The sequence below is a fragment of the Leuciscus leuciscus genome (genome assembly GCF_965113295.1).
Source record: "Leuciscus leuciscus genome assembly, chromosome: 15".
NCBI classification, from domain to species: Eukaryota; Metazoa; Chordata; class Actinopteri; order Cypriniformes; family Leuciscidae; genus Leuciscus; species Leuciscus leuciscus.
In genome coordinates, this window is record NC_138739.1 from 28,722,269 (window position 1) to 28,794,357 (window position 72,089).

At 41.6% G+C, this 72,089-nt stretch overlaps 2 protein-coding genes across 4 annotated transcripts; both read left to right on the forward strand.

Annotated features, from left to right (window-relative positions):
- The first annotated feature begins 4,892 nt into the window (after positions 1–4,892).
- Positions 4,893–30,178, forward strand: LOC309475922 (uncharacterized protein). Of its 2 annotated transcripts, XR_014197886.1 has the most exons (6): positions 4,893–4,999; positions 5,098–5,248; positions 28,987–29,075; positions 29,174–29,324; positions 29,819–29,951; positions 30,040–30,178. XR_014197886.1 is itself a non-coding variant. In XM_082138912.1 (5 exons), the coding sequence occupies exons 1-5, from the start codon at positions 4,936–4,938 to the stop codon at positions 29,895–29,897; spliced, it is 534 nt and encodes a 177-aa protein (XP_081995038.1). In that variant the 5' UTR covers positions 4,893–4,935; the 3' UTR covers positions 29,898–29,954. The 2 variants fall into 2 exon arrangements, 1 of the variants encoding a protein (XP_081995038.1); XM_082138912.1 differs by lacking the exon at positions 30,040–30,178 and having other exon boundaries at positions 29,819–29,954.
- A 2,568-nt stretch (positions 30,179–32,746) lies between these two features.
- LOC309475906 (granzyme-like protein 2) lies at positions 32,747–47,773 on the forward strand. Of its 2 annotated transcripts, XM_082138890.1 has the most exons (6): positions 32,747–33,532; positions 33,619–33,769; positions 33,875–34,016; positions 35,308–35,559; positions 35,647–35,821; positions 47,758–47,773. In XM_082138890.1, the coding sequence occupies exons 1-5, from the start codon at positions 33,367–33,369 to the stop codon at positions 35,803–35,805; spliced, it is 870 nt and encodes a 289-aa protein (XP_081995016.1). In that variant the 5' UTR covers positions 32,747–33,366; the 3' UTR covers positions 35,806–35,821; positions 47,758–47,773. The 2 variants fall into 2 exon arrangements, with proteins under 2 accessions (XP_081995016.1, XP_081995015.1); XM_082138889.1 differs by lacking the exon at positions 47,758–47,773 and having other exon boundaries at positions 32,748–33,532; positions 35,647–35,867.
- Positions 47,774–72,089: the final 24,316 nt, after the last annotated feature.

Here is a 72,089-nt window from a genome sequence, read left to right on the forward strand (position 1 = left end):
AAGACTTGTCCAGCCAGCCTTACATGTTCGAGCCAGAGTCGGAGCCGGAGCGAGATGAAAATGAAGACGACGAACCTGCAGAACAACGTCTTCATATGGATGTATCGCAATGGTGTGTTACTGTATTTACACATGAAACTTTGGTCTTCCGACCTTTTACCACCGTGTCGATTTATTTTGATTAATATGTGCGAGGGAGAGAGAGCAAGACAGCGTCTAGTTTAGAGATGGTGAAGTCTTGTTTACACTTTCGCCTGGCTCCGAAGAGAGAGAGTGCGCGCGCGCGCGACCGGGTCTCTCTCTCTCTACTCGTTCTTTCAGTTAAACATGCGCGGCAGTTCATCTACATTAGACGGTGTAATGAAGCGTGTGGGTTACTACAGCCAACAACCGAACATTTTAACTTACCCTCTCGTAACTTCTACATCCTTTAGCTTGGACTACAAAATTGCAGCGAGAAATAAAAATGGCGGATTGCTCGAAGTGGTGGGCCGGAAGTCGATGTCCTTATTTGGCAGTTCCGCTGCAAATACTGTGACGTAATAGTTCAAAAAACGTCATAGAGAACAGAAAAATCGGAACAGGTTGAAAAATATGACCAAAACAGAATATAAAGATATCAACGAAGCACCTGAAGAGAATAATTTCAACTTTTCTGTACTTCTAAACACTCCAAATATACAGCAAAATGCATTTAAGGGCTAAAAAAGTGGATTTAGCATGATATGTCCCCTTTAAAGCCCTAACAGCCGCTGTGTCAGCTGGATCCATCTTACTGCCCTCAGCAGACACGATGCGACCCAAGTAGCGGACCTCACGCTTGAACACTTCACACTTACTTGGTTTCAACTTTATCCCGTGCTGCAGTAGCCGCTGTAGCACTGTCCTCGCATTCTCAACGTGATCCTCAAAGGTTCTACTGAAGACCAGGGTGTTGTCTAAATATGGGATACAGATCTCATCCCTCAGCCCCTCCAAGCATTCTTCCATACAGCGCTGAAAGGCGGCTGGAGCATTCATCAGGCCAAAGGGGATTCTGATCCACTCATAGAGACCCCATGGTGTGACGAAAGCGGTTATGGGTCTGCTCTCCTTCGCCATAAAGCCCTGATGGTACACTTTCCCTTGATCCAAAAGAGAGAACCATGAGTTTCCTCCTAGGCCATCCATTATATCTTGCACTCTAGGGATAGGCTGGCGGTCAGGGAGGGTCTTTCTGTTCACTTCACGAAAGTCTATACACAGTCAGAGACTCCCATCCTTTTTTCGAACGCACACGACTGGTGATGCGTACGGTGAGTTAGACTTCTCCACCCAACCCTGAGCGATGAGGTAATTAGAGTAGTCCTTCATTTCCCTGTAAAGTGGCTTAGGTACAGAGAGGTATGCTTTTGCGACAGGCTCGGTGTCTTTCAGGGAGATGCTGAGTTGAAGTTTTTCTATACAACCAATATCATCCTCTGTTCTTGAAAAGGAGGCACACTCCTCTCGTAACATCTTATTAACTACCGCACGTTCTGGCTCACTGAGGTGGCCCAGATCCACAGGTGTATCCCAAACATTGCCTGTAGTCTGATCCTTTTCAGCTCTGATGTGATTTGTTGTAGCTGAAGGTGGAAGGCGGGACCCCTCTAGTATGGAGGCGGGGTAGACTGCTTGGACCTGCTGGACAGTCCCCATTACAGTTTTCCCTGCTAACATCATGTCATGATCTGTAACGTTCTGCACGCTTACAGTAATAGAGGGTTTTTTTCTGCCCTTATTCACTTTTATGAGCATGTCACTTAGTTCGAGTCCCTCTGTCCAGCGGGGGTTCACATCCGGCTCGAAGAGAAGTATGTTGTCTTCATGTGGGGAATCCATATTTACATGACACTCAAATCTGACTGATGTGCGTTTTGGTATGTTAACCCGCTCCCTTTTTGTCTTGACTATATACTCATCCACTGGTGTGGTGCTAACTTGCTCTACAACAGCAGTTACCTGCTCTACAAAAGCCACTGCTTGGCCTGGAAAGGCTGCCCTTACTGTTCTACTTAACCCTTCCCTGTCAGTGGTGTTTGACTGTTTCAGTTCACTGTCTATAATAATCCTAATCACATTAGACCCAATGATAGGTTGAACAAGCTTACCACCCTTCATTACAAGTGTGGGGACAATAACTTCTGTGTTGGATGCAGCCCCTGAAGCTAATCTAAAAGTTACCTCAACCCAACCTGTGTTTGGCATGCTCTCCCCATTTGCTGCCTGTATGTCGAAAGTCTGTGTTATATCCAGAATTTCTGTTATGTCTCTTAGTCTTGCATCTAGCAGGTGTGTTCCTTTCCATCGCTCATCAATTATGGTCACTTGGGAGCCTGAGTCCCACAAAGCCCGAACACTTTGGCCTTGGATGAGGCAATCAACCATGTGCTTTCCCCCTACTAATGGCGCCCTTTTAGCCCTTTTGTCCCTCTTTGGAGTGGTGTTTGTAGTCATACACGGGAGTGCTTGACATTCTCTTTTGTGTGCTGCCCAATTATCAACTTGACATGGCATAGAACAGTAAAGCACTTTCTTACAGGATGCACATTGCTTCAGGATTAGTCCTTTACCCCTCTGTCCCGAATGCGCACATTGCTGGGACATTGCTGCGTTACTGGTCACTCCCTGTCCCAACCAAATTTTTTTTTCCTTTGGCTACGATTTGATGGGGGGAAGTTGGGCTGTGGGGCAAACCTTTGCTGATACTGAGCAGTTCCTCCTCCGTGTCGGGGGCCCGCAGTAAACCAGTATCTCTGTGCCGGATCCTGCACCTGCTGACCTGAGAATTGCAGTCCTGATGCGCCATCGGCCCCCCCTGCTGGCGGTGGCTGTCTAGGCATGTGCTGGGGCTGTTGCATGGACTCCCTAATGTGAGACACTTCAGCTTTAAGATCTTTCAACAGAGCCATCTCAGATTTAATTTCCTCAAGCTGGGAAAGAACAGCTGGGGAAACTTTAGACTTTTGTTGAGTTGGTGGGTTTTCATTCTTTTCAGCAGGAGCATCGCTGGACTGGACTGAATGGATGGTAACAGGTCTTTGTTGTCCTGACAATTTTTTCTTGTTCTGCCTCTCGGTCTCATAAGCACATGCTATATTCACTCGCTCAAGCAACAGTTCATCAGAGATGTCAGCTTGCTCCAAATAAGGCTGAAGATCCCGCCTGATGTTGTCATTCTGCAGGCCAGTTAACACGGTGTGAAGAAACATCTTCTGCACTAACCCAGGGTCATATTGGAGACCTGACTCAGATTCCTGCGAAGCGAACAAAATCTTTTGTCTCAGGTCGAAAGTGCAAATAAGGAAGTTCTGTGGGGTTTCTTTGATGCCCTGCACCTCTGAGGTCAACTGCTTATAAAGTTCGGTGGCACTTTTCTCTTGATAATGACATCGGAGTATTCGCCTCAGTGTGGGTAAGGTCAGGTTGGTTTTGCCCTCTAAATAGCTGCGGAGTTGCATGCCTGGCGATATCGCTCTTATCACTGCATCTACTATCTCAAGTTCGGGAAACCCCTTGCTTAAGCCATGTTCAATTTGACGTGCTAAGCTTGAAAACGTCAGCTTGTCTTTCTGACCGGGCTCAACGATTTGGCCAGCTATCTTAAAGTCCTTGTGCCATGGGTGAGGTGCAGGACTGTGGACTGCACTCTGTGGTGACTGCCTAGTGGGGATGATGCTTTTAATTCCTTTCATCTCTGGCTTATTGTCCTCCTTCTGTTTCTGTGCTCTTGCTAACTGAAGCTGCAAGGCCTCAATTCCCTCCAATATTCTTTCCTCCTCCCCATCCTGTTGCTCGCCTACTTGTTTTGATGTGCAAGCTTTACCAGCTATCTGGAGCTCAGAAATTTTGTCTTGAAGATGGAGTAAGTCAGCCATACCTTTATCTTCAAGCTTTTCTAGCTCTCCTCTCTGTATGTGGTTTGAAATTAGTGTGATGAGAGCAGTTCGGCCCTTGTTGGTAACATGTTCAAACTCTGCTCCGGCAATGATTAGATAGTCACACAGCTCCACCAAACTTTCTCGGGGCAACAGACACAACGCCCTTATTACTTAAAGCTGTAACTCCTCTAACCCTGTCGACTCCATCTTTCCATCTGAGTGTGTGTGCTAGCAGTGAAGTGGTACCCTTTCAATCTTTGGGTAGTAGTAGCAGCTCTCCTGGTATGCAGAAATACCTCAGATCACATGCAAGCTGCCCAAGACAATCGGAATCCCACTGTCGCTGATTCGCCACCTGCTCCTGATGTCCTGGGTTGTTTAAAAGGGATGTGTGACGGCTGGGGACATCTGTTGTAGACGCTGAACCACGCGGCACACTATCCCAGCGGTGCCTCCAAATGTTACGCCTCTGTAAAAGAGGAAATAGAAAGTACGACACGGACATGATGTAACTTCAGTCAAGTCCAATGTTGTAATGGACGAACGTAAGCCACACGTTCGTACACAGGCTGAATGAGGCATTAGCAATCGATAACAGATCGAAAAAGAATTTGCTTACAGCAAAAAGAAAGTGAACTTATGTAAACAAGCAAACACTGCATATTGAAATTGAAGGTGCATTTCCCCAAAATGTTATAGAAGTTAAATAAAACAACATTTTAAACACAGATCGTCTTTTATCCTATTAATCTCTTTAGCCTCTTTTACCCAAAAAGCAATGGATTACCGATCTACAGACCACAGACTATAAGACCATAAGTAATTAACTTTCTCCTTTTTATGGACCATTTTAAGTATCTTTTAACTTATATCAACCCATTCAATGTATTAGTATTACATCATTTTTATCATCCTTACATAATGATGGTAACAAGAAGTTATGGTTTTAGACATTAGTCTCCACCCACTGAAAAAAACCCCACAATAAATACTCTGCTTCTTCTGCAGACACTCACTGATCGTCTTCTTCATCATGACCATCATCATCATCTCTCTTCTCCTGCTGGCCTCTCTGCTGCCACACCTGACCTTCACTGGTGAGATTGATTATATTACAGTAAATTATGATGATTTTTAAGAATGTTTGATTCGTATATGTGCTGAGTAAGTTGACTGACAGCACTCTCTCTCTCAGCTCATGTGAATGTGGGTATAGTGAACGGCAGGGAAGCCAAACCCCACTCCAGACCCTACATGGTTTCTATCCAGGTGAAGCGTCAACATAGCTTTGGTGGATTCCTCATTTCTGATGAGTTTGTCTTGACTGCTGGACATTGCCAAAATAAGTAAGACTGTAATTTTTTTTTTCTAAGTTAAAATCATGAATTTTCTCTTCAGTTCACATTTATTTGTATTGCGCTTTTCACAACACATTATCGTTTCAAAGCATCTTTACAGAAAAATACATGTTTCTACATTACAATTTAGAGTAATCTGTTATCAGAGGTGACTGTGAAAGTAATGTCCATATGACAAAAATATACAGTGCTAAGATAATACAAATCATGTAGTTAGCTGATATCTTGTATTAACTTAGGCAGATACAATGATCTCATTAAATCAATTATTACACTGTAAAAAATTATGACATATAAGTCATGACATTATATGTTTTACATTGCTTTAACTCATCAAAATAAGTTAAGCAATAATAAAAAATAATAAAAAAAGATTCAACAATTTTTTGAATCTTCATACCTTCACAATCTTCTCTGAAAGAATAAAGAAACCTAAAAACTGAAGTTAAGATGAATGTTTCCATAAACAGAACGGAAGAGCTGACAGTTGTGGTTGGTGCACATAACCTTCCAGAAACGAACGTCCACATTAACGTGAAGTCCTACTAAAAACATCCGGATTATAGTAAAAAAAAACTTTTCGAAATGACATCATGCTTTTGAGGGTAACAGACTGCATTTATACCAGTTGTTCAAAATGATACCTAATCATTTAAACACTGCAGCTAGAGAAAAAAGTCGAAAAGAACAAAAATGTCGAATGGATTTCAATACCAAAGACAGAAGAAGACATCGCAGCAGATTCTGTTTGCAGTGTTGCAGGCTGGGGACGTTTAGTAACGCCTCGGTTACGACTGTAACCTCGGTTCCCTGAAGAGGGAACGAGCGTTGCGTCGAAACTGACGCTATGGGGAACGCTTTGCGTGATGACGTCTTGAAGCACATGTAAAATCAGTCCAATGGTGTGGCGGAACGTCAGAGGCGGGTGACGTCACGTACCAGGAAGCTATAAAAGCCGGCCCGAAACAGAAAACGAAAGCTTCGTAAAGTCTGAAGTCGCGCTGACAGGCATGAAGGAGATATGGCAAGGCGACGCAACGCTCGTTCCCTCTTCAGGGAACCGAGGTTACAGTCGTAACCGAGGCGTTCCCTTTCAAGGGAACTCGCGTTGCGTCGAAACTGACGCTATGGGGAACGTCTATACCAACGCCTCCATAGCTACAAATGTCTGTCCTGTGTGTAATCATGTGAGCAGCACTAAGAAGACAAAACATGAGACCCTGGAGCAGAGTCTAAATCCAGAGAGTAGAACCTGACGAAGGTGTGCGGTGAGGACCAGCCTGCCGCATCACAGACGTCCTGTAACGATACTCCTGATATAAGGGCCTTAGAGGCCGCCATACTCCTAGTAGAGTGAGACCGGACAGCCAAAGGAGAAGGCTGTCCAGCCGCCTCATAAGCAAGTGAGATAGCCTCAACCACCCACTTGCTCATCCTTTGCTTAGACACCGGACCTCCCTTGTTAGGAGACCCAAAGCACACAAATAATTGATCACTTTTACGCCACAGGGCAGCTCTGTGGACATAAGCGTCTAACGCCCGAACTGGGCAAAGCTAATTATTAGCCTCCTGGTCCGCATTCTGAAAGGGAGGAGGACAGAAGGCCTGCAGAACAATAGGTCTAGCCACATTAGTGGGGACCTTGGGGATATAGCCCGGTCTAGGGTGAAGAAAAGCTTTGACCATACCCGGAGCAAACTCCAAGCATGACGGAGCAACCGACAATGCCTGGAGATCCCCTATTCTTTTAAGAAAAGAGATGGCGAGAAGAAACAGAGCTTTCAGAGTTAGAAACTTCTCAGGAACCTCCTCAATGGGCTCAAAGGGGGCCATGGAAAGGCCTTGCAGCGCAACGGACAAATCCCATGGTGGCACCCTAGAGCGAACTGCAGGCCTCAGCCTCCAAGTGCCACGAAGGAAACGAGATACCAGAGGGTCTTTCCCCACAGACATTCCACCCAAAGGAATGTGGTAAGCACCTATGGCCGCCACATAAACCTTTAAAGTGGACGGGGTCAGACCTGCAGTGAACCGGTCCTGCAGGAACTCCAGAACTGTACCAATTGGGCAGTTGACTGGATCCAACCGACGGTCACTACACCAAGAAGTGAATACTCTCCACTTCAGGGCATAAAGTTTCCTCGTGGAGGGAGCTCTGGACTGTAGAATGGTCTCAACAACCTCAGTTGAGAGACCTGACTCTATGAGCTGGGCCCCCTCAGAGGCCAAGCCCACAGGTTCCACAGTCCTGGGCGGGGGTGAAATATTGAGCCCCCTGCTTGGGACAGAAGGTCCCTCCTGACAGGAAGCTCCAGAGGATGCCCGTCGAGGAGGGACACAAGATCGGGAAACCATACTCTGCCCGGCCAGCGCGGGGCTATAAGAAGTAGATGGACCCGGTCCCTGCGAACTCTTTCCAGAACTCCCGGGAGCAGAGCCACTGGGGGAAAAGCGTACAGACGTAGCCTCGGCCACGTCTGTGCCATAGCATCCAGTCCCAGAGGAGCTGGATACGTGAGGGAGAACCAAAGTGGACAGTGAGACGTCTCTCGAGACGCAAACATATCCACTTGTGCTTGGCCAAACTCCCTCCATATCAACTCCACCACCTCGGGGTGGAGCCTCCATTCCCCGGGCCTCGGCCCCTGCCTCGACAGAGTGTCTGCTCCTATATTCTGTACCCCGGGGATGTAGGCTGCCCTGAGTGACAGCAACTTCCCCTGGGACCACAAGAGGATATGGCGTGCCAGATTGGATAATGGACGCGAGCGCAAACCCCCTTGGTGGTTGATATAGGCGACTACCGACGTGTTGTCCGTATGCACTAACACATGGTGTCCCCTGAGATCTGTGATAAAGCTCCTCAGAGCCCGGAAGACAGCTAACATCTCTAGGCGATTGATATGCCAGGAACGATGATGGTCTTCCCACAGACCTTGAGATGAGCGACCCTCTAGGATCGCTCCCCAGCCCGTGAAGGAAGCATCCGTTGTTAGCAGTTTGCGACGACAAGGAGCTCCCAGCACTGGGCCCTGGGACAGGAACCAGGGTTTCTTCCACATAACCAAGGCACGTAGGCATCGCCGCGTGACCTTGATTGTGCGAAATGGGTTGCCCCTCGGGGAAAACCCTCTGGTCCTGAGCCACCACTGCAGGGGCCTCATGTGCAGTAGTCCAAAAGGTATCACGTTGGAAGCTGCTGCCATGAGACCCAACAGTCTCTGGAACTGTTTGACAGTGAGTAGCTGGCCTAGCTTTACACTTTTCACAGCTGCAAGGATGGAATCTACACGTGGCGGTGACAGGCGCGCCTGCATCGACACTGAATCCCAAACCACGCCTAAAAAAGTGGTCCTCTGAAGTGGAGAAAGCACACTCTTCTTGGCGTTCAGCCGTAACCCCAGCTCTTTCATGTGGGCGAGAACAACATCTCGATGTTGAACCGCCAACTGATGCGACTGAGCTAAAATCAACCAATCGTCGATGTAGTTCATGATGCGAATACCCTGGAGGCGCAGAGGCGCCAGAGCTGCATCCACGCATTTGGTGAAAGTGCGGGGTGATAAAGCCAGGCCGAATGGAAGAACTCGATATTGGTATGCTTTGCCCCCGAAAGCAAACCTCAGGAACTTCCAATGACACGGACGGATGGAAATATGGAAATATGCGTCCTTGAGATCTATCGTGACAAACCAGTCCTCGGACCTGATCTGTGGCACGATTTGTCTCAAAGTTAACATTTTGAACTTGAGCTGCATGACTGACTCGTTCAGAACTCGAAGATCTAAAATCGGACGCAATCCCCCATCCTTTTTTGGAACTATGAAGTACCGGCTGTAAAACCCGGTTTCCCTGTTGGAGGGAGGTACATATTCTATTGCCCCTTTCTCTAACAGAGTGTTTACTTCCTGTTCCATAACCAGAACCTGCTCGGGGCCCACCACTGTGGGCAGGACCCCCATAAACCGAGGTGGGCGTTTCTTGAATTGTATCTGATACCCTTTTTCCACGGTCTGCAGGACCCAACGAGAAACATTTGACAGTAGCTTCCACGCTGTCAAAGATTCTACTAGAGGTACCAGCCTCTCGAGACTGGTTTCTGGATTTTGTTGCTGTTGAGTAGTCGGTTCGTCGCCCTGTAACGGCGCACCGGCAGGGACCGCTGCACCCTGTAACACCGGAGGCGGCAGGGTTGGCAGAACGGTCCCCTGAGGGCACCGAAGAGAGACGGGCACCGTGAAAAGAGGTGTTAACCGCTCTGCTTCGGGGGGAACTACCCTCATTTGTCCTGAGCCCTCGGACGTCAGGACCTTTTCCCAGCAGCCTTCTTGGCGGTAATAACGGTCCGCAGATCCGTTTTACCCCTCGAAGACTGCTGGGTTTGAGAGCGCCCTCCGTGTCCCCGAGATTTTTGTGGGGGAGCACGGGAGGACACACTCTGTTTTTGAGTGGCACGATGTTCAGCGCTCTTTTTAGAGGAGTGAGGCTGCTCCCGCTCAGCAGCCTCAATGAAAGAACGGCGGGGGAGAAGTTTTTGCAATGCAGCTGCCTGTTTAGCAGCTTCCTGAGATTTAGCTACTGCACTGTTAACTGCATCACCAAATAATCCAACAGTGGAGACCGGAGCATCTAAGAGAACGTGTTTTTCTTTCTCTTTTATATCGCTCAGATTGAGCCACAGATGCCTCTCAGTGGCCACCAGGGCTGCCATAGACCGCCCGATTGATTTAGCGGTCTCCTTGGTGGCCCTGAGAGACAGATCTGTGGCTCTGCGTAGTTCGGCCACCGTGTCAGGACCAATTCCCCCGCCCTCCTCTAAATCCCCCAATAATTCTGCCTGACACTGGTATTTTTTGTCTGGAAAAAACCCTCCGATGATGCAAAAATCATTTTGCGTCATCTGAGGATTTTTTTGGCCAGAGGCTAAAGACTACAGCCAGTAGGAGGGGCTGTCCCGCAAGTCAACCCGCCCATAGAGGGTGGGATCTCACTCACAGAATGTACACACAGTGTCAACCATCTTTCTTTGGAAGCTAAGCTAGCAGGCTCTTGTTCTGTGAAGAAAGCTGAGTAGTAGGAGAAAACTGAGTAGTAGGGGTTACCATCCTCTTTTTCCCGGACATGTCCGGCCGTCGAGATTGTCCAAAATGTCCGGGATTCGGCTTTTGCTTTCTGCAGTCGCCATTCATTGATTACATGCACACCTTTTGTTTCAGTCTAACTGAATTCATTCCGATTGGTGAATATGAATGTAGTGTTTACATGAACGCTAAACAAGTGATCGGTTGATGTGCGTTTTAACATTGCTAAGAAAATTCCCGCTCCTCCGTGAGAGATAGCCTACGAGACCGGTGCGTCTCAGTAATCACGCCACCGGCCTCGCGCAGTTCTCCCACGGCCCTCAGCCTCGTCCTGCTCACCACAGTAAACATAATGAATGGCGACTGTAGAACGCAAAAGCCGAATCCGGGACATTTTGGGCGATCTCGAAATCCCAGGCAAACTCGTCACGGAGACTGAGATCACTAGTAGCCTAGCCTTGTTGTTTTTAACTGCGGTAGGCGTAGCTTGGGAGTGGCCTCCTAGGGCAGCGAAGCAAGTGCATTATGGGAGTTGTTGTCTTTCATCCACATAAGCCAAAAATAAATTTTCTGGCTTTTCTCAGTCTAGAAAGCTCCAAATTCAAAAATAATTTCACATTTCTTCTACATAAATGACCTATTTTAAATACACATTCATCTTTCCAGAGGTGAAGTATCCCTTTAATCAAATATGTTTCCAAATGTTTAAAAGATTTTCTCCCACATCTTGTTCTAATAAAACTATCAAGACAAGTCAAATGGTCCTCAATTTTACAACCTCATGAAATTGCAGTAACAGTAAAAGTTTATTTTCAGATTTTTCAGATCTTCCATTGATAAAGCGCATTGTTGGATATGTTAATTTAATTAATTGCCAGGGAAATGGGGTGATTTTGTTTTTTTCAAAACTTCTTTCAATAAACATAATATACATTGCAATATATAAATATGTACTTTGCGCTTTCATCTCAATAACAAAATAATAAAATAAAAATATTCTGAACGCTGTATAATCATTTGTTTCTTGTGTCATAAAGCAGAAAACATAAACTCGGGAAACATAATATCATGAAGGAAATGCAGATTCACATCTGTACAGTAGAGGGCACCGCTCAAACAAACCTTTCAGCTGTGCTGCCATTGCAAAAGAATAAGAGGCAAAACAAAAACAAAATTTACTTTAGCAATTAAAAAAAAAGGGTGAAAAAAGGAAACACAAATGTGATGTTTAACTTGATTGAATTGGAACAACAAAAGTCAGCAGCAAAGAAATTGGATAATAAAGTGAGATTAAGTAGGGGGAGACAGTTACTTAATACAAAAGGGGATGGTTGCAACATGTCATTTTTCTCCAATCAGAAACAAGCTAGAGTGATGACACTCATTCTGCACATGCACAGTTAGACCCTCCCCCCACCAAGAAGACAGATGACATATTCAACATCTGCTGCTGCATTTATTGAACAAAACTTGTTTTGGAGGTATGAAAGTACATTTTTTCATGAGATGTATGTCCTATTTTGTATGAATAAATCAAAACTTACTTAGTTTGAATTATTGTTTTGTTGACTTCTAAGTGACATGGTTAGCATGTGTCAAAATCAGTGTGTCTAACAGGCATATGATGTTCTGTCATGGCTGATAGGGTTGTGGACGGTTGCAACAAGTTATAAATTGCATGTTTAATAAAAGTTTGTTGCTTTGCAAATTGTTTAATTCTTACTGTCTGACACTGAAATATGGAGAGATTGAATAGCATCTGTAACACTTGGACACTGAATCTATGTAGGCCTATGTTCTACACATAAACAAACCAAACTCACTGTTATTTGATAAATATGACTAGGCTACAATAATATTATTGTATAAATAATACTATAATATTATAGTAGGCCTAAAACAGTTAATATTTTCCGAATTCTATGCTCTTTGAGACAAAAAGCTAAAGTTAATTAGTGAAATTTAAGGTATTTTTAACATGTTGCAACCGTCCCTGAGTTGTGTTGCAACTGTCCCCTGGGTTGGGGTCAGTTGCAACATCTGGCTTCTTCCAATCAAATAAATAAGTGAACGGTATTTCATATGTAATTATCTTTAAATGGAATGGGTAATTAGCAGACGAATGCAAGTTTAATATATAAAAATTTGGTTGGTCTAGTCCAAATAGTCTCGGAGTAACTGAGAGAAAAGCAAAAAGTGTTGCAACTGTCCCCGGTCTCCCCCAGTAACCATCATGTTCCCTTTCGAAAGGGAACTCGCACTGCGTCAAAGCGCTAGGGGAACGCCTCAGCGTGACTGATGACTGAAAACACTGTACAAACACGACAATCGTATTGGCTGGCGTCAGCCATGACGTCATGCTCTAGCGCGACCAGGAAGTATAAAAGGACGCCTAGAGAACATGTCATCCTCTTTTCATCTTCAGGGACTGGTTTGCTGACACTGTGAGTATGGCAAATACAGACAAACACTTTAGGAAGTGTGCCGACCCGTGTGAGAGATTTCTCACACCTGGTGACACTCACAAACTTTGTGTCTGCCATTTGGGTGAAGAGCACGCATGCTCTGCCCTTGAGGGGGTGGAATTTTCGGATTGCGAGCGTTTTCCCATTAGAACGCTCCGTTCTCGTCTGTCCCTCTTCTCGAGTGAGGAGGGACAGTCCTCTTTGCCCCGCGGTTCGGGTCCCGCTCTGCTGAGGCCGAGAGGAGACTGAGATCGTGGGGATCACAGAGGGATCTCGCCGACGAGATTGAGAGAGGAGTGAGTCTCTCGCACTCGTCGGCGGGTAACGGGAACGAGCTGTTGGGCGGGGATGCGCTCTCTCAGGCATCCTCGGACCCAACAGCCAGTGCTCTACTGGCTTCAAGCCAAGATGAGCAGGAGGAGACTGGAGCGGGTGAAGATACTGAAATGCTTGAACCTTCCCAGTCTCCCTGCCCCATGTATGCGGAGATGATGGAGGTGATGGAGCGCGCCACCGCCAGGCTCGATTCGTGTCAGAGAGGAAGCCGCTCGCGGAAGGCTTGACGAGCGCTTTCTCTCTGGCCACACCCCACCAACTCCGATGAGCCTTCCATTCCTTCCCGACCTCATTGTGGACTACATCTCGTCTGAATGGCAGGACATACGCAGCGACAGGCTAGGCTGGTGCTGCGCTGCACACAATGGCAGTGCTGCAGGCGTACCAGGCTGACCTGCTGAGGGACCTGGGTCAGGGCCAGGGTTTATCCCCTAATGCGGTAGCTGAGTTGCGCCGCACCACAGACCTGGCTCTCCGGGCCACCAAACAGACGGCTACTGCAATTGGACGATCAATGGCAGCCATGGTGGCCACGGAGAGGCACCTGTGGGTGAACTTGGCTGACATCGGGGAGAAAGAAAAGACCTTTCTCCTTGATGCCCCAGTTTCGCCTTCTGAGCTCTTCGGGACCTCCGTTGAGGCGGTGGTCGGGAAGTTAAGGGAGGCGAAGGCGCGCTCAGCGGCATACAGATCCTGTATACCGCGCCGGGTCCGGGCCCGCACCGAGACAGCCTGGGGGTCCTGGCCCGTCTCGTTTTGAGGAGCGCAGACAAGGCCAGCGGGACTCAGTCGCTACTCGTGCCCCTCCTCCTGGCAGGAGCAGGTCAAAGAGATGGCACGAGTCCAGGCTCTCCTACAAAAAGAAAGACAATAATAAAATGATGTATGTGCCAGGCCTCCTCTCCTTCAAGAGTCATCATGCTGAGGCCTTCATATACACAGCTCGGTAGAGCGTGGAAAGGGTCTCTTCTTCATTTCCGAGGAGTCTTTGGACCCGTCGCTCCTGAGCTCTGGTGGTAGCCGAGTTAAGCTCTCCTAACTATATATGTTAGGCCTCCTCTCCTTTGAGAGTCATCCTGCCGAGGCCTTCATATATACATTTCGGCTGTCTTGATCTGTTTTCTTTTAGCATGTGTCAGGCCTCCTCTCCTTCAAGAGTAATCCTGCTGAGGCCTCCATGCAAACAGCATTTCCCAATATATGTGTTAGGCCTCCTCTCCTCTGAGAGTCATCCGGCTGAGGCCTCCATATATACAGTTGGCTGTGTGGATCTGTTTATAGCATGTGTCAGGCCTCCTCTCCTTCGAGAGTCATCCTGCTGAGGCCTCCATGCAAACAGGATTTCCAAATATATGTGTCAGGCCTCCTCTCCTCTGAGAGTCATCCTGCTGAGGCCTCCATATATACAGTTGGCTGTGTGGATCTGTTTATAGCATGTGTCAGGCCTCCTCTCCTTCGAGAGTCTTCCTGCTGAGGCTTCCACCAAAAGAGGTGTTAACCGCTCTGCTTCGGGGGGAACTACCCTCATTTGTCCTGAGCCCTCGGACGTCAGGACCTTTTCCCAGCAGCCTTCTTGGCGGTAATAACGGTCCGCAGATCCGTTTTACCCCTCGAAGACTGCTGGGTTTGAGAGCGCCCTCCGTGTCCCCGAGATTTTTGTGGGGGAGCACGGGAGGACACACTCTGTTTTTGAGTGGCACGATGTTCAGCGCTCTTTTTAGAGGAGTGAGGCTGCTCCCGCTCAGCAGCCTCAATGAAAGAACGGCGGGGGAGAAGTTTTTGCAATGCAGCTGCCTGTTTAGCAGCTTCCTGAGATTTAGCTACTGCACTGTTAACTGCATCACCAAATAATCCAACAGTGGAGACCGGAGCATCTAAGAGAACGTGTTTTTCTTTCTCTTTTATATCGCTCAGATTGAGCCACAGATGCCTCTCAGTGGCCACCAGGGCTGCCATAGACCGCCCGATTGATTTAGCGGTCTCCTTGGTGGCCCTGAGAGACAGATCTGTGGCTCTGCGTAGTTCGGCCACCGTGTCAGGACCAATTCCCCCGCCCTCCTCTAAATCCCCCAATAATTCTGCCTGACACTGGTATTTTTTGTCTGGAAAAAACCCTCCGATGATGCAAAAATCATTTTGCGTCATCTGAGGATTTTTTTGGCCAGAGGCTAAAGACTACAGCCAGTAGGAGGGGCTGTCCCGCAAGTCAACCCGCCCATAGAGGGTGGGATCTCACTCACAGAATGTACACACAGTGTCAACCATCTTTCTTTGGAAGCTAAGCTAGCAGGCTCTTGTTCTGTGAAGAAAGCTGAGTAGTAGGAGAAAACTGAGTAGTAGGGGTTACCATCCTCTTTTTCCCGGACATGTCCGGCCGTCGAGATTGTCCAAAATGTCCGGGATTCGGCTTTTGCTTTCTGCAGTCGCCATTCATTGATTACATGCACACCTTTTGTTTCAGTCTAACTGAATTCATTCCGATTGGTGAATATGAATGTAGTGTTTACATGAACGCTAAACAAGTGATCGGTTGATGTGCGTTTTAACATTGCTAAGAAAATTCCCGCTCCTCCGTGAGAGATAGCCTACGAGACCGGTGCGTCTCAGTAATCACGCCACCGGCCTCGCGCAGTTCTCCCACGGCCCTCAGCCTCGTCCTGCTCACCACAGTAAACATAATGAATGGCGACTGTAGAACGCAAAAGCCGAATCCGGGACATTTTGGGCGATCTCGAAATCCCAGGCAAACTCGTCACGGAGACTGAGATCACTAGTAGCCTAGCCTTGTTGTTTTTAACTGCGGTAGGCGTAGCTTGGGAGTGGCCTCCTAGGGCAGCGAAGCAAGTGCATTATGGGAGTTGTTGTCTTTCATCCACATAAGCCAAAAATAAATTTTCTGGCTTTTCTCAGTCTAGAAAGCTCCAAATTCAAAAATAATTTCACATTTCTTCTACATAAATGACCTATTTTAAATACACATTCATCTTTCCAGAGGTGAAGTATCCCTTTAATCAAATATGTTTCCAAATGTTTAAAAGATTTTCTCCCACATCTTGTTCTAATAAAACTATCAAGACAAGTCAAATGGTCCTCAATTTTACAACCTCATGAAATTGCAGTAACAGTAAAAGTTTATTTTCAGATTTTTCAGATCTTCCATTGATAAAGCGCATTGTTGGATATGTTAATTTAATTAATTGCCAGGGAAATGGGGTGATTTTGTTTTTTTCAAAACTTCTTTCAATAAACATAATATACATTGCAATATATAAATATGTACTTTGCGCTTTCATCTCAATAACAAAATAATAAAATAAAAATATTCTGAACGCTGTATAATCATTTGTTTCTTGTGTCATAAAGCAGAAAACATAAACTCGGGAAACATAATATCATGAAGGAAATGCAGATTCACATCTGTACAGTAGAGGGCACCGCTCAAACAAACCTTTCAGCTGTGCTGCCATTGCAAAAGAATAAGAGGCAAAACAAAAACAAAATTTACTTTAGCAATTAAAAAAAAAGGGTGAAAAAAGGAAACACAAATGTGATGTTTAACTTGATTGAATTGGAACAACAAAAGTCAGCAGCAAAGAAATTGGATAATAAAGTGAGATTAAGTAGGGGGAGACAGTTACTTAATACAAAAGGGGATGGTTGCAACATGTCATTTTTCTCCAATCAGAAACAAGCTAGAGTGATGACACTCATTCTGCACATGCACAGTTAGACCCTCCCCCCACCAAGAAGACAGATGACATATTCAACATCTGCTGCTGCATTTATTGAACAAAACTTGTTTTGGAGGTATGAAAGTACATTTTTTCATGAGATGTATGTCCTATTTTGTATGAATAAATCAAAACTTACTTAGTTTGAATTATTGTTTTGTTGACTTCTAAGTGACATGGTTAGCATGTGTCAAAATCAGTGTGTCTAACAGGCATATGATGTTCTGTCATGGCTGATAGGGTTGTGGACGGTTGCAACAAGTTATAAATTGCATGTTTAATAAAAGTTTGTTGCTTTGCAAATTGTTTAATTCTTACTGTCTGACACTGAAATATGGAGAGATTGAATAGCATCTGTAACACTTGGACACTGAATCTATGTAGGCCTATGTTCTACACATAAACAAACCAAACTCACTGTTATTTGATAAATATGACTAGGCTACAATAATATTATTGTATAAATAATACTATAATATTATAGTAGGCCTAAAACAGTTAATATTTTCCGAATTCTATGCTCTTTGAGACAAAAAGCTAAAGTTAATTAGTGAAATTTAAGGTATTTTTAACATGTTGCAACCGTCCCTGAGTTGTGTTGCAACTGTCCCCTGGGTTGGGGTCAGTTGCAACATCTGGCTTCTTCCAATCAAATAAATAAGTGAACGGTATGTCATATGTAATTATCTTTAAATGGAATGGGTAATTAGCAGACGAATGCAAGTTTAATATATAAAAATTTGGTTGGTCTAGTCCAAATAGTCTCGGAGTAACTGAGAGAAAAGCAAAAAGTGTTGCAACTGTCCCCGGTCTCCCCCAGTAACCATCATGTTCCCTTTCGAAAGGGAACTCGCACTGCGTCAAAGCGCTAGGGGAACGCCTCAGCGTGACTGATGACTGAAAACACTGTACAAACACGACAATCGTATTGGCTGGCGTCAGCCATGACGTCATGCTCTAGCGCGACCAGGAAGTATAAAAGGACGCCTAGAGAACATGTCATCCTCTTTTCATCTTCAGGGACTGGTTTGCTGACACTGTGAGTATGGCAAATACAGACAAACACTTTAGGAAGTGTGCCGACCCGTGTGAGAGATTTCTCACACCTGGTGACACTCACAAACTTTGTGTCTGCCATTTGGGTGAAGAGCACGCATGCTCTGCCCTTGAGGGGGTGGAATTTTCGGATTGCGAGCGTTTTCCCATTAGAACGCTCCGTTCTCGTCTGTCCCTCTTCTCGAGTGAGGAGGGACAGTCCTCTTTGCCCCGCGGTTCGGGTCCCGCTCTGCTGAGGCCGAGAGGAGACTGAGATCGTGGGGATCACAGAGGGATCTCGCCGACGAGATTGAGAGAGGAGTGAGTCTCTCGCACTCGTCGGCGGGTAACGGGAACGAGCTGTTGGGCGGGGATGCGCTCTCTCAGGCATCCTCGGACCCAACAGCCAGTGCTCTACTGGCTTCAAGCCAAGATGAGCAGGAGGAGACTGGAGCGGGTGAAGATACTGAAATGCTTGAACCTTCCCAGTCTCCCTGCCCCATGTATGCGGAGATGATGGAGGTGATGGAGCGCGCCACCGCCAGGCTCGATTCGTGTCAGAGAGGAAGCCGCTCGCGGAAGGCTTGACGAGCGCTTTCTCTCTGGCCACACCCCACCAACTCCGATGAGCCTTCCATTCCTTCCCGACCTCATTGTGGACTACATCTCGTCTGAATGGCAGGACATACGCAGCGACAGGCTAGGCTGGTGCTGCGCTGCACACAATGGCAGTGCTGCAGGCGTACCAGGCTGACCTGCTGAGGGACCTGGGTCAGGGCCAGGGTTTATCCCCTAATGCGGTAGCTGAGTTGCGCCGCACCACAGACCTGGCTCTCCGGGCCACCAAACAGACGGCTACTGCAATTGGACGATCAATGGCAGCCATGGTGGCCACGGAGAGGCACCTGTGGGTGAACTTGGCTGACATCGGGGAGAAAGAAAAGACCTTTCTCCTTGATGCCCCAGTTTCGCCTTCTGAGCTCTTCGGGACCTCCGTTGAGGCGGTGGTCGGGAAGTTAAGGGAGGCGAAGGCGCGCTCAGCGGCATACAGATCCTGTATACCGCGCCGGGTCCGGGCCCGCACCGAGACAGCCTGGGGGTCCTGGCCCGTCTCGTTTTGAGGAGCGCAGACAAGGCCAGCGGGACTCAGTCGCTACTCGTGCCCCTCCTCCTGGCAGGAGCAGGTCAAAGAGATGGCACGAGTCCAGGCTCTCCTACAAAAAGAAAGACAATAATAAAATGATGTATGTGCCAGGCCTCCTCTCCTTCAAGAGTCATCATGCTGAGGCCTTCATATACACAGCTCGGTAGAGCGTGGAAAGGGTCTCTTCTTCATTTCCGAGGAGTCTTTGGACCCGTCGCTCCTGAGCTCTGGTGGTAGCCGAGTTAAGCTCTCCTAACTATATATGTTAGGCCTCCTCTCCTTTGAGAGTCATCCTGCCGAGGCCTTCATATATACATTTCGGCTGTCTTGATCTGTTTTCTTTTAGCATGTGTCAGGCCTCCTCTCCTTCAAGAGTAATCCTGCTGAGGCCTCCATGCAAACAGCATTTCCCAATATATGTGTCAGGCCTCCTCTCCTCTGAGAGTCATCCGGCTGAGGCCTCCATATATACAGTTGGCTGTGTGGATCTGTTTATAGCATGTGTCAGGCCTCCTCTCCTTCGAGAGTCATCCTGCTGAGGCCTCCATGCAAACAGGATTTCCAAATATATGTGTCAGGCCTCCTCTCCTCTGAGAGTCATCCTGCTGAGGCCTCCATATATACAGTTGGCTGTGTGGATCTGTTTATAGCATGTGTCAGGCCTCCTCTCCTTCGAGAGTCTTCCTGCTGAGGCTTCCATGCAGACTGACGTTGCAGGTAGAGTTTGAGAAAGTGGCCCCTCCCTCTCTGGGGAGGTGCTCCAGGCCCTTCGCTCCCTGAGGTCTGATTGTCGTTGAACCAGCTCTCCTAAATTTGCGTCAGGGCTCCTCTCCTTTGAGGGTCATCCTGCCGAGGCTTCCATGCAGACAGCATTGCAGATAGTAGTACAGAATAGGGGCCCTCTCGTTATGGAGAGTTGTTTTTAGCCTTCCTCTGTCTGAGCTCTGCACTATGAACTATTCACATTTTGAATAAGTTCTGGAGACCATGAGGGCGTGAGTGTACAGGCTTCCTCTGCTCTCTGAATCATCCTGCTGAGGCCTCCACCTCCCATTGGTCTAAACAAGTTGGTGGCATCAGCATTAAGCTTGATAACCTCCCTGGCATGGGGGTTGACTTCAGTCCCTCCGAAAGTAGCAGGCCAGGGCCCATAGGCTCTGAACCATACTCCCTTAAAGGAACCCCCCTCTAAAATCGGGTTGTGGTATCCATACCTTTGAGCTGGTGCTCAGGCAGTGGCCGTAGGGAGAAATGCTACTGTTAGCCTGACGTGTAAGCAGTAAGGGGCTTTAACCCTCTGGGGACCAAAAACGCGCCCGCGCGTTTTGCTCCTTTTTTTTTTTAGCAATGAAAAATAAACACAAAATGCTCTGTTAATTTTGATCTTTCATTTTCGTGTAATACATCAATCGATCCTGTTCAGTTTCTATTTTTTTTCTGTATACTCACAATAAAAATAAAGTGTTTTGCTTTTTGACAAATAAAGAAAAACTAACATGATGCTATTTCTGCCTTCTCTCTGCCAGTAAACTCCCATTTGAAACGCGTTCGAAAATTATCTATAACTCCGCGAAAATTCAGTCAAACAGGGAAACAGACCCACGGGCATGAAGCTTGAGATCGCAGCTTTTAAATGAAGTAATTTATATAAAAAACAAATATTATCAGCTTCTGTAATCTGTATAAAAAGAGAGCGACTCCAGTCGAGCTCATTACGAGATGATTCACAGTAATGTGACCACTCCCCGGAGAGCGCGTGCTATTCAAACGCAAATTCTGAGAACCATTTCAGTCTGTGAAACGCCCCCACATCAGCTGTAAACAAAGAGGCATAATATAGCCTACCTTATGGAGAAAATTTTCCGTGCTGATATGAGGAGCAGATCCCGCTGAGGAGTGAGGTAGGCTAAGTTATCCTTTCTCAAGTGTTAATGTGGAATAACGTTATGGAATAACGTTAGTGTAGGCCTATGTAAACAAAAAGATGAATCGCGTTTCTATAATATGAATCGCGTTTCTGTGAGATGAATGAAGGGTACATATTTGTAAAGACTGTTTAGCCTAAATATGAATCGCGTTTCTGTGAGATGAATGAAGGGTACATATTTGTAAAGACTGTTTACCCTAAATATGAATCGCGTTTCTGTGAGATGAATGAAGGGTACATATTTGTAAAGACTGTTTAGCCTAAATATGAATCGCGTTTCTGTGAGATGAATGAAGGGTACATATTTGTAAAGACTGTTTAGCCTAAATATGAATCGCGCGTCTGTGTGTGAATAAACTGCTTTGCTAGAGCCTACTGAGATGAGTAAAAATCGACTGAAATATGTTGAAATAAAATGTATTTGTATAAGCAACGTATTAAACTGCAAATTAACATTTATAGGCTATGCCCTAATATTTCATAAAAACAACGTTACAGTCAGGCGAAGTATGAAAGACAATATTTTGTTGACTAGATTTGGGTACAGTTTTTACTGTAGAATATACTGTCACATCAAATAAGCTTTTCTGCTCATATATATAAAATACTATTTTGTCAAAAATAAAGTCATAGACTAAGATGTTCCAATGTTGGCTATATTCAAACTAATGAATACATATGATAAAATGTAGGCCTATAATCTTTTTTTTTTTTTTTTACAAAGAAAGAGTACTTTTTTTTGCAGAAATATTGCTGAAATTGTAATTATTGTTGTAATTGTAACCTTTTTAATAAAATAGCAAAACATATTTACAAGATAGATGTAAGCAAAATCTTAAATGGTCAATATAAGTCTTCTTCTAAATATATAGGCTATTTTGTCCTTGCATTGTGGCTCAGTCAGTGTCACACCTGAATGAATGGCTAATTATGCAGAGTCATTATGCAGAGTGGGTGGGACTGGGTAATCTAAGGTGTAAACTACTCCTCCCCCTCGCATATTGGCTTTCCAAGCAAAACCTGTTTTACACCATTTAAATCAATGTATTTTTTTTTTGTGAACGATAAAGCAAGACTATTTTCACATAATTTTGAAGCTAGAACTCCAAGAGAAAACATCCATTAGTCAAAAGTCTTGTGGGCACATATTTTGTATGAGTTTTGTGGTCTTATTTCAGCAACTTTCATTTTTATTTTTTTAAATAACCACGCATAAACATTATTCTCTTAAAAATACAAACATCTACATACATGTTGCTCGCATATTATGGTAGGCCTGTTTGTGCTATATAGAGTGAATTTACACCTTTGCCATTAACATGTTTATAAATAACTGAAAAAAGCACAAATGTCAGAGCATGTCAGAACATCTCAAGGGCCCCAAAAACAGCTTGGTCCCCAGAGGGTTAACTTTGAGTTAATGTGTTTGTGCTTGTGCAGCCATAGTTGCTAAAGTATCCACTCAGCATGGCAGCGTGGGTATCTCTTTCCTCTAGCGCTTTGACGCAGTGCGAGTTCCCTTTCGAAAGGGAACGTCTCAGGTTATGACTGTAACCTATGTTCCCTGAGAACAGGGAACGAGACACTGCGTTTCGTCGCTAGGGCTGGTCAAAAAAATTATTTTTTTACATTTGGTCGATTCAAAATCGATTCTCAAACGCCACGAATCGATTGTTTTCCATATTTATTTATCTATTACCCAAAAGCCAGTATTAGTTTTCCTCCACTGTTCATAGGCAGGTAAACTCCATTTTATAGCTAATTCTGTGAGATTTTATGTTTGTTTTATCTTAATCATAAAATAACCTCAACTAGTGCTGCACGATTAATCATATCGCAATCGCGATGTCAAGCCTACGCAATTATATGACGCAAAATGCTGTGATTTTATATGAAATAAACAAATTTGTGCTGTTAACGCAATTAATGCAGCATCTGTTAATTTTTGTCATCCTTTGGCTAGTGTTACATGATCCCGCTCTTAATCATGCAAATGTTTTTAAACCATTCATGCGCGACAAGAAAAAAAGAGCTCACTGCCTGTGAATGTCCTGACTGTGACACACAGAAAGGGTGCTTCTCAATTCCTATTTGTGCATCCTCGTTTCCTTTCCTTGCTTCCTTTCCTCGCGTCTCAGCTCCACCTCCTGTAGGATGCAAGGGAAGGTTGCAAGGAAAGAAACTGAGGACAGAGGAATCGACTGAAAGCTTTTTTATACATTGGAATACTTGATCACTCGAGCGTCACTTCACCGCGTCATCAGCTGCGCTCAAAGGATCTGCCCTTATGTTGTATTAGTTTGGTTATTTAAGAAATTCATAATAAATAATAATAAAGCAAGATACCCTGTTGAAATATGTGAGATGTGTGGTTTATATAAACTGCAAAGGTAAAGTATAAATTAAAATGATTGTGACCGATGTGAAGGGGGAGGAGAATTTATAAGTGTGTCACGTTTAGTCAATAAAACTCTTCAGCAAAGGATACACCTGTGTATCCTCGATCATAACTCCTCGCAGGAAGCCTCCTCACTCCTCGATCCTCGCCTCCTCGCGGTGCAATTAGAGAATTGAGATGTCCTTCAAGATGGCTGAGCTCGATCGGTTTCCGGGTCATAGGATGGAGGACGGAGGAGCGAGGAGACAAGGAGGGATATTGAGAAGCACCCAAAGACTCACACTGATATCGTGCGTGCGCACAAGACAGCCCAGAATACAGTTCTCTTTCGCGCTTGAACAAACAATAACACACACAATTATGCCAAAATGTCTTTTTGTCGAGTATCTTCATAACATAAGAGCAGTCTTATGATGAACCTGAAGAGTTGTGACTCGTGAGAGAATGAGGCGCGTGTGAGATCCGCGTCTCTGTCAGCAGCGGCTGGTCTTAAAGGGACAGTACACAGTAGCCACTAATTATCTCTGTCGTTAAAGTTAATCAAAGAACAAAGGGAACAGAGAAAAACACTGCTCTTGACTAAATAACTTTTGTAACTTTAATAAGGATTAGTCTATTTATAATTTATAATTAATGACTGTTTGATAACTTTATTCAATTTCTGTATATGTCCTACCTGTTAGACAGGAAGGGCACAGGTAAAAATGATATGCAAGGTTTTGGGTTTATGTGAGGATTGTTAACCTGTTTGATCAAGGCATGCAAATGTTCTGACTTGTCCAATTTTCAGCATACATTTTTCATTTTGCATCAAAATCCTGTCTATTCATTGTATGCATTTGAAATATAGAGTTGGGTTCTGTTTTAATGTACCCAAGTGTACCTAAAATAAAAAAGAGTTTAATATACAGGTTTGTAGCTCTTAATTTATTTTTATTAATTAACCACTTGTAAACTTATGTTCACTTTTCTTTTTTTTAAATATAAATATAGGATTTGTATTAAATATATATTCATTGAGTCGAATCGAAATCTAATTTAGAATCGAAATCGAAAATTGAATCGAGAATCGAAATCGAATCGAATTGAGAGCTTGCAAATCGAAATCGAATCGAATTGTAACATCTGAATCGATACCCAGCCCTACTCGTCGCCATGCCTCCGGTCTGCTTGTAACAGTCCCTTCAGACGAAGAAGTGGATGACATGTTCTCTAGGCGTCCTTTTTTTTTTTTTTTTTTTTTGGGGGTCCTTTTATACTTCCTGGTCGCGCTAGAGCATGACGTCATGGCTGACGCCGGCCAATACGATTGACAGCGCATCGTTCGTGGTAAAAATTAATACAGATTGACCAGATTGACATGAAAATGTAGTAATTTCATCATAAATGCATTTAACCCATAAGAACCCGCAGTGACACGGCTGTCACAAACACTGGTGATTATCTGGAAAGGTCTTTATAAAGCATTATCCCTTACTTTCAACTCATGAAGTCCCTTAGTGACATATAAGGAACACCCAGGTTCAGTCATGTGACAATGTGTGCATTTTTGTTGCCATGGCAACATTTCCAATATGATGGCCTGTCCGGTTAGCACATGTTGCAGTGTCAGCAATTTTTAAAAACACTTGTTTTTGTTACTAAAGGTATGTTTCAACCCATGCAACAATTCTAATGTTTTAATAACATATCCTAGATTACACTTAACCTGATTTTAATACATTTCTTGAACAAATTGATATAAAACCAGTTGTAAAAATATTGTGGTGACATGTATGGCGTGGTGGTGGCGCAATGGATAAGACACATGCCTTTGGTGTGAGAGACCCGGGTTCGAATCCACTGTGAGACACCAATGTGTCCCTGAGCAAGACACTTAACCGCTAGTTGCTCCAGAGGCGTGCGACCTCTGACATATATAGCAATTGTAAGTCACTTTGGATAAAAGCGTCAGCTAAATGAATAAATGTAAATGTATGTCACATCGGGCTGTTAACCTTAAAACAGTAGGTGGAATTTTTATGTGACCTATATGTCAGCTGCTCAATTAATTTATCTGATTCAATAATTTTATTGTTTTATATTTTCTGCTGCTTATTTCAAAGCATATTTTAACAAATGTAAACATAAAAATAGTTTCAAAATTAATTACCTTGTTAATGAAATGTATTTTGAAACTATTTTGCATACCTGTAACTAAAACAAGATGTTGATAACATATGTTGGTCCTAATTTAAGTTATTTTAACTTTTTTTGTAAGAATAAAATTAATAGATTCAGGAAACAACTTGATGCTCACAATGTGCTGAAAATTATCCAGTGAGATGACAGTGAGTATGAGGGATGTGACAGTGACTACGTTTACATGCAGCCAATATCCGGGTTATGGTCGGGTTAAGGTCACTATTTGGGTTTCTGAAACATTCGGAATAACGCGTTTACATGACCAAATATTCGGGTTAGAAAGGGGGTACCCCAGGTATAATATCCGGGTTTTTTAAAACCGGGATATGAGCATATCCGGGTTTTTGCCGGTGTTTACATGGCCGTGCGCGACCGGGTTATTGCTAATATCCCGGTTTTGAACGGGTTATTGGCTGCATGTAAACGTAGTCATTGACTAGGAAGAAGACAGTGATGACCCTGATTACACCCTTAGCAAGAAAGACATGGAGGATGATGAATCAAGTAGGTCTGATTCAGACATTAGCATCACATGATTTAGATTTAGAAGCTGCACAACCAAACATAAACTCTGGGAAGCAAAATACAACCAGCCAGGGTAAAAAAATATATATATTGGAGAAAGAAACATTTTGAAATCCCTGAGTGCACATTCAAAGGACCGAGTATCACGCCTCCAGACAATCTTCTGACACCCCTTGAGTATTCAGAAAGTTATAACATCAGAAATACTTGAGCTCCTAGACTAGAGGAACAAACTAATTTGTACAGTGTGCACAAATCTGGAACTCAGAAGAATGTTAACACCACTGTTAAAGAAATGGAAAAATACTGATTGGTATCTATCTGCGCATGGGTCTGCTTCAAATGCCAGGAAATGGTGCATACTGGGAAAATGACACAAGGTGTCCCATGGTGGCTGACAACATGTCAAACAACCGTTTTCAGACCCTGCTAGCAAGTCTACATTTCACTGACAACAATGATTCGTCAAATCGGCAAGCAGGGGATAAGTGTTGGAAGATCCTTCCATGGCTTGATATGTTTCGCAAACAATGCCTGGCAATCATCCAGGCTATCTTCCCAGAAAAGTTATAATTTTGATATATGTTGTGGAAAAGAAAATAAACAGAAAAAAAACCTGTTATTAAGCAAAAAACCTGAAAAAATAATAAAAAAAAATTCAACTGAGAAATAAATGCCCAATGTGACATATATGTAACATTAAAAATGTATCATAAACGCCCAATGTCACATATATGTAACATTACAGATCTTTCACAGGGAGGGGTTGTATTTCAAAAACAACTGCAGAAACATGTTATAAGTGGTCCATTTGGTCTGTTTTATATGCCCCATAATTCAAGAATTAAATAAAATGTAGTAATCTCACCATAAATGCATTTTATTAAATACTATTTTTCACAGTCATCTTTTTACTTTAAGACTGGGGTAAATCAAGGAAAACTACAATTTACTTCAACAAGGCGACATAATGAACAACACTCGTCTCATTCGTGGAGGTGGAAAAACAAGTTATTTTTGACATGCAAGATTTATTGTATAAAGATTTAAATTATGCAAAAGAAAGGGTATGCGTCTGCTGTTTTTGTCAATTTTAAGTTATAATTTATATGCGATTTTAATATAAGTGCATGTTTCTTGCTTGAGCAACTTAATATATAATTATATAGACGTAATGCATTGAATAATAGTTTGTTTAAATTGTGTTTAAACGTGAATACGTCTATTAAAGAGTGTATATGTGTACAAAGAGAATCGCAATGCTGACAAAAAACTTTTTTGTTTTAAATAAAATTTGCTGATAACATCTGAAATACAAATAGTGAGTATGTGTTTGTGGTACAGCCGCGGATCAGTTACGCACTGCAAACACAGCTTATGTGAAAGCACTATTGCGTGTGCTGCTCTTGCACCGCATATGTGTGAAATCAAAAGATTCAAATGAACATTGCAACTGGCTGGGAAAATCTGTTTCATACTCAATATTCATTATGAGTAGGCTAATTCTTGCTGAAAAGATCTACTACCTCTTTTTTTCTTTTTTCATTTTAGTTTAACATGATAGTACAGTCTGATAAAAAAAGATGTTTCGTTTTCACTCCAAACATTTTTTTTTATGTTATCAAAATGAGTAAAAAAAAAAGAATGTATTATTAAATTTATTATTTTAGTTGCATGCCCTATAATACGGTTCTCAATTTCCATCTACATTTTCTGGTCGAATTTCAGTAATTCTTTAAAGATGTGACGAGATGCAGCACCGGAGAAGTAAATTAGAAGTAAATAAATATATTACGGTCTTTTTTTTTTCTTTTTAACTAGTGAAAATGAACCAGTTATTAATTATTCACTTAGTCATGTCTACAGCTCACTTGAATTTGTTCTAGATCATTAGATATGACTTTGTGGTGCACTGTAAACCGATCTGATAAAGAGACCAGAAACTCTTTCCATTATGTGTAAAAAAAAAAAACACTTCCCTACATACCCGTCCTAAATAGTATGCAAAATTTGTATCATAAGAGTATTATGTATTAACAACAATAAGTCAAATATATAGTCTTCAATGTTACAACCTCATGAAATTGCAATAACATCCTGTCTAAATGCATTTCACACACAAAATATAATTTTTCTTCCTCACATTTGTGTCCTGAGCTCCCGTAAAGTTAATGAAGAGGTTTACTTCCAAATGGCTGACAGCCACTGGTCTACTTTTAAAAAAAAACACAAAAATATAAAACCTGTCATGTTTAAATGCCTCATAACTGTTTAATGTCGGCCCAAGTATTCAAACATATTTGTGTTTTAAATATTGCATGCAAGTGTTCATTTTGACATCTTTTAACAGTTTTTTGTCGTCTGACACTGTGGTTGGAGCTGATGAGCTCAGTAAGAGATCTTGCCAGAATGTGTGTGAAGTTTTACTGCGTCCATCAAAAGGATGTGAAATTGCTTTAGCTTTTTCTCTGCACTATTTCAAGAAAGACCAAAACCTGAAACAAATTTATCTAGGGGAAAAAATGCTTCGAATGGCTTCAGTGCAATGTAAGCATATAGGAAATGTGTTAGATTTAATATGAAAAAAAATGTGTATACACTACATTCATCAATGCAGTTATAGGGTCATGTGACCTACATTGCATATGCAAAGTCTTTCACATACTTAACTTGCATTTGCATAGAGTGTTACCTACATAGAAAATTGTTTTAGGGTTTTACAAAAGTGACATTGCCTTATACAGAGATTTTGGACCTCGCACTTTTCCTCTCACCAAAGTCAGCACTGGTGCTTGCCAGATGAGGTGCTTACATGATGGTAACAAGAAGTTATGGTTTTAGACATTAGTCTCCACCCACTGAAAAAAAAAAACCCAATAAATACTCTGCTTCTTCTGCAGACACTCACTGATCATCTTCTTCATCATGACCATCATCATCATCTCTCTTCTCCTGCTGGCCTCTCTGCTGCCACACCTGACCTTCACTGGTGAGATTGATTATATAACAGCAAATTATGATGATTTTTAAGAATGTTTGATTCGTATATGTGCTGAGTAAGTTGACTGACAGCACTCTCTCTCTCAGCTCATGTGAATGTGGGTATAGTGAACGGCACTGAAGCCAAACCCCACTCCAGACCATACATGGTTTCTATCCAGGTGAAGCGTCAACATAGCTTTGGTGGATTCCTCATTTCTGATGAGTTTGTCTTGACTGCTGGACATTGCCGAATGAAGTAAGACTGTATTTTTTTTTCTAAGCTAAAATCATGAATTTTCTATTCAATTCACATTTATTTGTGTTGCGCTTTTCACAACACATTATCGTTTCAAAGCAGCTTTACAGAATTTTTTTTTTTTAAATTACGTCAGTTTAATGTAATTTAAGTTGAAATTACATAAACATCCAAGTTGATAGAACTTAAAAATGTAAGGCAGCAAAGTTGTTGTTTTTTTACAGTGTACAAGTTGTGATCATAATGATTACAATATATAAAAAAATTTGGCAGTGGTGCATGTTGATTCAGAGTTGGTGTCTTCTTAAGTCTTCGTAGGGGTTGGCGTAATCTCTTCACAGGTTTTGGGTCATCTGAAATCTTCATAAGAAGATTCAAACTAAACTAAATTAAAAGTAAAATCTCAATCATGGTTTCTTCATACCTTCACAATCTTCTCTGAAAGAATAAAGAAACCTAAAAACTGAAGTTAAGATGAATGTTTCCATAAACAGAACAGAAGAGCTGACAGTTGTGGTTGGTGCACATGACCTACGAAAAACGAACGTCCACATTAACGTGAAGTCCTACTAAAAACATCCGGATTATAGTGAAAAACCTTTTCTGAATGACATCATGCTTTTGAGGGTAACAGACTGCATTTATACCAGTTGTTCAAAATGATACCTAATCATTTAAAAACTGTCTATTAACATATTGCATTTTTGGATTGCAGCTAGAGAAAAAAGTAGAAAAGAACGAAAATGTTGAATGGATTTCAATACCAAAGACAGAAGAAGACATTGCAGCAGATTCTGTGTGCAGTGTTGCAGGCTGGGGACGTTTAGCAACTAATGGCCCTGCAAGCCTAGTCCTCATGGAAACAAATGTGAAGATCATGGATAAGAAAAAATGTGAAAATAGTTGGGGATCTGAGTTCTCAGCTGCACAGATGATGTGTGTATATGGCGATGGAGGAACCTGTGATGTATGTAAACTTTAAAAAAAATTTTTTTATAATAATAATAATATTAGTAATTAACAAATAAAATAAATATATCTATAGAATAATAAATTCATTATTATTTTGATTTATTTAACACTTTACAATGCATGAAGCAGTCTCAATGTGCTGAAGAGAGTCCTTGTTTTTTTAACAGGGGGATTCAGGAGGTCCTTTGGTTTGTGGAGACACTGCAGTTGGTGTCACATCTTTCGGTGACATTCATGAATGTAATTCACGTGAATATCCTGAAGTTTATACGAAGATTTCAGCATTTCTTCCATGGATCAAAAACATAATTAGCAATAATTGACTTAAACAATAAAAAAGATGTGTAGTACTAGTTCTCAATCAAATATGTTTCCAAATGTTTAACAGATTTTCTCCCACATCTTGTTCTAATAAAACTATCAAGACAAGTCAAATGGTCCTCAATTTTATAACCTCATGAAATTGCAGTAACAGTAAAAGTTTATTTTCAGATTTTTCAGATCTTGCACTGATAAAGAGCATTATTGGATATGTTAATTGAATTAATTGCCGGGGAAATGGGGTGATTTTGCTTTTTTAAAGTTAAGTTAATTTGCCCTCAAAACTTCTTTCTATAAACATAATATACACTGCAATATATATAAATATGTACTGTGCGCTTTCATCTCAATAACAAAATAAACAAATTATCCTGAACACTGTATAATCATTTGTGTCTTGTGTCATAAAGCAGAAAACATAAACTCGGGAAACATAATATCATGAAGGAAATGCAGATTCACATCTGTACAGTAGAGGGCGCCGCTCAAACAAACCTTTCAGCTGTGCTGCCATTGCAAAAGAATAAGAGGCAAAACAAAAACAAAAATTACTTTAGCAATTAAAAAAAAAAGGGGTGGGGGGGATTTGGATTTGTTGAATTGGAACAACAAAAGTCAGCAGCAAAGAAACTGTATAATAAAGTGAGATTAAGTACATACATTACATTTATCAATTTAACATATTTAATTAATGCATTTTTGCATAATATTCTGAGTTTGCTTTTCACTGTTTTTATTCATTTTGAGGAATACTGAATCTGTTTTTGTTCAAGTGAGATGAGTAAATGCATGCTCACATTGGTCTAGGGAGACCGGGGACAGTTGCAACAGGGGATGGTTGCAACATGTCATTTTTCTCCAATCAGAAACAAGCTAGAGTGATGACACTCATACTGTATGCACAGTTAGACCCTCCCCCCACCAAGAAGACAGTAGACATATTCAAACAACAAAACTTGTTTTGGAGGTATGAAAGTACATTTGTTCCATGAGATGTGTTTTTGTCATACTGTCCTGACATTTTGTATGAATTAATCAAAACTTAGTTTGAATTATTGTTTTGTTGACTTCTAAGTGACATGGGTCAAAGTCAGTGTGTCTAGCAGGCATATGATGTTCTGGCATGGCTGATAGGGTCGGGGACGGTTGCAACAAGTTATAAATTGCATGTTTAATAAAAGTTTGTTGCATTGCAAATTGTTCAGTTCTTCCTGTCTGACACTGAAATATGGAGAGATTGAATAGCATCTGTAACACTTGGACTCTGAATCTATTTAGGCCTATGTTCTACACATAAACAAACAAAACTCAATAACTGTTATTTGATAAATCAGAATCAGAATCAGAATCAGAAAGAGCTTTATTGCCAAGTATGCTTGCGCATACGAGGAATTTGTCTTGGTGACAGTAGCTTCCAGTACACATACAATATAAAGTGACAAGACAAGTGACAAGTAACATAGGTATAAATAAAAAATAGAAAAAATAAAAATAAAATAAAAATAAAAGATTATAAATTATAAATATATATAAAGTTATAAGGTGCTATAATGAAATGTCTGAGGGAAGTATTGCACATGTTTGTTCCACAGTAGGGGAACATTTAAGTGTTCATGAGGTAGATGGCCTGGGGAAAGAAACTTTTCCTGTGTCTGGTTGTTTTGTTGACTAGGCTACATATGACTAGGCTACAATAATATGATTGTATAAATAAATAATACTATAATATTATAGTAGGCCTAAAACAGTTAATATTTTCAGAATTCTATGCTCATTGAGACAAAAAGCTAAAGTTAATTAGTGAAATTGAAGGTATTTTTAACATGTTGCAGCCGTCCCTGGGTTGGGGTCAGTTGCAACATCTGGCTTCTTCCAGTCAAATAAATACTGTGAACGATATGTCATATGTAATCATCTTTAAATGGTATGGGTAATTAGCAGACAGATGCAAGTTTAATATATACAAATTTGGTTGGTCTAGTCCAAATAGTCTCTGAGTAACTGAGAGAAATGCAAAAAGTGTTGCTTATTTGGAAAAGTAAGTTGTTGTTAATTTAAAAGTAATGTGTAACTTTAATAGTTACTTAATTTTATTTTTATTTTTTTATCAGATGTACTTGTAATGTGTTGCCCCCAAAACCCATAAGAACAAATCAAAACATTCAAATGAGCATTGCAACTGGCTGGGAAAATGCTGTAATTCTTGCTGATAAGATCTGCTCTTTTTTTAACCTTATTAGTTGAACATGATTGTACATTCTGATAAAAAAGCTGTTTCCTGTTGACAACATATGCAGCCCATGTCTTAAATGTATAATCTGATATGGATTTTCTGCCGAACTGTTGTTTTTAATACATTTTAAGGTATGTTCATTCTGTTTAGTAAATTTAACATCATGCTTGCCACAAGTGAGAGTATTTCATGTACAAATTCAACAGCAAATTTACTGTCCCTTACCGTTTTTTCATCTTGACAGAGAGTTGTGGAGCTTATGAGCTCAACTGCGGTTCTAGCCACATATCTGTTCAACCACATCCACCCAGGCCATGGTGAACTTTTTTTTTAAGTTAGTTACTTATTATTTTAGTTGCATGCACTATAGTACAGTTCTCAATTTCCATCTACATTTTCTGTTAGAATTTCAGTAATTTTATTTTATTTATTTATGCCATGTTATTAATTATCCACTTAGTCATGTCTACAGCTCACTTGAATTTGTTTGAGATCATTAGATGACATTGTGGTTCCATGGAAGCTGGTCTGCATAGTTCCCAGAAGCTCATTGTCTCCACCCACCCTTATATTTATACAGTGTTTTATCATGAGAGCTCACTGATCGCCGTCTTCATCATGACCATCATCATCATCTCTCTGCTCCTGCTGGCCTCTCTGCTGCCACACCTGACCTTCACTGGTGAGACTAACTGAACTGAATATTGATTCATCTAGTTAATAATGCAACTAACCCTATCTCTCTCTCTCTCTCTTTCTCTCTCTCAGCTCATGTGAATGTGGGTATAGTGAACGGCACAGAAGCCAAACCCCACTCCAGACCCTACATGGTTTCTATTCAGAAGAACTGGCTCCATAACTGCGGTGGATTCCTCATTTCTGATCAGTTTGTCTTGACTGCTGCACATTGCCGAAACAAGTACAGTCTATTGTTTGGAAATGTTTATCATGACATTTGACATAGGCTTCTATACTCTAAAAGAAAAGGCTGATTATATTGATAAAATCTATTTGATATTAACAGACTGGAGAATTTGACAGTTGTGGTTGGTGCACATGACCTAAAAATCAAGACTGAGGGTTCGGTCCGCATCGGAGTAAAGTCCTACCACAAGCATCCAGACTTTACCGTGGAACCTGTTATGAATGACATTATGCTTTTAAGGGTAACAATCTGTACTCATTTCAGTTCAAAATGATATCTGGTAACACTTTAGAATAATGGTCCATCATTAATAACTAAGCAGGAAGTAATGCAGGACTAACATTAACACTTCATCTACTAACTAATATAGAAACAAGCTTATCACTAAGTATTATCAAATTTAGGAGATAGTTCCTTATTAGGTAATCAATAATTAATCAGCCTCATAAATAACTATTAACTACTGACAAATTATGTCACATTATCACGTGTCTGAAACGTAATTAATCATCATTTTTACTCTGAATAGTCATAAAATGCATCACTAATTATTCGTGTTACCTAGTCACTATGCAGGAACTACTAATAATCTGGACCATTATTTCTAAAGTGAAAAAGATGTTTTAAACTGATCAATAGGCCATATTTTAACACAGCTGCAAATGATTTTATAATCTTACCTGAACAGTATTTAAAAACTTCCGCTAAGGAAAAAAATAGCCCACTACAACGTACAAAACTATTGACAACAAGACAAACACTTAAACAATATTAAAGTAATTAATACTGGGTCGTTTCCATAACAGTCAATAACTAAGACGCAAGATGGCGCCAGTTGCATTTGTGATAAGAGACATAAACAAACCTCGAATACAAGCAGCGTTGTGTTTTCCTTCTCTTCCCCTCTGACTCTTAATCAGTATTTAATTGTATTGCTTTCATGATATATGTCTCGGTCTTTATTGTTCCTGTTGTTATGTATTGTTATATATTTCTTGTTTTTTTGGCATAAACCCCCCCCCCCCAAAAAAAAAACGTTGTGATGGATGACGGACCGCTAAATACAACGACTGGCCAATCAAAACCAAGTATTACACAGAGTGCAGCGTCAGCTAAATCACTGCAATTGTACTCTATGTTGCAATTTGCACATTTATCTAATTATTTTGTATATCATTTTTAGAAGTGGTTAGTGTATGGGTGTGCAGGGGCTCAAAAATATCAGTAAAATGTACAAATAGCCAGCATTTATAAGATAAATATAAAGGATTCATGTTTCTAAAGCTTTGCATACGTAAATGCTTTTATTTAGATGCTGTCAATACATCAATATTTAAGCATATCTGAACCTCTACAAAGATGCATAAATACTTGATCAGAAAAGAAACCAGACAAACAAATCTCAACTAAAGGGAAACGATCTAAGACGGGTTACATCTGTTATGATAAAATAAAATAAAATAAAATAAAATAAAATTTGGAAAACCATCGTTCAGTATGATTAAATCTTTCTATGTGATTTTGTGCAACAGCTGGATAAAAAGGTCACACAAAATGAGAAAGTCAACTGGATTTCCATACCAATGAAAGAAGAGGACAATGAAGTGCGTTCTGTGTGCAGTGTTTCAGGCTGGGGAAGACTGAATAATGGCTCACTTAGCAGTCGTCTCATGGAGACAAACGTGAAGATCATAAATAACACAAATTGTGAAAATAAATGGGGAGAAAACAACTATACAGCTTCACAGATGATGTGTACATATGGCGATGGAGGAAGTTGCATCGTAAGTACAAGATCATCATCTGTCATTTAATCCAAACACTGACTGATATGAAGCCCGAAATTGTCTTTGTGTTTGCATTGTTAACAGGGGGATTCAGGAGGTCCTTTGGTTTGTGGAGACACTGCAGTGGGTGTCACATCCTTCGGAGACCCAGATCTCTGTAATTCACTTAAACTACCTGAAGTTTATATGAAGGTTTCAGCATTTCTTCCATGGATACACAAGTTTATTGGAAAAGTTTATTAAAATGTTCTTGATTTTGTCTCGAATGTCTCCAAATTGTTTCAATAAATGCATCATATCAATCATCCATGAGTCAAGTGGCTTTTTTTTAATCTAGCCCTATTTTAATTTTTTTGTATCACATTTATAGATTACAGATAGAATATTTTCAGTAGGCAAAATGCTCTGCCCACAATGGTTTACGCAATATATTGTGAAGTTTTACCACATCCGCCTTGAACACTGTGAAACTGCTCTGCCTTCACAGCACAAACCATCTTTGATTGGGACAGAATTGTAAAGCAAGAATTCACTGGAACTTTGCAGATTATGAGATCTTCACAATAATTGATTGAACATCTGCTTTATATTCTGAGTTCAATACAAGTTAAGCTCATTCGATAGCAGTTGTTATTGTTGATTATCACAAAATATAATATGAATACACATAATGAAAGTGAATCCATACATGTTAAAATACTCACTTTTTCAATAGTGTAGCCCACAAGAGACAAACAACACAATTTTAGTGAGAAAATGTTCTTTTTTTTTTTACAACTTTGCCACAATGACAATGGTGTTAACACTTAAGTGACTGTAAAATGATGAACTTTAGTATTAAACCACTTTACAGCTCAAATCATACAACAGTTTCATCAGAATAGTTAATGCTTTTATAAAATTACAGGATTCACATTTCTGCTTTTAAAACCTCCAAAAATGGACCCCATTCACATCCATTATGTGCCTCACCGTAACATTTTTGTTTTGTTTTTGCTTTTCAAAATAAAACAAGTCGATTTATGCTGTTGATTTATCTTAACTATTGAAAAATGTATATTATGTAATCAGTGTTGGGCAAGCTACTTGGAAAATGTAGTGAGCTAAGCTAGCAGTTACTCTACATTAAATGAAGCTTCACTACACTGAAGCTACCACCCTGGAAAATGTAACAAGCTAAGCTACAGGAACATGGCAAAAGTAGTTCACTACATCTAAGCTATTTTTTTAAATTACATTTTTATATTGAACCAACTTCATTCCAAATCAATGCTATCTCAGTGATCAATAAAACTGTAAGTTCAACAGATAGGCAAGCATAATTGTTCAGTTCAATTGTTTATTCAACAACTGCTCCAAACCAATTTGGCAACAAAAACAAACAAACAAAAAACGTGATCCACATAATAACAAAACCAGGTGTCGAGAGTGTGCGTGTATTCATCTGTAGCCTATGTGTAGCCTACGTATGCATATGCACAACATGTTTGCCTGGGTATGCATCAAGGTTATTTTCGTAAACGAAAACTGAAACTAAGACTAAAACTATTGGTCAAAAAACATTTTCGTAAACTGAAATAAAATAGAAATTTCAACATTAATGAAAAACTAAAACTAAACGAAACTAACAACAATTACTGAAAAAATAACTGAAACAAAATAATAATTCGCAAAAATAAATAATCGTTTTCGTAATTAATAAGCTCTCCTAAATAAGCCTACCGGAAAATCACTTTTTCCCACTGTGCTACTTTATTTTTCAATGTATGACCGTTGCGCTTGAGTCTCGCGTCTTCTGCAGCATCACGTGCATGACACGACGCTCAAGTTAAAATAAGTTCAACTTTTGACCCCACTGTGCCTCTCTTTTTCCCCACTGAAAAACGATTTTTTCCGTTTTTCAAAGCAAAACCGACTGTGTGAACAAGCCCTAAGAAGCAGAAAGGCCCAATTTCCACCTCATGCAAATGCAGCTGTACCTTAATTCCAGGTATAAGAAGATAACCATCTCATGTGAAACTAGCCTAAGATAGGCCTATACCACACATATTAGACAAGATACCACACTGAGCAGAAAACGGAAAAAACAAATAGCATGTCTATAGCCCAGAAATAGACGTAGGCTATTTGTCAGAGTAGAAGTATACTAAATGTCTGGTCTGAAGAGAACATTTGAATATGTGTACAACTATGATTATATGATTTTAAACGATGCAATAGACAGAAAGCATAAATGGATCAATACAAGAATAATGTTTGAAAGGATATAATTGAAATAACCTTAAAGAATAATCATAATAATCATACGCACAATCCAAGATGGCGCCGCGGATGGCTGCCTCGGTGTTGAGCTCTCCAGTTGTTACACTGTTTTTGTTAGTTTGTCCTGTTTTATGTTTGTCATTCGCTATCAGTTATACCAGGGACGAACTGCTGAACATTCGGCAGTGCACACCAACTGATCACCAACCAGTTTTTGATTCTTCTGGCGTTTTGCGGAACATTGTCGTCGGTTGCGCCGCTGCACTGTGGAAACAGTATAAGACGCGCAGGCGTGGGAAGCGAGCCGGCACACTCGTGAAGCTCAGGCAGCGCGGATTCAGAACGGCGCTGCCTAGCATCCATCTGGCGAATGTCCGCTCTCTCCCTAACAAAATGGACGAACTACTTCTGCTCTCACGCAAAAACAAGGACTTTACCAACTCTGCTGCTCTGTGTTTCACGGAAACCTGGCTGAACGAAGCCATTCCGGACAGCGCGTTACATCTACCGGACTTTCAGCTGTTCAGAGCGGATCGCGATATGGAGTCAACGGGGAAAACGCGCGGTGGTGGGACATGCTTTTACATCAACAGAAGGTGGTGTACTGATGTAACTGTGTTAAGGAAAATGTGCTGTCCTGATGTGGAAGTGCTTTTCATTAACTGTAAGCCGTTCTACTCGCCGCGGGAGTTTTCCTCGCTCGTTCTCATCAGTGTTTACATTCCACCGCAAGCACACGTGAGTACGGCGCTGCAACAGCTGGCTGATCTGATCACAGAAACAGAACAACGACACCCGGACTCTGTTCTTATCATTCTCGGAGACTTTAATCAGGCAAAACTCACACGTGAACTTCCTAAATTCAAACAGCACATTACATGCCCCACCAGAGACAATAATATTTTGGACCATTGCTACACCACAACAAAGGATGCATATCGCTCCGTCGCCAGAGCAGCTCTAGGACTTTCCGATCACTGCCTGGTTCATCTTCTACCAACTTACAGGCAAAAACTTAAAACTGCTAAGCCAGTAATAAGGACTGTAAAGAGATGGACCAACGACACAGAGCAGGTCTTACAAGCCTGTTTTGAATGCACTGACTGGAGTGTTTTTGAAGCTGCTGCCAGCGATCTGGACGAGCTCACAGAGACTGTAACATCATACATCAGTTTCTGTGAGGATTTATGCATCCCTACCAGGACTTACTTATCATTCAACAATGATAAACCATGGTTCACACCAAAACTCAGACAGCTTCGTCAGGTCAAAGAAGATGCCTACAGGAGTGGGGATAGGATCTTGTATAATCAGGCCAGGAACACATTGACAAAGGAGATTGAAGTGGCTAAGAAGAGCTATGCCAAAAAGCTGGAAAACCAGTTTTCCTCCAACGACCCTGCATCAGTGTGGAAAGGTCTGAAAGACATTACCAACTACAAGACACCATCCCCCAGCATCGACAGCAACAAGCATCTTGCGAACGAGCTGAATGTCTTTTACTGTAGATTTGAGACCCCCGATCAGACACCCCATACCCGCCCTGACCATCTCTCTACACAGCCATCAACACCTCCAGCCATCCCCCTCCCCTCCCCCCCTGCACTTCAGATCAGTGAGGATAATGTGCGTCAGATCTTCAGGAAACAGAAGAGAAGGAAAGCACCAGGCCCAGACGGTGTTTCACCAGCCTGTCTGAAAACCTGCGCTGACCAGCTGGCCTCTATCTTCTCACTGATCTTCAACAGATCACTGGAGCAGTGCAAAGTCCCTTTCTGCTTTAAACGCTCCACCATCATCCCAATCCCGAAGAAACCAAAGATCACAGGACTCAATGACTACAGACTTGTTGCCTTAACATCTGTGGCCATGAAGTCATTCGAAAGACTGGTGTTAGCATATCTGAAGGACATCACTGGACCCTTGCTGGACCCCCTGCAGTTTGCCTACAGAGCAAACCGGTCTGTGGATGATGTGGTCAATATGGGACTGCATTACACCCTACAACATCTGGACAAACCAGGGACCTATGCAAGGATTCTGTTCGTGGACTTTAGTTCTGCCTTCAACACCATCGTCCCATCACTGCTCCAGACCAAACTGACCCAGCTCTCTGTCCCTAGCTCCATCTGTCAATGGATCACCAGCTTTCTGACAGACAGACAACAGCTAGTCAGAATGGGCAAAATCACGTCCGACAGCCGCACCATCAGCACCGGTGCTCCACAGGGATGTGTTCTCTCACCACTGCTCTTCTCCCTGTACACAAATGACTGCACCTCTAAAGACACCTCTGTCAAGCTCCTGAAGTTTGCGGACGACACTACTGTTATCGGACTCATCCGGAACGGTGACGAGTCTGCGTACAGACAGGAGGTGGAGCAGCTGGCTCTTTGGTGCAGTTATAACAACCTGGAGCTGAACACGCTCAAAACAGTGGAGATGATCGTGGACTTCAGGAGAAACCCCCCTGCACTCCCTTCACTCACCATCATGGACAGCACTGTGACTGCAGTAGAGTCATTCAGGTTCCTGGGCACCACCATCTCTCAGGATCTGAAGTGGGACACTCACATAGACTCTATTGTGAAGAAAGCCCAACAGAGACTGTACTTCCTGCGTCAGCTGAGGAAATTCAACCTGCCACAGGAGCTGCTCGTACAGTTCTACTCAGCTGTCATCCAGTCCATCCTCTGCACTTCCATCACCGTCTGGTTCGGCTCTGCTACCAAAACCGACCTCCGTAGACTACAGCGGATAGTTCGGACTGCTGAGCGAATCACTGGCACTACCCTTCCCACACTCAAAGTACTGCACTCATCCAGAGTGAGTAAAAGGGCTCGCAAAATCACTCTGGACCCGTCACACCCAGCACACTTTCTGTTTGAACTGTTACCGTCTGGTCGACGCTACAGAGCACCGAGCACAAAAACAACCAGACACAGGAAAAGTTTCTTTCCCCAGGCCATCTACCTCATGAACACTTAAATGTTCCCCTACTGTGGAACAAACATGTGCAATACTTCCCTCAGACATTTCATTATAGCACCTTATAACTTTATATATATTTATAATTTATAATCTTTTATTTTTATTTTATTTTTTATTTTTTCTATTTTTTATTTATACCTATGTTACTTGTCACTTGTCTTGTCACTTTATATTGTATGTGTACTGGAAGCTACTGTCACCAAGACAAATTCCTCGTATGCGCAAGCATACTTGGCAATAAAGCTCTTTCTGATTCTGATTCTGATTCTGATTCATATCTTTTTCTTATACACCACGTTTAACAAGATTTCATTTTTAATATTATTATATAATTTTTACTTTTTAGTTGCATTTGTTTGGTTCTTTGTTCATCCTCAAACAATTATTTAATTTGTATTATTGAAAGGTTTTCACAAGAGTTAAATGTAAACTGCAAACATTAAACTTTGCTGAAATGAAATGTCTTTAACTGGAAATGTTCTGTTAACTCTGCTAAACTATAATTACTAAAACTGAAACTGAAACTAAATATATAAAAACTAAATAGAAATGTGTTCACAAAATAAAAACTAAACTAAAACTAACAAAACCATTAATGAAACTAACTAAACTGAAATTTATAGGAAATTTGAAAAAGATATTAAAATAAAAACTAATATAGAATAACTATAATAAAAAAAAAAAAAAATTATAATAACCTTGGTATGCACAATTTAGACTTGGGCATATTTGCAGGACTAACTGTAAGTTCATTTATAACTCAACTCAGCTCAAACCACAGTAGCAAAATAATTAAGACCTGCTCCAAACAGTAGCCTACCAACATGGCAAAAAAAAAAATTACCACTAGATTCTGGCCAAGGCCCCTCTTTTGCAGGAAGTGTTATTGAACCCATCGTCAATACTACGGCAAATGTACAAATATATAAATAAAACATCTAGGTGAACATCAGATTATGTGGTCATGTTTGATACCAGCCAATCAGAAAGATTATAGAGATGCACCGATTACAATTTTCTAGGCCAATTCCGATTTTTCATTGAGTTTGACCCGCCGATACAGATTAACAGGGGACCTTGGCGAAGTGGGGGCCCCACAAAGATATATTGATAGCCTATATATTGATATAGATGGCGGTGTTGTGAGGGGCCCACCTCTTGGTTCTGTGACCGGGGCCTAACATCTGGTGCTATGCCCCTGCCCAAACTGATTTATAAAAAGTAGTTTAAATGGGTACATTTTCTATAAATATTTTTGAATCTTTCTGATTTCTGACATAGCCTACTCTAGTTCTTGTTAAAACACACTATAGTATGCAAATTATGCGCATTTTAGGCACTTTTAGTGTGAAATCATATTTATTTTGTCCATGAAAAGTGTGCTTTCACTTTAATTGAGCGTGAGCTCAATGGTGAATGAAAAATGACTCGGCGCCGAAACCCGAAACCCTCAGCTTCACTACTGCTCAGTGCTCAGCTCACGCGCTGCTCCTGCTCGCGGTGCGCGGTGTGTGAATGCACTTGAACATGCACGCCGAAAACAATTCGCGCTGCTCGCGGTTGCGGTCTGAAACGGCCGTAATTCACAAGATTTCCTACATGTGCGTTCCGTGTGCACGTGTGATGCTGATGTTGCGCGATGTTAATCATGCGGCGCCCGAGTTGAGCTTGTGCTTCAGAAAATGTAGCTTCAGCTTGTGTGGACGCTACCGCACTACTTGATCAACAAAAGAGCTTTGCTACTGAAAAGCTATTTGATTCAGAAAACAGCGACGCTACCACCACGCTATTGAGAAATGTAGTTAAGCTAGTAACGTCACTACTTGTAGCGACGCTACTGCCCAACACTGTATGTAATACATAATGCATTTTATGTAATAAAGCTACATTTACAAAAATCGGTTACACTTTATTTTAAAGGCACAATATGTATTTTTTTTTGCTTTAAAAATAGCAAAAATCACTATATCTATGTTATATTTTTTTTTTTAGTTGTGTACTTACATTATCCCGACTGTTTCCAACAACTTTCAAACCAGGAGAAATTTTAATTTAATTTTTAGACACGGCACGTTTCTTTATTTCCGTTTTGTCACAGTCAATGGCGTCATATCCGCGTTGTCCCTGGTTTCCGCTTGTACTGCCATGGTAACCAGAGCTATGAACCAGAGCCCTCTGATAGTAACCAAGACGACAGACGTGGACCACTGTAGTTCGCAATGTCTATCTGCACGCTGTTGTTATTTCGTTCAAACATTATGGACCATGGCAAGCAGACTTTGGATAAAAAAGGAGAACTAAACTGAGAATCAATTTCAGCGCGGTGTTTTCGAGATGCCTAGAGCTCCCATAGACAGTATATAAACGAGAGCTCCACGTCCGAGACTTCGACCGCTTCTACATGTACTTTATTAAACAGGTGAGCACATTTACATAAAACTAATCAATGTTATATAGTTCAACAATGATAAAATGTTAGAATATGATCTGTATGTTATTCTAATGTTGATCTAGCTTACTGCTAGTCTCATACAGACAAACTAACACATACATTTCAACACATTCAAATGCAGTTTAGTGTGATAGTGTAATGGTAGACCAAGTGAAACAACGCTGCGTTACCTCACAAGTTTAATTTGTCTAATAAACTGACCTGTGACTGTGAGTAGTAATTCTGCACTTGCGTGTAGTTCGGTAGAATGAGATGTCCATTCCTTTTATATCCGCGGGAGCTCGCGTCGCGTGTGGAGCTGATAGCTGTCTCTTAGCAACCTCGAACTGCTTCATATCACAGTCATGATAAAAGCATCAATGTATTCAGTCATCCATAAACATTATTAGATCGGTCGGCTTGACGTTGAGACAAGATCCATAATTCTTAGCAAATGTTGCGTCATCAAACTACGCCTTTGTTATTGTAAATATGTTAGCGACCCCTAGTGGAGAAAAAATTCCATAGTGTACGTTTAAGGTGTCATTGTTACAGTGTAATTATATATTTAAGTACTGTGTAATATTAAGTAACCACTGTACATGTACTTACTATAGGGTTAGGATTAGGATTTGGTTGAGGGTTAGTTGTATGTAATTATGCATAATTTACTGTTATTACTATGGTAAGTACATGTAACATATGTAACAAAGACACTGTAAAATAAAGTGTTACCCGAAAATCTAATTCAGTTTCAGAGTTTATAGGAGGTTAAACAAATAAAAAAATTTGGATTCATTCACCTGTTCTATCAATTAAGTATTCCTTTGGTATTTAAGCCCAGTGTTTTCTGTGTTCATTGTTCGGTGTCGTCAATATTTGATTGTGGTTGTGTGCTCCAGTGTTCCCTGTTGGATTTATTATTAAATACTATTCTATTTCCCTGATCTCCTGTATTCGTGTGATTTGTACAACCAGATCGTGACAGAACACCAAACCTAAACAGAAGTTAATTCACCATGGACCTTCCCACCGTTCAATTGTTGTGCCTGGAGCAGGAAGACCACAGGAAAGCCACACTCGGGATTTCATCCAGCTAGCATGCCAAACAAACTAGCCGGACCGCTCACTCTGTGTCTTTTACATCACCACCCTGAGCGAGTGGTCCAAAAGAGGATTTTGCTGCATTCGTGGAGTGGATGCTGGTGAACAACAACTCACCATTCACAATCGGCACCGCAGACAAGGGAGACCAGCCTGCCGCGATGCACGAGCCTGAACCTGAGGAGAGGACAGGAGAGGACATCTCCCCAGAGCCTGAGCCCTTTCGAGTCTGACCAGGTGCGCAAGCCGGCAACACCGCGGATCGCCGAGGGAGGGCTTGTTGAGTTCAGAGCATGGGAAGATAGCCCCGTCCACTTCCCCACCGCTGAGTGTGAGTACGAACTGGCCTCTGGAAGTTATTTTGATGAACTGAAGGACATTTTTGAGGAGGTTTTAATAGACTTTTTTGAGGAGATTATTCCTAGTTCCCCTGTATCTCCAGCACTTCCTGTATCTTTCAGCAGTTCCAAGTTTCTCCAGCGTCCCCTGTATTCCCTGAATTCCCGCCCCAGGCTCCCTCTCCCACCTCCTCAATCAGCCAGTTCCTCAGCCCCTCCTCCGCTGCTGTCCTTCAGCCCCTCGACATCTCCCACGTGCTGTAAAGATCTGCCAAGTGTCTTCAGGCCACCGGCTCCATCCAGCACAGAGGAACCCCTGTCTCCGACTCCAGCCTCTGTGCCCATCGCTCCACCTGGGCTCCTCCCTCCCTCGGCTCCACCGGAGATCATCGGCCATACGGCTTCTCTGGGCTCCCTTGTCCCTCCGGCTCTGCTTCAAGGTTTGTATTGTGCGTTCAGAGATGCTCCTCTTCTCGGTTGCCTCTCTATCAGCTTGAACCAGTTGTCATTCTCCTCTGATCTCTGGCATCAATAAGGCATTTTCGCCCACAGAACTGCTGCTCACTGGATATGTCTCTAACCATTCTCTGTAAACTCTAGAGATAGCTGTGAGTGAAAATCCAAGTAGATCAGCAGTTTCTGAAATACTCAACAACCAGGCCACGTTCAACGTCACTTTAATCACCCTTTTTCTTCATCCTGATGCCCAACTTCAGCAGATCGTCTTGACCATGTAAACATGCCAAAATGCATTGAGTCGCTGCCATGTGTGATAGACTGATTATTAGATAATTGCGTTAATAGAAAGTTGAACAGGTGTACTTAATATAGTGGCTGGTGACTGTGTATGTGTGTGTGTATTAGGGATGAGGAAATGAAGCCTCATGAATCACTGAGGCCTTCCCCTGACTGTTCCGGGAAAAGGTTCAAAGCTTCGAGAGTGTCGAGAACAGCGCCATCTGGTGCTTATTTCAAATAAAGCAGCCAGAAGCCTGTGTTAGAAGCTCTGGCAGATGAAGCAACCACAACACACTCTCAATGTTATGTGTACAAATAAAAGCCTTACATGTTTGTGTTTGATTTGTTCATTAAATAAATTCATTTTCCCATTAAAGTGTGACAATAAAATATAAGCTTATATGATTCAATAAGATTTAATGTAGTCTCTCTCTCTCTCTCTCTCTCTCTCTCTCTCTCTCTCTCTCTCTCTCTCTCTCTCTCTCTCTCTCTCTCTCTCCACACGCACACACACATAATGAATAAGGACTTTGTCTGATAGGATCATGTGTTATTAAATGTGCTTATGACACTTGTTACTGATGGTGCTTAGGTAACTGTAGGAATGACAGAAAGGTGATAAAGTTTTTAATTATTTTTATTAAGAAATGAAAGTTGTTTCACAGTGTTGGGGCTGAGTCTATTTCTCCTCTTAGACAGTACTTAGTAGACTTGTTTCTGCATTCTCCACTATTCAAGTGGATCTTCAGCTCTCTGTATGTTTGTCTCTGTAAGTCACCAAAAGTGCAAAGATTTTACAAAAACAAAAAGACACAACAACAACTAAAAATAATAGCCTAAGTAGTGACAAATACATTTTGGTTATTTAAATTTAATATATTGATTAACTTTCAAAGTACAAGACTCTCCTCACAAACCCATCAACCAGACTGAGGCAACAATGACTCGTTAAATACGATCTGGAGTTCGAGCCTTCTGACACCCAAAGCGAAACGCGCACGTGATTGGACAGAAAGTGAGGCTTCGTTTGTCGTCGATCACGTGACTCTAGTAAACCAATACGCACCCCGATACGGGGCTTCACTAGAAATTGTGTCGCTTGTGTGATACACGCATCGAAGCATCAGTGTCATATGTAACATCACTAGTGTGTATATGTATATGTGTATATGTATATATATGCATCTGAAATCGCATACTGTATAGGTACTACATTTGGTTTGATACTTATTTTGTGACTTAAAAAAGTATGTTCTATTTAGTATGAATGTGTATAGTATGAATAAAATTTGGACACACTACATCCACCACGTTGTCATTGTCATGTGACATACGTATGTCATTGCCACGTTGTCTTGGTCATGTGACATGTGACATACTCCGCCATATCAGTTGCGTCGCTTCACTTCCATTCAAAAACGGAATGGCCTCATGTGATAGTAAAGTGTCCATTGAATGCACACTTCAGAATCTCGCTGGAAGTAGTAGTAGGTCATCTGTTTTATGAATACTATGAATTCAGACATATTATTTGGTTGCATACTGCTTTTCGCCTATACTACATATTATGGAAGTAGGCATATTCGGACACAGCGAGTGTTTTGTCATGACAGCTCACTGATCCATCATCATCATCTCTCTGCTCCTGCTGGCCTCTCTGCTGCCACATCTGACCTTCACTGGTGAGACTAACTGAACTGAATATTGATCAATGTGTTGAATAATAATGCTAAGTGCCCTCATGGTCACAACCATATATAATTGCAATATTACATGGGGAGCACAAAAGTCATTTCACATAAATTCACTTAGGGCCATCTTGGTTACACCCTCAATTTCCAGTCATGCAAGTACGGTCATATAAACTTGAATGGAGAAAGTCTGAAAACTCTAAAACTGTTGGTGAATATTAGGAATAAATTCTGACAAAAAATGGTAAAGTAAATTCAGCTTTATAATCTAATTATTCACACCATCTGTAACTTTAATATGAGACTGCAAGGATTAACAAGAACAGTACCTTCTCATCATTGTGTTGCTCATACTACAATATGTTTTAATAAAGCAGGTGGAGGATGTTGCACCGTAAGTGTGATCCACACACTGACTGATATGAAGTCCAAAATTGTGCACTTTGTGTTTGCATTGTTAACAGGGGGATTCAGGAGGTCCTTTGGTTTGTGGAGACACTGCAGTTGGTGTCACATCCTTCAGAGACCCAGATCTCTGTAAAACTACCTGAAGTTTATATGATGGTTTCAGCATTTCTTCCATGGATCTCATTCGTTTATTGGAAATGTTTATTGACATTTACTTGGTTTTGTCTTGAATGTCTCCAAATTGTTTCAATAAATGCATAATATGTCAATCCTCCATGAGTCAAGTTTTGTTATCTGGCATTTGGTCACTGTAAATATACAGTAAAGGTCTATTTTATTTTTGTATCAAGTTTTTTTTTTAAGGGATAGTGTATTTCCTGTAGGCAAGATGCTCTGCCCACAATGTTTTACCACACGGATTCAGGATATTTTGCTAAATATTTCCTGCCCAAAACATGTACCTAGTGAAGGGGGTGGATTGGAATCCACTGCTGCTTCAATGTATATGTAATGAGTAATTATAATCAAGGTATTAATCAATATTTTCCTTCTAAATATCAAATGAGTTGAATAACTTCTCTGGAGATTTTACTTTGTTATAGATGTTACCAGTGTGATCACTGAAATGTTATTTGCATGTATTCTTTAATGTCAGTATTTGATATCTGAATGCAGTAACAGTGCTTGCTCATTTAGCCCGGCTTCCAGGAATGAAATAGGGACATGTTTTGTGTTTGAGAAAGGTCATCAACGTGTTGAAACAAATAGGGTTCATTGAAGTCTATAGTTTAAGGGACCATTTCTCAGTTAAAGCCTATATTTTCCATTTAGACTAAACTTTACCTATTTTTAACCTAAACTTTACCTATAGGACACCTATATCCTTGAGAGAAAGAACTTGTTATCGTGATGTTTTGAGATGAGACTCCTGTTTATAGTTAGAGCCTGGCCAAATCCAACCTTGGAAAAGCTGTGTGTCGCTGTGTGTGTTAGTCTACTTGGTTACAGGTTAAGGAACCACTGACATTATTGGAGATTGACTGAGTTGTTGTTCTGGACATGCTGGCGCCCATGCAACAACCCAAATCTGAGACCAGGAAGGTCACGACGTCCCTAACTTCAGGGTCCAAGTGTCAGCTGCATAATCGATGGAGATATGCTTCCGTTTATCTGTATATGTGTGGAAAATTACTATGTCTATCTATTTCTCAGCCAATGAGAATCATTCAACCTCTAAGCAATGACGTAGCTTAGACCTTGGTGAAGAGTATAACTGCTGTGATCTTTGTAACTATAAGCGGGGCGGCCTACAGACTCCTGTGTGAGTCTTGAAGCTGACTTCTGCTGATGAAACTGCAAACTATCTTCAGTAAAACTTTTCTTCAATTTATTATAATTCTGACTCCGGGTCTTCTTTCAAACATCTGGTCCTTGGGTCCTAAACTGTTACCCCCTAACACTAGAAATGGCAGCAAAAATTCAGAGAAAAATGCTCACATAAAGACTTTCAGTAAGACCTGATAGAAGGAACAAAGCATTTAAACATTTGACCTGAATATGCTAGAAGGATATTTTACACACAAAAATATTTTAGCATGTAGCATCAACATTTTATCATAGTGCAAATAAACTGCAATTCCCTAAACTCTTTTTCTTCATATATTTTATTTGTCAGTTTCCTTGCATTGATTATATGACTTGCGTTGGTCTTGGGTTGGTCTTGGGACCCTACATTCAAGAGAAAGAGGAACATGTGTTTGGTGGCTTCAACCAGCAAGCTTTTTACATCATTCAGAGTGGAAACTTCCAGGGTTACCAACTCTCAGGCTTTGAGCGTGAGACTCACGCAATTGACACTTTTCACACGCTCTCACGCCCAAGGTTTTTATAGTTTTGCATTTTTAAGTTAGTTTTAATTTAATATCGTTTTCAATTTAGCTTTTTTAAATTTTTATTTTGCAAACAGAACACTTCAAGTGTAGACCAAAGCAAGACGTTTAATTTAAGAAAAGTTTAATGTTTGCACAGATTACAGTTAACTCTTGTGCAGACATCTTGATAATAATGTTCAGTTGTAAGTCATTTATAAGTGGTTAGTTAATGATGAACTTATCATTTACAAAACATTCATAAATGATTGCCAAGTGATATACTAACATTTTATGTATGTTTTGTAAATTCTGTTACAAGTGATTAGTAAATGATTAACTAATTTACGAAATGTTCATTATTTTATGTATGTTTTGTATATTCAGTTGTAAGTCATTTACAATTGATTAGTTAATGATTAACTAATCATTTACAAAACATGAATATGCGGTTCATAAATGTTTAATAAATTATGTTTTTTTTTTTTTTTATGTATGTAGCAATTAGAGGGTGCAGAAAGTGTTGTAAATGCCTTGTATACACGTACAGATAATTTGTAACAGGTAAGTAACAGTGTTCAACACGATGTGTAAACGCATGAATAAATCATTTACAACACTTTCTGCATCCCCTATTCTAAAGTGTAAACTATTCATCACTTGTAAATGTGTTACACAAAGATCAACGAATCATATCTATGAATGATGTGTAACACATTTACAAGTGATGAATAGTTTACACTTTAGATTAGGGGATGCAGAAAGTGTTGTAAATGATGTACTCATATAGTTACACATCTATAACAGGTGTTGAGCACTGTAGTGTGCACTGCAGTGTAAGTGCTGACTGGTGAGGGAATAGACAGCTGTCTTCTCTGAAACACATGGAGTCTTTAACCACTGTGCATCTGACCTGAGCAAAACATTAAAAAAAAAAAAATTTTTTTAAAAACATTTATGAAATGCATAGTCATGGTTTGTAAATGATTAGTTAATCATTAACTAATCAAATGTAAATGATTTATAACTGAATCTACAAAATATACATAAAATAATTAACATATCACTTATTAATCATTTATGAATGCATAGTCATGTTTCGTAAATTATTAGTTAAACATTTACTAATCACTTATAAATGACTTGTAACAGAATTTACAAAACATACATAAAATGTTAGTATATCACTTGCTAATCATTTATGAATGTTTTGTAAATGATTAGTTCATCATTAACTAACCACTTATAAATGACTTACAACTGAACTTTATTATAAAGTGTTACCCTCATGGGTACTCAAGCTTATAAATCATACAGAATTATTTTATTTTTTTCCAAAATGTAAAAATGCATAAAGTTTTGTTTGATGGGTAGGTTTAGGGGTCGTGTTAGTGTAAGGAGACAGAATATACAATTTGTACAGTATAAAAAACATTATGTCTATGGAGAGTAGGGTTGGGTATTGGTTGGGTTTTATCCGATACCAGTACCTACTCTGTATTTTTCAAACGGTTCCGGTGCTTAAACGGTTCTTAAACCGGTACTTAAGAAAACGAAACCGCACACACTTTATCAAAAAAATAATACCTGTGTGTGTTTTCTGAAAAAGATTTTCTGATGTCTGATTAAATTAAAAATTGTGCTGATGTAGCCGAAAACACTTAAGTTAAGATCAAAATCTTGTCTTCTCATATTATTTATATATATTATATTACATATTATATATTATAGACTTTTACAAAACAGAGAAATATCTGACACTGAGCAGAAATATTTAACACACATAGTATAGCCTCATATAAATATACTTGATATACTTCATACTTGATATGCAAGATTTGCAGTTGCCATTAAAATACTAGACTTACCCGAAGAGGAACACTGCAGCTGAACTTGAACTTTAGTCAAGAGTGTCAGAGGTTTTGGGTTCTAATCCGCATTCGTATTTTTGTTTTTTTGTTTTTTTGGATTATGCTCATCAGTGGTTGTATATCAAGCAGGGACACTTTGTGTGCATTATATTTTGTGATTTCACCAGAACGAATAGATATGAGGCGCCGTCTAGGGCTTAAATCGAACTTCATTCACGCACACATAAAACGCTTGCATACACATATACTAAGTAGTCACACATACATACTGCTGAATGCTCCAACTATACGAAATGCACAACGTCACATCTAAAGTCGCTCACGCACACACACACACAAACTCTACACACACGAGACGCGGAACTCTCCGCGCACATACTCATCTGAGACGCGAGCACACACACACAAACAAACTCGCGCACATACTCATCTGAGACGCGAGCACACGCACACACACACACACACAAACAAACTCGCGCACATACTCATCTGAGACGCGAACACACACACACACACAAAATTGCGCTGCGCACATACTCATCTGAGACGCGAGCACACACACACACACACACACAAACAAACTCGCGCACATACTGATCTGAGACGCGAGCACACACACACAAACAAACTCGTGCACATACTCATCTGAGACGCGAGCACGCACACACAAACTCTCCGCGCGCATACTCGTATAGACGGCGCCTCATAAATAGATCGATCTCTGCAACGTATTGAAGCGCGCGTCCGAGTGAAGAAAGTGCGGTGTGCGCGAGCCACAAGAGAAAACACTGTATCGGCGCCACTTATCGCAGCGGCAACGAGCACTTTGATCACTTGATTTAAAAAACACAGTTCAGCGCTAGATCATCTTATTTAACAAACAAACTAAATGAATGCTCTGCTGGTTAACTGGAGATGTTTTGTTATTGGATCATTCGTGCCGCGAGATGTTTTATAGGGGGCGGTGAAAAAAGTCAGGCACCGAAATCAGGCACCGAAAGTTTCGTTCTTATTCGGTCTGGTTACTACCGTTTACGTCGGAACCGGTTCCCTATTGGAACCGGGTTTCGGTACCCAACCCTAATGGAGAGTCCCCACAAGGATAGTAAACCAGACATATGATGTTTTATAAACAAAGTTCGGGAGGAGCACGTTCAAATAATCAATCCAATCTACTTGTCATCAAACAATTACTATGTCTACCCTATCAGCATGAGAAGAAGCATGTATATATTCACTCTGTCAACTCATCTAACATTCCTCGACAGTTTTTCAGCATCCCTCCACCACCCCGACTCCTCACTCTTGGCTCATTCTTTTACAGCCAGGAATACGGGGGGAGTACTCTGGGTTCGGGCCGAATCTAGAGCCCAGAGCCCTCTCCTCGGACAGCCCGCCAAATACGCTTTTATTCTATCTGACTTATTTGTAAGTGTGAACTCGTGAAGTGTGTGTCTGTCTGTCTGTCTGTCTGTGTATGCGTGTGTGTGAGTGTGTTGTCCTGGTTTTCCCTACACTGTGGGAAATGTCTCCACATGGATCATAAAATTATTAGCAGTAAATGTTTTGTAAAAACAAAGATAATAACAGAACCTTTCTATGGGATCAAATTCCCGCCAAATATATAGCGGTCACGAATAAAAAAATAATAAGCGTGAATCAAAAATTTAAAGACACATGTAAAAATATATTGCACAAACTGAAAAAAAAGAATGCAAAATGATCAGAATAGCAAACAACGTGGTCACGGATCAAAATATAATAAGCGTGAATCAAGAAATAACAAGCATGAATCAAAACTTTAAACACATTAAAAGTTATTTTGCAGAAAACTTAAACTTATGGTCATGCTTTCTTAAAAAGTATGTTTTCCTTGGTTTTATTACTGTGTTCTTTGTGCTTTCTTGCATTTTCTGCTCATATTTTACTCTTTTGTACGCTTGTGCTGTTTTTCTCTTCGCTCTTCTTTCTATGTTCTGCGCTTGCTTTCCCAAATGTTGCAGTTCGAGTTTCATGTAAATTAGGGCGGGCTTAAGCGTCACCATTGGTCCACTAGTTCTAGATTGACAGCTACTCCTCTAGCCAATCAATCGAAGAGGGGAGTTGACGTCACACCAATGCGACTCGTGGCTACTGATGCTTATGTAGGAGTACAAGCTGTTTATGTTTGTACAATTTCTTCAATTCCATTATAATATACTAAAATGTTATTTTTCTAATACTTTTATATACTGTTCAATTTCTTATTTGTGCTTTGTTATGTGCATTTATTAAATTAATTATTTATTATAAATTAATAAATTAATAAATTATTATTATACAGGGGAAGATGACCGTCAACTCAGTTGGCAAAAAAAATTCCGTGGCAGGACACCTTTAAACTGCATGTGTGCCTGCAACTCAACCTGTTGCCGGTATATACGTATACCTGGCAATATGGTATCGTTAAATTCGTCATCCTAACGATGACCTGTTACAGTTATGCCTGTCTGATTATCCATCATTCACCTCTAATGCACTGGACCTGGCACCGCGAGCGTCGATCTTCTCCGAGCAGTAACTTGCCACCACCTACTGGCCGTTTTACTTTCATATTTAATCAATAACAAGGATGGGCAATGTCGGTCCTGGGTGCAGAGTTTAGCTCCTCCAACCCTAATCAAACACACCTGAACCAGCTAATCATCGTCTTTAGGATGTTTAAGACAGGTGAGGTTTTTAATCGGAGTTGACGCTAAACTCTGCAGGACAGCGGCACTCTAGAAACAACGTTACCTATCGCTGATGATCGAGATGTTGCTGTATTCAAATTTTAAGCTATATTTAAAACATTAATCCTAAAGTAATATGCAATTATGTAGCTATGTAAGTAAACACAATAAGTTTGTAATAAATCACTGTATTAAATTCAACTGGTTTCTGTATATCTTCTCTGTAACACAATCATTTTCAATAATCTTGTCAAATTTGGCGTGGTTAATAAAAAAAGGTATATTGACATCATGAGCCAAGTAATATTGTTTAACACCAATTACCAGTGTGCACATTAACATTCTCATGTATCTCAAAAAAGATGAATTTAATTATTCATGTCCAGAGTTCAGATAGCTTTACTGCTTGAAAGTCTTTGTAAAGTTAAATTGAACTGCCGTCTTCCCCTGTATAAGTAAGTGCAGCACTCCTGAAAAAGAGTAAGGATTAAAGAAAAATGAAATAAAAGAGAGCGCAGCAGTTCTTCTTTGTTGTTATATTTACTCAGAATGAATTGCATCACGGGCGTGCACCACCCACTGAAGTGTGCGGTGACGTAATCACGCTGGTATGCCAAGCGAAAATAATTAATTTAATAAATGCACATAACAAAGCACAAATAAGAAATTGAACAGTATATAAAAGTATTAGAAAAATAACATTTTAGTATATTATAATGGAATTGAAGAAATTGTACAAACATAAACAGCTTGTACTCCTACATAAGCATCAGTAGCCACGAGTCGCATTGGTGTGACGTCAACTCCCCTCTTCGATTGATTGGCTAGAGGAGTAGCTGTCAATCTAGAACTAGTGGACCAATGGTGACGCTTAAGCCCGCCCTAATTTACATGAAACTCGAACTGCAACATTTGGGAAAGCAAGCGCAGAACATAGAAAGAAGAGCGAAGAGAAAAACAGCACAAGCGTACAAAAGAGTAAAATATGAGCAGAAAATGCAAGAAAGCACAAAGAACACAGTAATAAAACCAAGGAAAACATACTTTTTAAGAAAGCATGACCATAAGTTTAAGTTTTCTGCAAAATAACTTTTAATGTGTTTAAAGTTTTTATTCATGCTTGTTATTTCTTGATTCACGCTTATTATATTTTGATCCGTGACCACGTTGTTTGCTATTCTGATCATTTTGCATTCTTTTTTTCAGTTTGTGCAATATATTTTTACATGTGTTTTAAAATTTTTGATTCACGCTTATTATTTTTTTATACGTGACCGCTATATATTTGGCGGGAATTTGATCCCATACCTTTCAACCTGTTAAATTTTATTTCAGTTTACGAAAATGTTTTTTGACCGAAAGTTGTAGTCTTAGTTTCAGTTCCCTTTCGAAAGGGAACTCGCACTGCGTCGACTGACGCTTTGGGGGAGCGCCTCAGGCCTGACAGGTGTCTGAAATTACTATCAAATCCCGACAATCCTATTGACCGGCGACAGCCCATGAATCATTAACGTGCGACCTGGAAGTAAATGAGGGCGCCTTGCAAACATGACATTCCCCTTTTTCGTCTTCAGGGACTGTTCTGTCTGTAAGCGCTTTGAAAATCAAAGGTAAAGTTATGAAAATGCACTGAGAGGGCTGAGTGCTTTCAGAAATGTGCAGACCTGTGCCCAAGATACTTGACACCGGGTGACACACACCAACTGTGTGTCACAAGGCAGTTCTCGAGGGATCTGTCTGTGCAAATTGTGAGCCTTTTTCTCTAAGAGCACTCCGCTCTCGTCTGGCCCTCTTCTAGAGAGAAGAGGGTTCAGCGTCTGGACCTCGTGGCTCAGGTCCCGCTCATGCTGAGGCAGAGCGGCGATGTGCGTCAAGGCGGTTCCAAGATGGAGCTCGCCGATCGCCTTGAGAGGGGTGTAATCCTTAGACCTTGGTGAAGAGTATAACTGCTGTGATCTTTGTAACTATAAGCGGGGCGGCCTACAAACTCCTGTGTGAGTCTTGAAGCTGACTTCTGCTGATGAAACTGCAAACTGTCTTCAGTAAAACTTTTCTTCAATTTATTATAATTCTGACTCCGGGTTTTCTTTCAAACATCTGGTCCTTGGGTCCTAAACTGTTACCCCCTAACACTAGAAATGGCAGCAAAATTTCAGAGAAAAATGCTCACATAAAGACTTTCAGTAAGACCTGATAGAAGGAACAAAGCATTTAAACATTTTACCTGAATATGCTAGAAGGATATTTTACACACAAAAAATATTTTAGCATGTAGCATCAACATTTTATCATAGTGCAAATAAACTACTGCAATTCCCTAAACTCTTTTTCTTCATACATTTTATTTGTCAGTTTCCTTGCATTGATTATATGACTTGCGTTGGTCTTGGGACCCTACATTCAAGAGAAAGAGGAACATGTGTTTGGTGGCTTCAACCAGCAAGCTTTTTGCATCATTCAGAGTGGAAACTTCCAGGGTTACCAACTCTCAGGCTTTGAGCATGAGACTCACGCAATTGACACTTTTCACACACTCTCACGCCCAAGGTTATTATAGTTTTGCATTTTTAAATTAGTTTTAATTTAATATCGATTTCAATTTTGCTTTTTTTTATTTTGCAAACAGAACACTTCAAGTGTAGACCAAAGCAAGACGTTTAATTTAAGCAAAGTTTAATGTTTGCACAGATTACAGTTAACTCGTGTGCATATCTTGATAATCTTGACCAGGCCATGTGCTCCCCTCACTGAGGGTCACTATGAGTACTTGGCCTCCTGAAGTCTGGTCAGATGGTCGTAGGCCTCTTGTGAGGCCTCCCAGTTAGATCAGCCCTTCTGCCTTTTTCAGGCCTCCTCAGTGCTTGAAACATAAGCACTGGGTAGATCCGTGGATCGAGCAGAGAAACTCCCCTCGCTAGCAAGGGTTGTAAGCGCTATGCTGAGTCATGCTCTCCAGGATACCCTGTCTTTGAGATCCAGGCTGAGTGGTTCACTGTCAGCTTCGCAGTCCCTCAGGTTGGATGCCTTACCTAAGGCAAGTGTCCAGAGGCTCTGTCTTCAGACAGACAGGAAAGTTGGCCAGACTGAAGTGTCCCATGTAAGTGACACCAGGTCAGGCCTTTCATTAAACAAAGTTTATGGAGGTTTTCCTGTGAAGCGTATAGCTTGGGCTATGACCGTAGGGAATGCTGTCACTGACAGCCCAGTGTGACATTTGTTGGTGTGAATTTTGCTGGTTCTGACAGTTGTCACTGCCAGTGGGCATGCACTCCCCTTAGCATGGTGGCGTTGGTATATCGTTCCCCAAAGCGTTAATCGACGCAGTGCGAGTTCCCTTTCGAAAGGGAATGTCTAGGTTACGACTGTAACCTCTGTTGCATGAGAACAGGGAACGAGACACTGCGTCTTTCGCCATGCCTCGGGTGCCTGCCTAACAGTCCCTTCAGACGACAAGGTGAATGTCATGTTTGCAAGGCGCCCTTATATATTATTAGTGTATTAGTGCTCCTTGATTTGGCAGCAGCATTTGATACAGTGGACCATTCGGTCCTTCTCGCACGCCTTGAGCATTGTGTAGGTATTCAAGGATCCGCACTTAAATGGTTTAGCTCCTATTTGACAAATAGGAGTTTCTCTGTCACAATGGGTGATTTCTCCTCATCGTCTGCTCCTCTCTATTGTGGTGTGCCCCAGGGTTCAATTCTTGGCCCCACCCTGTTTTCTTTGTATATGGCTATAATAAACGAGCATAATCTGTCATTTCATTGCTATGCAGATGATTTACAAATTTATCTGCCTATGAAATCAAATGACAGTATTGCATTAAACCGTTTGCAAAATTGCATTGATCACATTAAGCTGTGGCTTTCTCAGAACTTCCTTAAGTTGAACGAAGATAAAACTGAATGCATTATCTTCAATACAAAATGCATGTTAATTAATCCAGCTTAAAGTTTGGGAGCCTTGAATTTGTGCGCCAAGCAAACTGTCAGAAATTTGGGAGTGACTTTCGATTGCGGCATGAAATTTGATAAACAAATTAGCAATGTGGTCAAAATGAGCTTTTTCCAACTGCGTCTTTTGGCTAAAGTTAAGCCTTTTCTCAAAAGACACGACTTGGAAAGGGCTTTACATGCCTTTATTAGTTCAAGGCTTGATTATTGCAATGCTATTTATGTGGGTCTGAGTCAAACATCTCTTTCTCGTCTTCAACTTGTACAAAATGCTGCTGCTCGTTTTTTAACAAGTACACCTAGAAGCGCACACATCACTCCAGTTTTAGCTACTTTACACTGGCCTCCGGTGCGTTTTAGGATTGATTTTAAGATTTTATTGTTTGTTTTTAAAGCTGTAAATGGGCTAGCTCCTGAGTACCTGTCTGAGCTCTTAACTCTGGGTGGACAAAATCGGCGGTTGCGGTCTTCTGGTCAACGGACTTTACAGGTCCCGAAGTTGAGGTATAAACAGTGGGGCGATATAGGGCCTTCGCTGTTGCTGGCCCTAAACTCTGGAACAAGCTCCCCCCGGACATTCGTACTGGAACAGATCTCATACTTTTTAAAACAAAACTTAAAACGTATTTGTTTAAAATGGCTTTTAATACACAGTAGTGGTGCAACAATTTTACTCTTTTTCTGATGATTTTAAGTAACCATAGCTTATTGTTTTTATGCTTTATGTTTTTGTTTTCTTTTTACTCTGTTTTTTGTTAAATGTGGTGTTTGTTTATCTGTACTTGATGTGAAGCACTTTGGACACCTGGTGGCTGCTGTAAAGTGCTATTGAGAGTGAGTCGTCGTCATGGTACAGAGCCCCTCCCCTCGATATCACAGTATCTCGCGGGATCCTCACCCTCTCCGCCATGTTGGCAGGATTCCGGCGGCAAAACATGATTGTTTACGTGTGTTGTTAACTCGGTAGTAGAGGAGGCTCTCGCAATTCCGCACTGTAATCTCTTGGAAAAGTTAACACTGCAAAAGAACACAAAAACAGTGCAAAAGAACATGTGTGCATTCAAAGTATAAATATTTCCAGCATGTAAACATGGACAACATAAGTAATAATAATAATAATAATAAAATAATACTGTTATTAGTGCAAAAGAACAAAAAACATACAAACAAAAAACACTATTCAGCACAAGAAGGGCAAAACCATGGCGTGTCAGCGGAGGGTCTGTCCACAAGCCCCACACAACTGAAGTGATACCACTGGACTGGTATTATTAAGTAAATAAACCCGAATGAACAATAGGTATGTTGAAAGATATAGTACAACTTACCGAAATGTATATGCCTCGGATTAATCAGTGATTTTCAACCGCGGTAAGAGGTCAATAAAACATCTGGAGAACAATGTCACATAACGTTACAATTACCTCAGGAAAGCCATTTAATGACCATATATAGGCTATAGGCTAGAAAAATTTGCTATAGAGAGGAGTGTTTTGCTAAAGATGTCCACTATATTACATTAAAATATTATAAAGTTGTTATTATAATAAAAAACACATTATATTTATTATTATTTATTATATTTATATTTGAGTTGTTATTTTTAACCTTTAATAATACCAGCTGACAGGGCTCTCTGTATGTTTACAGCATTAGTGAGAGTTTTTCTTGAGAAAAATTAACATGTATCTACTGTAATTATCTAAATGAATCGATATTGAATCAAGATGTCAAGCAATAATAAAAACAGTAGCCTACCAGTCATTGTACCATGCATCTAAACATTGTAACATGTTAATCAAATTCTGTTTAGTTACCAAATGTTTTGACAATCACAACTTTTTTTTTTTTCACATACCCCCAATATCACCTTTCTTCTTCATCCTGATGCCCAACTTCAGCAGATCGTCTTGACCATGCCTAAATGCATTGAGTCGCTGCCATGTGTGATAGGCTGATTATTAGATATTTGCGTTAATAGGCAGTTGAAAAGGTGTACCTAATATAGTGGCTGGTGACTGTGTATATATACTAGAATATCTACAGATAAATAATTCTCTACTAGAATATTTAACCCGGCTGATTATTTGGATCAGGTGGCGTAAGCGACGCATCCCCTTTAAAGGTGTTGAGATGAAGAGGAAAATGGTGCGGCGTGAGTGAAGAGTGAGTCTCTTGGTGTATCGGCTGTGTGAAGGGGAGAACCTCGGTTGGGCGCCTGCGTTTATGGTGTCCAGTAAATGGTACCGGCAGTCACGAGCCTACAGAAACTTGCTTTCATAATAGCGAGTAGTCCTCTTACACAGGTTCCCTTTCAAGGGAACTCCCGTTGCGTCGAAAACTGACGCTATGGGAACGCTTTGCGTGATGACGTCTTGAAGCACATGTAAAATCAGTACAATGGTGTGGCGGAACGTCAGAGGCGGGTGACGTCACGTACCAGGAAGCTATAAAAGCCGGCCCGAAACAGAAAACGAAAGCTTTCTGAGTCTTCAGTTGCGCTCTGTGTTGAATCTGTCCTTGTTATTTGGTGTTGTCTGTCTATATTATATATATATATTCAGAATGGCGAGCAAGCAGCAGTTTAGAGTGTGTGTCCATCCCTGCCCGCGTTATTTAACGGGAGGTGATACTCACACTCTTTGTGTTGTTTGTTTGGGTGAGGAGCATGCCCAGTCAGCACTCGAGGGTGGTGACTGTGTGCATTGCGACACGCTTCCATTGCGCACGCTCCGATCCCGCTTGGCTCGGTTCAATCCCGATCGCGTTCCCCAGGGCTCGGGTCCCGCCGCTGCCGAGGCACGGCGGCAATCACAGACCTGGGGTTCGCAAATGGATCTATCAGTGGATGTTGAGACGGGCTCTGCCTTATCTCAACATCCTTCTGATAGATCCAGTGCCTCTCATCAGGGTGTGGAAGCACGCGCTGCGGTTTCTTCCCCCCCGATGGAGGCACCAATACTGCAATTGTCCAGCTCTGAGGAGTTGGACGTTGTTAGTATTGAAGCTGAGTCTGAGGATTCGCCACCTCAGTCTCACGCTTTTGAGGAATTGCTCGATGTTGTCACGAGAGCAGTTCACAGATTATCTATTGAGTGGCCAGAGGATAGGCAGGACGTTCGTTCGAAAAGTAAGCTCGACGAACGCTTCCTGCCATCTCGTACACAGCCTCAGCGAAGAAGCCTTCCGTTTTTCCCCGATCTCCACACCGAGGTGTCGAAATCGTGGGGAAAACCGGTTTCATACAGAGTGTATGCACCACAAACATCCCACTATTCTTCCATTCACAAATATAAAGAATATGGTTATGGGGAGATGCCGAAGGTGGAGGAGACGCTTGCGAGCTATCTCTCTCCAGCAACGGCATCTTCCCTGAAAGCTCCTTCACTTCCCTCTAAGCCAGTAAAATTCACATCATCTCTGGTTCATAAATCGTATGCAGCCGCTGGTCAAGCTGCAGCGTGTCTGCATACGATGTCTATTATGCAAGCCTATCAGGCAGAATTATTGGGGGATTTAGAGGAGGGCGGGGGAATTGGTCCTGACACAGTGGCTGAACTACGCAGAGCCACAGATGGCTCAATTTGAGCGATATAAAAGAGAAAGAAAAGCACGTTCTCTTAGATGCTCCGGTTTCCACTGTTGGTTTATTTGGTGATGCAGTAAACAGTGCGGTAGCTAAATCTCAGGAAGCTGCTAAACAGGCAGCTGCATTACAAAAACTTCTCCCCCGCCGTTCTTTCATTGAGGCTGCTGAGCGGGAGCAGCCTCACTCCTCTAAAAAGAGCGCTGAACATCGTGCCACTCAAAAACGGAGTGTGTCCTCTCGTGCTCCCCCACAAAAATCTCGGGGACACGGAGGGCGCTCTCAAACCCAGCAGTCTTCGAGGGGTAAAACGGATCTGCGGACCGTTATTACCGCCAAGAAGGCTGCTGGGAAAAAGTCCTGATGTCTGAGGGCTCAGGACAAATGAGGGTAGTCCCCCCGAAGCAGAGCGGTTAACACCTCTTTTCACGGTGCCCGTCTCTCTTCGGTGCCCTCAGGGGACCGTTCTGCCAACCCTGCCACCTCTGGTGTTACAGGGCGCAGCGGTCTCCGGCGAGCACATATCTCAAGGTCCACCCGGAAACGTAGTGGCCTCGGGATGCCCGCCCCCTCTGAGGAGGGTGCTAGAGCAGTCTGTTTGGTCGTCCCCTGCCGGTGCGCCGTTACAGGGCGACGAACCGACTACTCAACAGCAGGAGAAAAATACGGTGCCGTCTCTCTTCGGTGCCCTCAGGGGACCGTTCTGCCAACCCTGCCGCCTCCGGTGTTACAGGGCGCAGCGGTCTCCGGCGAGCACATATCTCAAGGTCCACCCGGAAACGTAGTGGCCTCGGGATGCCCGCCCCCTCTGAGGAGGGTGCTGGAGCAGTCTGTTTGGTCGTTCCCTGCCGGTGCGCCGTTACAGGGCGACGAACCGACTACTCAACAGCAACAAAATCCAGAAACCAGTCTCGAGAGACTGGTACCTCTAGTAGAATCTTTGACAGCGTGGAAGCTACTGTCAAATGTTTCTCGTTGGGTCCTGCAGACCGTGGAAAAAGGGTATTAGATACAATTCTATTAACGCCCACCGCGGTTTATGGGGGTCCTGCCCACAGTGGTGGGCCCCGAGCAGGTTCTGGTTATGGAACAGGAAGTAAACTCTCTGTTAGAGAAAGGGGCCATAGAATATGTACCCCCCTCCAACAGGGAAACCGGGTTTTACAGCCGGTACTTCATAGTTCCAAAAAAGGACGGGGGATTGCGTCCCACTTTAGATCTTCGAGTTCTGTACGAGTCAGCCATGCAGCTCAAGTTCAAAATGTTAACCTTGAGACAAATCGTGCCACAGATCAGGTCCGAGGACTGGTTTGTCACGATAGACCTCAAGGACGCATATTTCCATCCGTCCGTGTCATTGGAAGTTCCTGAGGTTTGCTTTCGGGGGCAAAGCATACCAATATCGAGTTCTTCCATTCGGCCTGGCTTTATCACCCCGCACTTTCACCAAATGCGTGGATGCAGCTCTGGCGCCTCTGCGCCTCCGGGGTATTCGCATCACGAACTACATCGACGATTGGTTGATTTTAGCTCAGTCGCATTAGATGGCGGTTCAACATCGAGATGTTGTTCTCGCCCATATGAAAGAGTTGGGGTTACGGCTGAACGCCAAGAAGAGTGTGCTTTCTCCATTTTAGAGGACCACTTTTTTAGGCGTGGTTTGGGATTCAGTGTCGATGCAGGCGCGCCTGTCATCGCCACGCTTCGATTCCATCCTGGCAGCTGTGAGAAGTGTAAAGAAAGGCCAGCTACTCACTGTCAAACAGTTCCAGAGACTGTTGGGTCTCATGGCAGCAGCTTCCAACGGGATACCTTTTGGACTGCTGCACATGAGGCCCCTGCAGTGGTGGCTCAGGACCAGAGGGTTTTTCCCCGAGGGGCAACCCATTTCGCACAATCAAGGTCACGCGGTGATGCCTACGTGCCTTGGTTATGTGGAAGAAACCTTGGTTCCTGTCCCAGGGCCCAGTGCTGGGAGCTCCTTGTCGTCGCAAACTGCTAACGACGGATGCTTCCCTCACGGGTTGGGGAGCGATCCTGAGGGTCGCTCATCTCAAGGCCTGTGGGAAGACCATCATCGTTCCTGGCATTCTATAGCCTAGAGATGTTAGCTGTCTTCCGGGCTCTGAGGAGCTTTATCACAGGTCTCAGGGGACACCATGTGTAGTACATACGGACAACACGTCGGTAGTCGCCTATATCAAGGGGGTTTGCGCTGGCATGCCATATCCTCTTGTGGTCCCAGGGGAAGTTGCTGTCACCCAAGGCAGCCTACATCCCCGGGGTCCAGAATATAGGAGCAGACACTCTGTCGAGACAGGGGCCGAGGCCCGGGGAATGGTGGCTCCACCCCCGAGGTGGTGGAGCTGATATGGAAATTATAAGTGGATCTGTTTGTGTCTCGAGAGACGTCTCACTGTCCACTTTGGTTCTCCTTCACGCATCCAGCTCCTCTGGGACTGGATGCTATGGTACAGACGTGGCCGAGGCTACGTCTGTACGCCTTTCCCCCAGTTGCTCTGCTCCCGGGAGTTCTGGAAAGAGTTCGCAGGGACCGGGTCCATCTACTTCTTATAGCCCCGCGCTGGCCGGGCAGAGTATGGTTTCCCGATCTTGTGTCCCTCCTCGACGGGCATCCTCTGGAGTTACCCGTCAGGAGGGACCTTCTGTCCCAGGCAGAGGGCTCGATATTTCACCCTCGGCCAGAACTGTGGAACCTGTGGGCTTGGCCTCTGAGGGGGCCCAGCTCATAGAGTCAGGTCTCTCAACCGAGGTTGTTGAGACCATTCTACAGTCCAGAGCTCCCTCCACGAGGAAACTTTATGCCCTGAAGTGGAGAGTATTCACTTCTTGGTGTAGTGACCGTCGGTTGGACCCAGTCCACTGCCCAATTGGTACAGTGCTGGAGTTCCTGCAGGAACGGTTCACTGCAGGTCTGACCCCGTCCACTTTAAAGGTCTATGTGGCGGCCATAGGTGCTTACCACATTCCTTTGGGTGGAATGTCTGTGGGGAAAGACCCCTTGGTATCTCGTTTCCTTCGTGGCACTTGGAGGTCCTCCTCCCTTTCGAAATCGGACCAGGAGGCGAATAATTTGCTTTGCCCTGTCCGGGCGTTAGACGCGTATGTCCACAGAGCTGCCCTGTGGCGTAAAAGTGACTTTTGCTCCCCTAACAAGGGAGGTCCAGTGTCTAGGCAAAGGATGAGCAAATGGGTGGTTGAGACTATCTCACTGGCTTATGAGGCGGCTGGACAGCCTTCTCCTTTGGCTGTCCGGTCGCTCTCTACTAGGAGTATGGCGGCCTCTAAGGCCCTTATATCAGGAGTATCGTTACAGGACGTCTGTGATGCGGCAGGCTGGTCCTCACCGCACACCTTCGTCAGGTTCTACTCTCTGGATTTAGACTCTACTCCAGGGTCTCATGTTTTGTCTTCTTAGTGCTGCTCACATGATTACACACAGGACAGACATTTGTAGCTATGGAGGCGTTGGTATAGACGTTCCCATAGCGTCAGTTTTCGACGCAACGGGAGTTCCCTTGAAAGGGAACGCCTCGGTTACGACTGTAACCTCGGTTCCCTGAAGAGGGAACGAGCGTTGCGTCGCCTTGCCATATCTCCTTCATGCCTGTCAGCGCGACTTCAGACTTTACGAAGCTTTCGTTTTCTGTTTCGGGCCGGCTTTTATAGCTTCCTGGTACGTGACGTCACCCGCCTCTGACGTTCCGCCACACCATTGGACTGATTTTACATGTGCTTCAAGACGTCATCACGCAAAGCGTTCCCATAGCGTCAGTTTTCGACGCAACGCTCGTTCCCTCTTCAGGGAACCGAGGTTACAGTCGTAACCGAGGCGTTTTGCAGCAACGTAAGTAACGCAAGTCTTTTTGGGAAGTCGACTATATACATTCTATGTACGAAGAATTTCGGCTATTGCCTAAGTCAGGCTGGCTCTATGGATATATTTTAAGTAACCTAACTAGTTTGAGAGCCGAAGCTTAAGAAAAACAGTATCGGTACCTGGCTGTGACAAGTGAAGGCACTTCGATGCTGCAGAGAAGGTGCTTTTTGACTTTCGTGCGTCTGTGGAGGTTGTGATAACTGACAGGTGATGTTGAAAAGGGGGAGGGGCAGGGGCTCGTGCGCTTTCGCAGAAATTTACCTTGCTCCGTTTGAGACAGTTTAGGTGCTTAAAGCCCTGCATTTCAGCCCGAGCCCGACGTGCCAATATTATTATTATTGACTTATTTATGCCCCTAGGGCCGGGCTTCGGGCCAATTCTCACGTCATAATTCACATGCGGGCCGGGCCTCTGGCTTTTTTTGGGTTCCTTCTTTTTATATTTTTAGACATTAATTAAAAAAATATGAGAAGCTGACGACGACGATAGAAAAACAAACATAGAAAGACATTTCATAACCTCATAACTTTCATAATCTTATAATTACACAGTGACATATATGACTGACATGACAGTCTCATGCACGCACGCACACACACACACACACGCACGCACGCACGCACACACAGAGAAGGTTTCCCATCAGCGCGACCCACGATACACCTCATGTGCAAATAATGGAGAATATTAAGAGAAAAAATCGCAGATGGCCAACTTAAAACGCAGCGGGAAGAGTGATAGAAGAGAGGAGGACTGGGTTAAAACCTTAGGCTACACTGTGGATGCTATTCTTTTTCTCCACGATGCTCTGTAAAAGACTGCTCTAACTTTTCGTTTCATTGGACTTTATTTTCGTTTAACTGTTGGAAACTACGGATGCTTTTCGTTTGATTGGACTTGTATTTTCGTTTAACTGTTGGAAACTACTGGAAAAAAGAATGGCCATGTTCTGTCGTGCATTTTTGAGGTAAGATAACCTGCAAGTTTATTTAATTTAATTGGTTTAGATAGGCTATTGCTCCTTTCGTTTGCGAGCGCTGGTTCGAGCAGCCTGAGCCTGCCTCAGTATTTCAAAAAAAGTTGTTTTACTCACTGTGGTTTAATAAATAATCATTTGTTAAATTAACTGTCTGTGTGATATGCTTGAAGTGTTTTATAGCCTATCTATGGATTGTAGCCAAGTAAAGTAGCCTATTAGCATTGATTTGAGAGGCTAAATTGATCAAACATGTTGTAGGCTATACTCGCTGTCGGTTCGGCTGCTTGGTCGTCATTTAAAAAAAAATGCTCCAAAACATTTGTCTAAATTAACATGATAAAGAAATGAAAAGAAACATAACTAACAAAACTGACCTATTTTAATGGCTGCAAATAGGGCAGGCTGCCGCTGTGTAATAATATTAATTAAAAAAACGGACTCGAGTCGGACTCGGGCTGATAATTCTGATGAGCTGTCGGACTTGTGCTTGAGCGTCTCGGGCCAGGGCCGGGCTCGTGCTTATTCTGATGCAGTCGAAATGCGCAGAACGGTTTGAGAATCAGGCATGAAAACAGGTCAGGGGTAAAAAAGGTGAGAAGGATGCGGCAGCAAAAAATCCAATCCAATCAACTTATATATGAAGAGTTCAGATGCAAAAGCCTCTAAGTGCCATCTGAAATTTTCTTCTAGAATGATCATTTTTATCAAGCTTGTATGTTTATGTTCAATTATTTCACTTAAATGGCAATGCAAATTACCTATTAATTGTCATTAAAGTGAAATTACTGAACCTAAATATACGAGCTTGATAAAAATGCTAATTTTAGAAGAAAATTTCAGATGGCACTTAGAGGCTTTTGCATCTGAACTCTTCATATATATATATGTATATAGTGCATATATATATATATATATATATATATATATATATATATAGTGCTTTTTAATGTTAAATTCATCAATCTGGTGAAAATTAAACAAAGAAAAATTATTTTAGTTACAGTGTCTGTCTACATTACTACTAGGCCTACATAATAATAGTTATAATATTAATCCCATGATAGTAATAGCCATATATTGTAAAACAAATGCACTGAAAAATAAAGGAAACTTTCATAATTAGTTTTGTACTAATTTCTATACTTGAAAGAGTATATTTCTATACTTCACATTAAAGGTGTGATTGGGCTAGCCCAGTGTCAATCAAGAAAAGAACCAAATGTCTACGTGTTTCATGGGGTGTCAGAAAAAAAAAAACTAACGCTGACTTTTTATTGACCAATGCATTACACACTAATTACGCACTAACCCAGCGCCGCCAATTAAGCAAAACAAAACGAATGGGCCGCCGATGTACGAGTTTTATGGGCCGTTAAGACAAAAAACGAAACAAAAAAGTATAAGATGTATCGGCCCAAAAAGCACGTCGGCCCACTGGGAATCTCCCGGTAGTCCCGATGGCATTAGCCTAACTTACATGCCTGGACGTCACACAAAACAAAATCCTACCTGTAGCCTTTCACCATACACTTATTTAGCTGCTGTCGCATCAGTTGACATGCCATCTCCTTTCCTCTCTTTCTTTTTCTATGTTTAGCCCCCGACAGCTTTTTTGCGTTATCCATCTTTTTCAACGACAACTCACTAACTTAACTGTTATGCTCGCTCAGCGCTCACGGCGCCCGCGCCCGCTCGCGATATTATCCTGCCCTCTTCTATGTCAAAATAAAAAATAATGACATTGGCAACATCGCTGTCTGTATCTGACAGGACAGTTAACATTGTAAGCTAACTCACCTCAGGCTTGCTTTCCGACGTGCGGTTCTTTGTTCGGCAGTGTGTCATCAGACTCGCGGTGTTAAAGACTTTGAAAACAATTCTGCCCTACTCTGACTCGGATTGGCTGTCAGGTTTCGGCATTAGGAATGATGATTGGTTTTTTAAAGCTGCTAAGTTTATGGTAACTATAGAGATATAGCGGGTAAATGCTGGCCACGACCACGACCCCCCCCCCCTCCCACCCCATAAATATTTTCTCATCGGATCTGCACAAATCACGTAGGTGACCCATTTTGGTTTTAAAACGGCGAATTTCGCCGAAAGGTGAGGAGTTTTCATGCCTGGAGAATGGAATGGAACCCGGCCGTGAACCCGCTGCGGAATCGTGTCGGTGGAAAATAGGTATCTAATCATGTGATTCCGTCTTGAGTGTTTGTCGACAGAGGCGGCCGCCTCATAATTCTCTATGCAGGAAAAACCCTGCATACATACTTTAGTTGAATATTCAATGTAGTGTGGTAACCAAGATAGGGACCGTCTAAAAAGTTCATATTGTTTTTCATCGTGTGCAAACAGACAACTACATTTTAGCCAACTGCAGATGTACTGGCAAATATCTCTCACATTATGTGTTCTGATGCTAACCACACCCCCATAACTAATCCTAAACGTACCAATAGAGGGTAATAATTTGGCGGGGGTTGAAATTTGGCTCAAAACATGTTTTTCGCACGCTGGAAACGACGCTGTCCACGGTTCTGAATTTCATACATTATCCTGTATTCCAGAATCCACTTCTTCAGGACTTCATAACAAAAATTTTACTTGAATCATTACAATAAGGGTGTTGCTTATTTAATAACGTTGAAAATATGATTAATCTAAAGTATCTGAATTTCTTTAATCAATGAAAGAAATGTGTTGTACAAGGAACAGCAGTTATAATACATACTTTTACCTAATACATTGATCAAAGTTAATTGAGTAGAGTGATCACTAGGAACATGCTATAACCTCTGGAACATGAAAAAAGGTGAAATTAGAATAATTTCTTCAGAATATGATTGTAGTATACTTACAGTAAGGTAGGTATTGGCAGTATTCAACATGTAGCAAGTCAGTCTGATCACTAGGAAATTACTACAACCATTGGAATATATATATAAAAACACTATAGGTGAATTACAGTTTATTACATAAACATATGTAATAAACACATGTAATAATGTTTATTACATAAATATATTTGATAATTGTACAGTAAGGGAGTTATTGTCAAAATTCCACCAGTAGTAAGTCAGTCTGATCACTAGGAAAGTACTACAACCATTGGAATATAAATATAAAAACACATTATAGGTGAATTATGGTTTATTACATACACATATGTAATAAACACATGTAATAATGTTTATTACATAAATATATTTGATAATTGTACAGTAAGGGAGTTATTGTCAATTTCACCTGTAGTAAGTCAGTCTGATCACTAGGAAAGTACTACAACCATTGGAATATAAATATAAAAACACATTATAGGTGAATTACGGTTTATTACATAAACATATGTAATAAACACATGTAATAATGTTTATTACATAAATATATTTGATAATTGTACAGTAAGGGAGTTATTATCCAAATTCCACCTGTAGTAAGTCAGTCTGGTCACTAGGAAAGCACTACAGCCTTTGGAACGGGAAAAAATACTTTAGGGGAATTACAGTAATTTTTTCTTGAACCTATTCGTTTATTGTACGTACAGTAAGGGAGTTATTGTCAAAATTTCACCTGTAGTAAGTCAGTGTGGGACAGTGTAAGTCAATAGGAAAGCACTACAGCCTTTGGAACAGGAAAAAATACTTTAGGGGAATTACTGTAATTTTTTTTTATTAATATTTGTATACTGAATGTACAGTAAGGGAGGTACTGTCAAAATTCCACCTGTAGTAAGTCAGTCTGGTCAGTAGGAAGATTCTACAACCTTTGGAACATGAAAGAAATCTCTTTGGTGAATTACTGTAACTTTTACATAAAACATTTTTGCGTACTGTATGTACAATAGCCTACACAAAAGTACACTAAAGCAGCAAATATCAAACCTGAAACTATTTTTACCCTGGATGTTTTTTAAAAAAGAAACTTGACTATGTTCATAGTGAAGGTCCTAACTTACATGATCAAGTCTGCAACTTGGGTAAAGTTGCTTTTTATATTCGCTTCGAATATTTGCGGAGTTCCGCGTTCAATATGTCGTGAGCTGAATATTGTTACTACACGAATAACATTGTTTTAATATTTTAATCTCCTCAAAACGAGCTTTCCTTCGGGTTTGCACTTTGCAGATGGTCCCTTCTTAGCAGCCTGCGCATAGAGATCAATGTATTTTGTCCAGTGCGAAGGAAAGATCGTTTTGAGGAAATGTATGTTGTAGCTAGGGATGGGCATCGTTAATAAATTATCGATATCGATGCCATTGTCGAGTCTGCTTATCGATGCGATTCCTTATTGATTCCCATATCGATTCCTGTACCATTTGCTGCACACTTACAGGGTGGCTTTGAGAGTTGTTGGCTTTGAATGTCTAATTTAAAGTGGTTTTAGAGAATGAAAACCAAGTGTGCAATATCAATACAGAAGTTGAATGCTTTGACATTTCTAAAAAAAGTAAACATTTCTAAAACAAAGCTTTGTATTGTAATCACACTTAGTCGTGTGTGCTAAACTATAAAAGAGTAAACAACGCATCATGGTTTACATTTTAACTTTAACTTTTATTGTTTTCACAAAAACTTCATCAATTAATCATTTAACATTTAAACATTTCTAGCAGTTCTTGTGCAGAAAAAAAAGCATGTCTGCTTTTTCTGGGAGGATCCTTGATCTCTCCAGGCTGATCATTGGTTACTTACTCTAGCATTAATGTTTTGATATAATTATAAGCCAACCTACCATTGTTTGTGGAGCGCAGGCTGTCTGCAATATAGTGCACTCCTGGTATTTAATGCCATGGATGTTATTTAAATGTTTGAGCATATTTGTTGTGCTCCCCCCTGAGATGCTGACACGCATTTAAATGATGACAGTTATATGAAATATGCGTCCGAGGTTTTGCGTTCCCAAACGTACATTATCGGAAACCTAAACAAACAGCACATGAGGAGACTGAGTAGCCTATGTGTGGAGCAGCGTTTACTATGAACAGAGCTGAGGAACTTTTAACAATCTGCACGCATATAAATAATTAAAGCGGCATGCTTCTCTGTATAAAAACAAAACAAAAACAAAAAAACAGCGCATATATTTTTTGCGCATATCACAGGCTTTACGATTTCATGATAGCACTCTGCTATTTTATGATTGTAAATTGTTTGAAATAGATTGCGTAGCCTTAGAAAACGGTGTAATAATGCGGTTCATGGATTTGATCTAAACCGGCTATGAAAATGTGAACTTGGAATATAAATCTGACGGCACGCACTTATCACACTGTTGGATTGACTTTGTTTACTTCTGTTGGCGGTAAAGAAGATCAAAACAGACTAGCGCGCTAGCCGACAGCATCACCACCACTACCATCTCTCTCTCTCTCTCTCTCTCTCTCTCTCTCTCTCATCAGAGATGACGATTCACGGCCAAATCAAATAAACAATCGGAGGAGAGCCCTTCTAGCCAATCCGAGGTGAAAAAGGCAGTACCTTCTCCTACCATCCTGGGAAAAAAATATCGCACAAATATACAAAATGTGTAGAATGGCGCTTTTGGGGGTTTTAAAAATCCAGTTGCATACTGTAACGTCATGCCGCGACGCGGGAATGGACAGAACGGAACATTCGGAATCGTTAGTGGAATCGTTAACGTGTGGACGTGTACGATTCCGATGGATCGGAACGTTTGGAACCGGTTCCAAACCAGA

Excerpts from the sequence above, each read along its gene's own strand:
- LOC309475906 (XM_082138890.1), top strand. The coding sequence starts at position 33,367 with ATGGAAGCTGGTCTGCATAGTTCCCAGAAGCTCATTGTCTCCACCCAC. Across the intron at positions 33,533-33,618 it reads GCCACACCTGACCTTCACTG|CTCATGTGAATGTGGGTATA; the intron begins GTGAGACTAACT and ends TCTCTCTCTCAG. Across the intron at positions 34,017-35,307 it reads ATGACATTATGCTTTTAAGG|CTGGATAAAAAGGTCACACA; the intron begins GTAACAATCTGT and ends TTTGTGCAACAG.
- LOC309475922 (XM_082138912.1), top strand. The coding sequence starts at position 4,936 with ATGACCATCATCATCATCTCTCTTCTCCTGCTGGCCTCTCTGCTGCCA. Across the intron at positions 5,000-5,097 it reads GCCACACCTGACCTTCACTG|CTCATGTGAATGTGGGTATA; the intron begins GTGAGATTGATT and ends TCTCTCTCTCAG. Across the intron at positions 5,249-28,986 it reads GCTGGACATTGCCAAAATAA|ACACTCACTGATCATCTTCT; the intron begins GTAAGACTGTAA and ends CTTCTTCTGCAG.